The sequence below is a fragment of the Salvelinus alpinus genome, chromosome 1 (genome assembly GCF_045679555.1).
Source record: "Salvelinus alpinus chromosome 1, SLU_Salpinus.1, whole genome shotgun sequence".
In the NCBI taxonomy this organism is placed as follows: domain Eukaryota; kingdom Metazoa; phylum Chordata; class Actinopteri; order Salmoniformes; family Salmonidae; genus Salvelinus; species Salvelinus alpinus.
The window spans coordinates 49,836,767-49,908,855 of NC_092086.1; the positions used below are offsets into that span (position 1 = coordinate 49,836,767).

General features: G+C 44.6%; 1 protein-coding gene across 1 annotated transcript; it reads left to right on the forward strand.

Annotated features, from left to right (window-relative positions):
* The first annotated feature begins 1,444 nt into the window (after positions 1-1,444).
* LOC139579020 (C-type mannose receptor 2-like) lies at positions 1,445-51,996 on the forward strand. Its single transcript, XM_071407233.1, has 29 exons — positions 1,445-1,689; positions 11,487-11,921; positions 14,736-14,909; positions 15,084-15,248; positions 15,560-15,673; positions 16,858-17,001; positions 17,492-17,683; positions 18,533-18,687; positions 18,853-18,957; positions 22,516-22,631; positions 22,762-22,910; positions 23,238-23,458; positions 24,813-24,958; positions 25,459-25,555; positions 27,457-27,586; positions 28,972-29,004; positions 29,111-29,277; positions 29,631-29,799; positions 29,899-30,041; positions 30,290-30,404; positions 31,122-31,288; positions 31,510-31,618; positions 31,840-32,078; positions 32,313-32,478; positions 39,150-39,299; positions 46,413-46,532; positions 46,799-46,978; positions 47,165-47,188; positions 47,350-51,996. Exons 1-29 carry the CDS (start codon positions 1,572-1,574, stop codon positions 47,568-47,570), a joined length of 4,464 nt encoding a protein of 1,487 aa, XP_071263334.1. The 5' UTR covers positions 1,445-1,571; the 3' UTR covers positions 47,571-51,996.
* The last annotated feature ends 20,093 nt before the right edge of the window (positions 51,997-72,089 follow it).

A 72,089-nucleotide genomic window follows, 5' to 3' on the forward strand; every position in this document is an offset into this window, starting at 1 on the left:
ACAAATTATGTTCTTAATTAACCCTGGGCAACATGGGCCTGGATATTGGTATCCACAGTACTCCACCAATTATATTTTATGTAAATGCACTGTAATTTAAGATTTAAAACTGCAACAACAAAAGATCTTCTCTCTGATGCCAGGAGATGGACCTTTAAAATGGTTTGCCTGGCCATGCACTGCCAAAGTCATAGTATAACTCTTTGTATGCTATTTTTTTTATCTCACTCCAGTTGTGTTCTGATTATGAGGGGGTCCCCGATGAATTTGCTATCACAAAAGGGGTCCCCGGCCCAAAAAGGTTTGAGAGCCCCTGAAGTAATTATCTATATTACAACTGTCACATTATTGAATGAATGATTGTTCTCACGTAGTGCTGAATTGATGCCATGAGCAAAGATCACTCTACCATTGAACCACACTGGTATAAAATGCATGGGTAGGCCATAGAGATAGAAGCTCAATCTAGTTCTGTGGGTAGGCTACTACCTTGCACGGTGCATTCGCACGTTGTTTAAAATGTGTGTTAAACTGAGTGTGGTTGTGTGCAGTGCACTGCCAAAGCCACAGATCAATAATGATCAGAGACAGACAGGGCCCCGAGCCATGCATACTGCTAATGGTCCAACAATGACTGTTCACAAGAGAGAGGATGCAGCTAACCCATCAGTGACACCAGCTTTGAACTGTTAAGCTGCGTGTGCAGATTGTGCACACACACACACACACACATTATCCACCAATGTAAGATTGTTCTGATTGATGCATCATTCTTGCATTTCCCAACAGATTGACATTGGATTGTTTCCACTCTCCCCAACATCCACCACTACCAATCCCCAACACAGAATCCTTCCAGGGGTGAATATGTGCACCATGGCAGTTTAATTGATTTACGGGGAAGGGACAGCAATACTGTAATAATTAAATAATCCAGAATTGTGGAGGCCAAGAAGCCATTACTTTAGTATTTTTTACACATATGTATGCTTTGGGTGTCTGGTTTTGGAATGGGAAACTGTTTCTTGTTGCAATCTCACTTGGATGATCTGTGTATAACTGGTCACCCCACTGCTGCTTTGGGGAATGATTCTATGAGCCAGAATCTAGTAAAATAATTTCTGTTTTCAATCTCTACTGTCAATCACTACTATATAATATCTGTAATACCAATACCTTATTTTGAAGGAAACAAATAGGCTACATATTTGCAGCATGTAACGTATCACAAGCAGAGATGTTGTTACAATGTAACAGCGGGGCGGATCTCAAGAAAATGCAAGGTAATAATGTTGCATGTCTGAGATTCTGACACAGTGTTGCATATCTGCAATACAGTGTATCTAGTTTGTGCACAACTGTGTGAATGTGAGGCGGGCTAGAGTATGGTGACGCTGACGCAACGCGTCTGCTAACTTCAGTTTTAATGACGCGCTAAAAAGACACAGAGCCCACTCTACTCCTCCTCTCATCTGCAACCCATCATACTCACCACCACTCTACCCATCCGTCCCGAAAGGAAAGCTCTCCATAAATTGCTCCGATTTACAGTTTGCTGAGCAATAGTGGGCATGCCACGCTGCGACCGAAACAAGGATTCGAGGAGAACATGGAAAAATTGCCTTCACTTTTACAAATGCACTTTATATTTATTTATCTTTAGTCTGGAACTAAACAGCAGCGTTTCAGGTAAGATCAATAAGTTGCTGTCGAATGCTTCTCGGCTTTTCATTCAAGGAAAACTCTGGAGACCGAGACTCTTTGTTATGGCATGTCCGAATATCCACCTAAAACCTATTTAGTTTTTAGTTTTTTGGGGGGGGGGGTGTAGGAGACCTGGTGAGATTTTACGGGTACTTTTTATCCGAACTTCCCTGATGCATTGGAATGCCACGAAAGTCCGAATTCTGAGTGGAACCAGATGTGTGTGTGGGGGGGGGGGGGGGGGGGGGGGGGGGGGGGGGGGGCGTTTTATGTGTTTTCTCGTTTGGAAACTTGAAGTGAAGTTCTAATATACCTGTAGATACTTCCTTTGGCATCTTCTTTGGACATTTAAAATGGTAGATATGTCCCACACATCCGTAAACTGGTAAATGGGACTGACGTGTTGCATATATTTGGCACCTCGGGGGCAGATGTGACCTTTACATCCTGTTATACAGTTACGTCCAACTCTTCTCCGTCCCGGTGTACCGTGTAGGCCTATGGACACGATAGTGACCTCTCGCTTTTGAACACTGACCTGCCTTACTCCTAGGCATGCTATGGGTCGATTTGTAGAGATTAAATCTAGGTAAAAAAAAACAAAAAATCCATGAATGAAGACGGATAACACTAGGCTATACAAGTTATTTCAAGAAATACCACACTGTCTCTCTGAAATGAAGACAAAGAAGGCCCAGTAACCAACTTGACATTGTAAACAACTTTGGAGGTGGGCCAAACTAAAAACGAGTTGTTTTTTTTTCAATTAAATTTTCAGTTCCTCCCATGTGGAAACATAACTGAAACTTACTTGGCTGATCCTGTATCACACATCCAGAGGGAATTGAACTTTCAACAAGATGTATTCAGTTCTTTGATACTGAGGTCTACACCAGAACATACATTGTGTGTAATGCGGTCCGAATTAGTTCAGTTAGTACAAGGGAGGGAAAACAGTATCAACAAAGCTGAGTATGAGGATTCAAGGTGATGAAGTCAATAAGACGATCATATACTGTAATTCACCAAGTTCTGTTATTACTGTATTATTACAATCATTGTTTTTGTTTTCTGTGTGATATTCTCCAAAAGCACAGTTGTGTCAGCTCTCAACACAATGTCATGTAGGGCCAGATATATTGTTGTGTCTAGCTGTTACACCTGCAGTGCAGATGTTACTGGGTTTGTTTGCCAACTGCAAAGGCAAGGCAGATCTCTCATTCACATGCTTTCATTCTTGTTTTCCATCATACCTATTTATTCTGTCTTTTAGACACTTATTCACACCCTGAGGTCTACCTGAGTGTACAGGTCTCAGAACAATCCCTCTATCCTGGGGCTCGGTCTTACCTTTAGGATCATGGAGGAATTTCAGGTACCACCCCTGTGTCTTTGGACTCAAGCTGTACAGAAAGCAGGAAGCCAACAGCCTGATCAGCCCCTAAACCCCCCCCCCCAACCACCCACTAAAGGGCTGATCAGCCCCTAATAAATCCCACCCACTCACTGCTGCTTCTCCTCCCCTCCCACTGAGATGTTTCCTGGGAGGGGGCCTACCGCCGCTCCAGCAGTGTCAGAGGCTGGAACGGACCGTCATAAAAGAAATAGAAACAAACACACTAACAGGCTGGAATGTCCTGTCTATTTGTTGGTTGCTGTTTTTACTGGACAAGGAGATGTTCTGTTTTGTAAAGCTTACCCGTAAAACAAGCGTCCCCTTTCATCGCAAACACCTGTCAAAATAAGAAAAAGGTTCAAGGACAATCCTTTGGTCCCACCACCACACCTTCATCTAGACCTGGGGGGCTTTAACCTGATACCAGTCTATCATCATTGTTGTTCTTATCCAATAACATCCACCCACAATTTTGCTCCATTTTGCTTCTACATCTATGGGAGTAAAATATTTGTTATTTCAAATTTCTATCCCAATATGGTTCCCAGTCCTATTGCCTCCATGTCTACAGTACGTCTCACCTCAGTGTGGATCAAGTCAGTCACCTTTGTTTCATGTACCTCAGCCTCCACTGGACCTCTGTGCTCCAGCTCCAGTGCCCTGCTCACACTCCCACGCCCATCAACACACCGACCGGAGTTGGAGGAGAAGAAGGTGGTTCTGGGAACATCAACCTCTCTGCTCTTGGCTCCTCATGTTCCGTTGTTCTTGGCTGCAGGTTTAAGCCGCTCTCTTTTGCAGCAGGAAACTGGCATTGGTCTGAGCAGGGTGAGGGGGCAGGGAGAGGGAGAGAGGGAGAGGAGGGGGCAGGCTAGATGGGTGTTGTTCTGGTTGTACTTTCCCAAGGTTTAACTTTCGTCAAGATTTGGTGAAGCTGTTGATCTGTGCTTTACTGTATTCACATCAAACACTTTCAAATCCACTTCTGGAATTACATTTGAAGTTTGTCTTTTACTTAGCAGAGCCGTCTGAGGTTGAACCTACACTTCAAACACAGCTGCAGGGCCCAGGTGTGAACACATTGAGAAGTTATAGCTTCTACTTCACATCAGTAACATCAGTGCCCAGCTTGTTGGGTACTAGTCATGTCCTGTGGGAAATTAGTCATCGAGGTCTAATAGGTAGTCTCAGTTCTACTGCCTTGGTAGCAACAGAAAACCAATATTCCTTTTGTTGTGGCTCTGATTCTCATCATGACAAAAGACAAAATGACATCAGGCTGCTTTTAGTAACATTTCGATCTCCTGAAAACTCCTCTTACCACACTGTCGTGAGTGTTGCTAAGCCAAGTGTTAGCATGGCCAAAACCATCGTTATGTAAGCCTTGTCAAGGAAATCACACACCACTGGAATCAGCGCTGCTTACTTCAGAGCATCCGGCTTAAGTCAGCGCTGTAGATGTCCAAAATGAATTCATTGTTCTGTACAGTGTTTTGACAAATTTGGGAAGGGCAAAGTTGATCCTGTAATTTGCCCGCAGCTGGGGTGGATTGTAGAGGTCGACCGATTAGGATTTTTCAACACCGATACCGATACTGATTATTGGAAGACCAAAAAAAGCCGATACCGATTAATCGGCTGATTTTTTATTTATTTATTTGTAATAATGACAATTACAACAATACTGAATGAACACTTATTTTAACTTAATATAATACATCAATAAAATCAATTTAGCCTCAAATAAATAATGAAACATGTTCAATTTGGTTTAAATAATGCAAAAACAAAGTGTTGGAGAAGAAAGTAAAAGTGCAATATGTGCCATGTAAGAAAGCTAACGTTTAAGTTCCTTGCTCAGAACATGAGAACATATGAAAGCTGGTGGTTCCTTTTAACATGAGTCTTCAATATTCCCAGGTAAGAAGTTTTAGGTTGTAGTTATTATACTGCGCCACCATCTCTGCGCCACCATCTCCCGGGTGGCGCAGTGGTCTAGGGCACTGCATCGCAGTGCTAGCTGCGCCACCAGAGTCTCTGGGTTCGCGCCCAGGCTGGGCTGGGTTCGCGCCCAGGCTCTGTCGCAGCCGGCCGCAACCGGGAGATCCGTGGGGCGACGCACAATTGGCATAGCGTCGTCCGGGTTAGGGAGGGTTTGGCCGGTAGGGAGGGTTTGGCCGGTAGGGATATCCTTGTCTCAGTATGTAAAAATGTAATAAAATGTATGCACTCTACTGTAAGTCGCTCTGGATAAGAGCGTCTGCTAAATGACTAAAATGTAAATGTAAATGTAATTATAGGAATTATAGGACTATTTCTCTCTATACGATTTGTATTTCATATACCTTTGACGATTGGATGTTCTTATAGGCACTTTAGTATTGCCAGTGTAACAGTATAGCTTCCATCCCTCTCCTCGCCGCTACCTGGGCTCGAACCAGGAACACATCGACAACAGCCACCCTCGAAGCAACGTTACCCATGCAGAGCAAGGGGAACAACTACTCCAAGTCTCAGAGCAAGTGACGTTTGAAACGCTATTAGTGCGCACCCCGCTAACTAGTTAGCCATTTCACATCGGTTACACCAGCCTAATCTCAGGAGTTGATATGCTTGAAGTCATAAACAGCGCAATGCTTGAAGCATTGCGAAGAGCTGCTGGCAAAACGCACTAAAGTGCTGTTTGAATGAATGCTTACGAGCCTGCTGCTGCCTACCACCGCTCAGTCAGACTGCTCTATCAAATCATAGACTTAATTATAACATAATAACACACAGGAGTATGAGCCTTAGGTCATTAATATGGTCGAATCCGGAAACTATCATCTCGAAAACAAAACGTTTATTCTTTCAGTGAAATACGGAACCGTTCCGTATTTTATCTAATGGGTGGCATCCATAAGTCTAAATATTCCTGTTACATTGCACAACCTTCAATGTTATGTCATAATTATGTAAAATTCTGGCAAATTAGTTTGCAACGAGCCAGGTGGCCCAAACTGTTGCATATACCCTGACTCTGCGTGCAATGAACGCAAGAGAAGTGACACAATTTCACCTGGTTAATATTGCCTGCTAACCTGGATTTCTTTTAGTTAAATATGCAGGTTTAAAAATATATACTTCTGTGTATTGATTTTAAGAAAGGCATTGATGTTTAGGTACACGTTGGAGCAACGACAGTCCTTTTTTGCGAATGCGCACTGCATCGATTATATGCAACGCAGGACACGCTAGATAAACTAGTAATATCATCAACCATGTGTAGTTATAACTAGTAATTATGATTGATTGATTGATTGTTTTTTATAAGATAAGTTTAATGCTAGCTAGCAACTTACCTTGGCTTCTTACTACATTCGCGTAACAGGCGGGCTCCTCCTGAGGCAGGTGGTTAGAGCGTTGGACTAGTTAACCGTAAGGTTGCAAGATTGAATTCCTGAGCTGACAAGGTAAAAATCTGTCGTTCTGCCCCTGAACCAGGCAGTTAACCCACTGTTCCTAGGCCGTCATTGTAAATAAGAATTTATTCTTAACTGACTTGCCTAGTTAAATAAAGGTGTAAAAAAGAAAAAACGGCTAAATCTGCATCCAAAATTACCGATTTCCGATTGTTATGAAAACTTGAAATCGGCCCTAATTAATCGGCCATTCCGATTAATCAGTCGACCTCTAGTGGATTGCCTGTCAAGGCAGAGAAGAGCCCGTTACAAGATCATATAGAAGGGTTGGATTTTCAGACCGGGGTAGCTGGGAGCACTGCTAAATGTTTTGGCATGGACCACAAGGTAATAAAGATCCTTGAATTGAGAGGCATCAAAGACAGCAACTTTGCTGAACTGTCTGATCTACAGGGTCCACATACAGTATGCCATTAACAGGACTCAGTTTGTCTTTGCTGTTGGAGAACTGTAGAGCGTGCTTGACTAACTGTAGCAAGGTTATTGAACGCATGCCATTTAATGGAAATGACAGACAATGCGTTCCCTGGAGAGAAATTAGTCCATGGAAAGGTTTTTCCATGGACTGTTCTGGATTGTGTTACGTCAATAATTGGAGTCTGAAATTATAAACACATGGAACCTGCCCCTCATTCTTTTACTTCAATGACAAAGGTGCTATCTAGAACCAAAAAGGGTTCTTTGGCTGTCCCAATAGGAGAACCCTTTGAAGAATCCCTTTTGGTTCCAGGTAGAACCCCTTTTGGGTTCCATGTAGAACCCTTTCCACAGAGGGTTTTTACATGGAACCCAAAATAGTTATACCTGGAACCAAAAAGGTTCTTTGGCTGTCCCAATAGGATAACCCTTTGAAGAATCACTTTTGGTTACAGGTAGAACCCTTTTGGGTTCCATGTAGAACCCTTTCCACAGAGGGTTTTACATGGAAACCAAAATAGTTATACCTGGAACCAAAAAGGGTTCTTCTATGGCGACAACTGCAGAACTGGGCTCCCGAGTGGCGCATCGGTCAAAGGCACTGCATCTTGCGGCAGGTAGCCTAGTGGTTGCTAGATTGAATCCCTGAGCTGACAAGGTCAAAATCTGTCGTTCTGCCCCTGAACACGGCAGTTAACCCACTGTTCCTAGGCCGTCATTGTAAATAAGAATTTATTCTTAACTGACTTGCCTAGTTAAATAAAGGTTAAATAATAAAAATAAAACAATTCTAAGAGTGCATAGTAAAGATTTTTCCAGAGGCGCACCATTACCATGTGAGAAAAGGTATTTTGACTCCTGAATCTTTATTGCGTCACAATTAGTGGACAGTAAACAGGACTAACAACATGGTGCTACAATGAGACGTCTGCAGCAGTCAGCACTAGCTGGTAATTATATCTGATTACACTGTACAAAGCACTGCCAGTGGAGGCTCACAGCTCTGTGGAACCACTCAGCCATTGTGTTTAGTAACTGCAGCCTTTGCAGCATCTGGAAGCCGTCCAAGGCCACAAGCTGACTATTATTTCTCAACAACTTCGCAACAGAGTTGGAGTGAGTCTGAGAAAAGCTAGTGCTATACACTGATTGAAGGTCTGCATTAATAACGACTTCGTATGGACTCTTTTTATGGAGATTCTCCATCGTTTTAGTGTTGGTAGTGCTGCAAGGGCTGTGTTGCTAGTTCTGTGCGAGAGCTACAGTGGACTGAGATTAGATGACTTGAGGAGGGGGTTTAGTACTACAGGCCAGGACCCCTATTCTGTGTGTGGACTGAAGTACCCCCATACCAGAGCCATCTGAGTCAGAGGGGTTAGGTTAAATGCGGAAGACACATTTCAGTTGAATGCATTCGGTTGTGCGACTGACTAGGTATCCCCCTTTCCCTATGTTCAGTCCAACGCCCAGCGATCTGTCCCACCTTCCCCACATCCTGGCCCCTCGGAGGGCCCCGTGAAGGAGGAATGCTGACGGTCTCTCTCGGTTTCTCTTCTCTGGACATAGATTCACTGAGGAGGGCTTGTGTTTGTTTTGGGGTCATTCCTTTTTTCTCCTTGCTCTTTTTGTCCACTTAACATCACAGCTGCACTCCCGCTCCTCTCTTTCTTCCTCTCCTTCTCTCCCTTTCCGTCCCTCGCTCTCTCTTCCACCAGTGCACAGACTTTTGAATCACCTGGCCTTAACCTCCCAATCTCCATAACCCCCCCCCCCCCTTGCAGGAGAAGAAAAAGAAAAGCTCGGAGAAGACGTGGGTAGGAGAGAAAACCACAGTGGGTTTTTGGGAAGGTTGTTGGCTTTTCTTCCCAACATTCCAGTCATAGTGGCTGAAGTCCAGCTAGTATCTAGCTAGCTTAGAGTTAAATACAGTATCTCGCTTTCTCTCTACCTCCTCTTATCCGTTCATACAGGGTTGGAGTGTGTACAGTACACTTACTCTTGTATTACACAGAGCCTACAGTAGAGACCCAATGCGCATGGCACATTGACATATACATTACTGCATAAGGATGAACGAAGCCAAGGTACAGTTCATGACATTTCATTGTAACTTTTTTTGAGGATTAACTGTAGGGTCACTCTGTCTGGGTAAATTACTGACATAATTAAGTAAAGTAATGACATGTATATTATCCGATATTGACAACAGAAACCTCTTCAAATATGAAACCAGACATTTTCTCCTGGTAAAGTTCCAAACCAGTCCCCCAAAACCCCCAGACCGCCCAGTCTTCATTTAGTTCTTCAGCCAACCTTCCCTCACATGACATTCAGACCACAGACTCCCCGTGAGGAGAAAGGCCATTCCAGGTCACACGTCTGAAATGAGGCAAATATCCCAGAATCTGACAGGAAATAACAAATAAATAGACATTACCAACATTAAAAGATGCGTGAAAAAACACGTGCAACCACATTTTAAAAGCAGCAGCCCCCTCCAATTAACACTTGTCTAGACACATAACCTTGGTCAATGTCTGCTTAAGTTGATACAGGTTTGTGAGCCTCCTATGGTCTTTCAAATACGCAAATTAAATGATTTCTTTCTCCAACTTTTTTGTCTGTTTTGTCATACAGTGGGGAGAACAAGTATTTGATACACTGCCGATTTTGCCGATTTTCCTACTTACAAAGCATGTAGAGGTCTGTAATTTTTATCATAGGTACACTTCAACTGTGAGAGACGGAATCTAAAACAAAAATCCCCAAAATCACATTGTATGATTTTTAAGTAATTAATTAGCATTTTATTGCATGCCATAAGTATTTGATACATCAGAAAAGCAGAACTTAATATTTGGTACAGAATCCTTTGTTTGCAATTACAGAGATCATACGTTTCCTGTAGTTCTTGACCAGGTTTGCACACACTGCAGCAGGGATTTTGGCCCACTCCTCCATACAGACCTTCTCCAGATCCTTCAGGTTTCGGGGCTGTCGCTGGGCAATACGGACTTTCAGCTCCCTCCAAAGATTTTCTATTGGGTTCAGGTCTGGAGACTGGCTAGGCCACTCCAGGACCTTGAGATACTTCTTACGGAGCCACTCCTTAGTTGCCCTGGCTGTGTGTTTCGGGTCGTTGTCATGCTGGAAGACCCAGCCACGACCCATCATCAATGCTCTTACTGAGGGAAGGAGGTTGTTGGCTAAGATCTCGCAATACATGGCCCCATCCATCCTCCCCTCAATACGGTGCAGTCGTCCTGTCCCCTTTGCAGAAAAGCATCCCCAAAGAATGATGTTTCCACCTCCATGCTTCACGGTTGGGATGGTGTTCTTGGGGTTGTACTCATCCTTCTTCTTCCTCCAAACACGGCGAGTGGAGTTTAGACCAAAAAGCTCTATTAATGTCTCATCAGACCACATGACCTTCTCCCATTCCTCCTCTGGATCATCCAGATGGTCATTGGCAAACTTCAGACGGGCCTGGACATGCGCCTGGCTTGAGCAGGGGGACCTTGCGTGCGCTGCAGGATTTTAATCCATGACGGCGTAGTGTGTTACTAATGGTTTTCTTTGAGACTGTGGTCCCAGCTCTCTTCAGGTCATTGACCAGGTCCTGCCGTGTAGTTCTGGGCTGATCCCTCACCTTCCTCATGATCATTGATGCCCCACGAGGTGAGATCTTGCATGGAGCCCCAGACCGAGGGTGATTGACCATCATCTTGAACTTCTTCTATTTTCTTCTATTTTCTAATAATTGCGCCAACAGTTGTTGCCTTCTCACCAAGCTGCTTGCCTATTGTCCTGTAGCCCATCCCAGCCTTGTGCAGGTCTACAATTTTATCCCTGATGTCCTTACACAGCTCTCTGGTCTTGGCCATTGTGGAGAGGTTGGAGTCTGTTTGATTGAGTGTGTGGACAGGTGTCTTTTATACAGGTAACGAGTTCAAACAGGTGCAGTTAATACAGGTAATGAGTGGAGAACAGGAGGGCTTCTTAAAGAAAAACTAACAGGTCTGTGAGAGCCGGAATTCTTACTGGTTGGTAGGTGATCAAATACTTATGTCATGCAATAAAATGCAAATGAATTACTTAAAAATCATACAATGTGATTTTCTGGATTTTTGTTTTAGATTCCGTCTCTCACAGTTGAAGTGTACCTATGATAAAAATTACAGACCTCTACATGCTTTGTAAGTAGGAAAACCTGCAAAATCGGCAGTGTATCAAATACTTGTTCTCCCCACTGTAGATGTGAGAGGAGATATAACTAGGTGGGCTAGGTATTATTGTGAGAAAGCTAGCCTTTCAACAGCACCACAACCAGCTGAAAGATGCTTGCTCTTGCAAAGCAGGACATCCATTAACAGTGATATTGATCGTGTTCTCCACATTAACAGCTAAAGATGGAATTGTTCCTGAACAGTGTTATTGACTGTACTCTCTTTCTCTCTCTCTCTCTCTCTCTCTCTCTCTCTGTGTTTCTCTATCTCTCTCTCCCACAGAGCCTGTGAATGGTGATGTGTTTGTGTTCTTCCTCGAGGGGGCTCAGGGCTGTCTAGGGGTGCAGGATCAATCCCTGTCCCTGTCCGAGACCTGCGAGGATGACGCCCAGAAGTGGAAGTGGGTGACCCGGGGCCGGCTCTTCAACCTAGGCTCCTCTCTGTGCCTGGGCATGACAACAGGCAACTACAGCTCCAGGGAGGACGTCTCACCGATGGGCGTCTACCCCTGTGACACAGAGCCTCCCGGGATCCGCTGGACCTGGTACTGTGCCCAGGTGTTGGACAACCTCAACATGTACCTGCCGTCACCCTCGCACCCTGTTAACCCCTCCGCTAACTCCTCAGTGGTGGCCTCGGATGTCAAGCCCCCACAGGAGGAGCTCAAGTGGAGGCTCTTTGGGGACGATCAGGATCTTTGTTCTAGGACCTATCGTGGTAAGTAGAAGAGCTTCTGCTTCTGGTTTACAAAGTCATTCTAGTGGATTACAAAGGGTTGATGGCGCCATTTCGGTACTCTTTGTCTGGTAAAGGGAAGTGTAAGTTGAGCAAGTCATTCTGGTCAGTCTTGATTTAGTTTTGGTATGGAGCAACAAGACGTCAGTTCGACTCTGGTAGGCCAAGGGAGTCAGTCATTTTGCAATAGAAAATTCTACATATGGTTTGTCACTATTTCTCCCAACAGGGCTTGTGAATGAAAAGCTGAGGCATGGTTAGTCAGCTGTGTTGTACTGTTGAGGAGGGTACAGCTGTATCTGTTCAGACGCATGCTGCAATTCTTTTGGCCCTGGGCCTCTCTGTCGACTGCATGACTGACTGGCAGCCCGCCAGCAAGATAGCGAAGGAAAGCCCTCTCGCTCTGTGTTTGTAAACTCAAGACGTAAACAGTGGAATGCCGTTTCCCTCACATAGCCTACAGTAGAGCTGGGTCATTAAACCGGAAATGATTGACACCGACCATACCGATCACTTTTCGTGGGCATTTTCCTGATATGGTTCATTATGATACGTAGCCTGTACAAGAGAAATGTGAAGTTTGAAATGAAGTAAGTGTTAATATGGGTGATTGTTAATGGGACAGTTGATGGTTACAACCATCAGACTAGTTGTAGTTTAAAGGAAACGTTTAAAAAACTTGTTGCACATTAATGTTATAAACTATCCTTCTATTTATCATTATTGCATCAATTCAGGCAATCTATCACAATGTGGATTTTTGTCCATATCACCCAGTTCTAGCCTACGGTATGTTAGTGTTTACGTAGGACCTAGGAGTTGAAGCCCCCGCTTAAGGGTTAACAGTGTGGTTTTGAAGCAAAGCCTTGTTTCCACTATTATTAGTAGTAGTATTATTATTCATACAGATATCAAATGTTATAATTTAAGTTGCACTGACAGCCTTTCTGCTGGGCTTAATCTTTGAAATAATGTCTCTAGCCTGTCTGACTGGAATTAAAACCAGATCTCCTACAACCTAAGTCCAGAAAACCACTTCTTTACTTTCCTCCTCTATCTTTCCTCTCTTTCTTTTCTTACTTTCCTCCTCTATCTTTCCTCTCCTTCTTTACTTTCCTCCTCTATCTTTCCTCTCCTTCTTTACTTTCCTCCTCTATCTTTCCTCTCCTTCTTTACTTTCCTCCTCTATCTTTCCTCTCCTTCTTCACTTTCCTCCTCTATCTTTCCTCTCCTTCTTTACTTTCCTCCTCTATCTTTCCTCTCCTTCTTTACTTTCCTCCTCTATCTTTCCTCTCCTTCTTTACTTTCCTCCTCTATCTTTCCTCTCCTTCTTTACTTTCCTCCTCTATCTTTCCTCTCCTTCTTCACCTTCCTCCTCTATCTTTCCTCTCCTTCTTTACTTTCCTCCTCTATCTTTCCTCTCCTTCTTCACTTTCCTCCTCTATCTTTCCTCTCCTTCTTCACTTTCCTCCTCTATCTTTCCTCTCCTTCTTTACTTTCCTCCTCTATCTTTCCTCTCCTTCTTTACTTTCCTCCTCTATCTTTCCTCTCCTTCTTTACTTTCCTCCTCTATCTTTCCTCTCCTTCTTCACCTTCCTCCTCTATCTTTCCTCTCCTTCTTTTCTTTCTTTCCTCTATCCTTCCTCTCTTTCTTTACTTTCCTCCTCTATCTTTCCTCTCTTTCTTTTCTTTCCTTTTTTTATGGGGAGGCAAAAGGCATTTGTGACTTTTAACTGCCATTCCTCACAACTTGCTTTTGTGAAGTCAATAAAGAATGCTGAATATAGCTGAATAAAGAATGCCACGGACATTAGTCACCCCGCAGTGTAGCTAGCAGGCTAGCAGCTTGACACGAACCAGCCACTGGTGGAGAAGAGAGGGAAACGAAGGAGGGAGGGAGGGAACTTTCTAGGCCTTTCCCCATTTTAACACATATGCCCTACTTTCCATGGGCCTGGCTAGTTCTCTGTGTGCTTTGGTAACATCGCAGACACACTTCTAGTCCCTCTCTTTACAGCTCTTTCTCTATACCGCTCTATTTTTCCCTTTCTCCCTCGCCCTTTCTCTCTATCTTTCCCCGCTCGCTCTCTTCCCGCTCTCTCTCTTTCTCCATCGTGTCTTGGAGAGTTGATTTGAGTTGTCCCTGCTGTCCTTTCCTTCATACCCCGCTGTCCAGTGGAATGCAGAGGCTACCGTGGCAACCCCTGGGCATTTTGTCAAACTGTGGAGATCGGGTTTCATTCAAAATAAAGTTCATTCACCTCTCAAAGAATAATGGAGTTTAGTTTATACATGGCGGTCTCATAATAGACTGGAAAAAATAACTAAAACAGCTGCTTATAAACTAAACTCATTATTGTATTATTTTAGAGAAAGTTTTTTGGAAAGAGTGTCCTTTCTACCCTTGTCAATTGCTAGTGAAAATGAAAATGACTTTTTCTGGCATACTTTTTAGTTTGAGACAGTATAACGTTTTTATAAAGCTTTGTCCTGATGTATTTATTTTTCAGATGTAAATTGTTTGATTGTTTTTCCATGATCTGGTCTATTTTGGTTGATTGTTTACCTTTGATGGTCTTTCCCATACCTTTTGGTCCAAACGCACACTTTGGCGTCTGTCTTCATTTCCTGTAATATATCTTCTATTTATTTATCACATTTAATTGCACGTCTTTCAGTACACAGATTTGTTTGCTCAGTAAAAACTATCCGCACATATCAATTTGGGACAGAAAGTGGCGCTTCAGTGCCAGTGCATCCTGGGATTTGAAGTCTTTCCATCGTGTGCCTTTGCAGAGATCTATACTATCCAGGGGAACTCTCACGGTCAGCCCTGCTACCTGCCCTTCATGTACGATGGCCAGTGGTTCCACAACTGCACCAGTATTGGCAGAGAGGACGGTCACCTGTGGTGTGCCACCACCTTCGACTATGGCAAGGACGAACTCTGGGGCTTCTGTCCTGTTAAGAGTGAGTCACTGTCTCACACAGCTACATTCCTCCTCCATCTCCGCAATTCCCCCCCCCCCCCCCCCCCCCCACACACACACCATAGACTCTTTCTATGTCTCTCTATGACTTTTTGCCCTTGCAATGATCTCTGTTTCTCCCTCCCCTCTCTCTCTCACTCCCTCCCCCTCCCAGGCAATGACTGTGAGACGTTCTGGGACACAGACCCCCTGACAGACAGCTGCTACCAGTTCAACTTCCAGGCCACTCTGTCATGGAGCGAGGCTCGCATCAGCTGCCAACAGCAGGGGGCAGACCTGCTCAGTATCACCAAGCTGCATGAGCAGACCTACATCAACGGTAAGAGACCAGAGGAGAGTCTAAAATGCAGTACTCTATGCTACAACACGGGAGAGGTTTTCTTCCTTCTTCTCGGTTTGATAGAAATGTGTTTATAGGTCTGTTATGAACGGGTATTAAACATTACTGGTAAACAACTATGTATTAAGCATGTATAAGCCATTTAAAAGCATACCTTAAAATCTAGTGTTACCATCTTTTCTCAACTTACCTCCTCTCTAATAGTTTTAAAGAGGTAGAGTGTGATCTTGCCTCTGTTTATATGAGAACATCTTACGTTTTGTAAGAGAAGTCTCTCCCTGCTGCTGTAGGTTTGCTGACTGGTTACAGTGCTGCTCTGTGGATCGGTCTGAATGACCTGGACATCACCGGAGGCTGGCAGTGGGGTGACTCCTCCCCGCTCAAATACCTCAACTGGGAGAACGGTGAGAGAACACTGCCTTTAACCCAACCCAACCCCAATCATCCTCAACCATCTTTTTAACCCAACCTCAACCATCCTCAAACATCTTTCTAACACAACCCAACCTCAACCATCCTCAAACATCTTTCTAACCCAACCTCATCCATCCTCAACCCTCATTTTAAAAGCAGACTGATGTTTATTGTCCTGAATCTTGCCCTGGAAGCAGAACTGAGCGATCTCCGCTAGATGGGCCAGCTGTAAAGTCAAAATTGACTATATAGTAAAAATGTATGAAAACAGAAATTATTTTTTGGTCTTAATGTAAGGTTAGGGTTAGGCATTAGGGTTAACAGGGTTAACAGGGTTAGGGTTATGGTTAGGTTTAAAATCTGTTTTTATGACTTTGTGGCTGTGCCAGCAAGTGACCACTATTCATGACAACAAATGCCAACCTGCTCCTTTTAACCCAACCCAATCTCATACATCCTCAACCGACCTTTTAACCTTATCCATCCTCAACCATCCTTTTAACCTTATCCATCCTCAGCCATCCTTTTAACCTTATCCATCCTCAACCATCCTTTTAACCTTATCCATCCTCAACCATCCTTTTAACCTTATCCATCCTCAACCATCATTTTAACCTCATCCATCCTCAACCACCCTTTTAACCTTATCCATCCTCAGCCATCCTTTTAACCTTATCCATCCTCATCCATCCTTTTAACATCATCCATCCTCAGCCATCCTTTTAACCTTATCCATCCTGAGACATCCTTTTAACCTTATCCATCCTCAGCCATCCTTTTAACCTTATCCATCCTCATCCATCCTTTTAACCTCATCCATCCTCAGCCATCCTTTTAACCTTATCCATCCTCAGCCATCCTTTTAACCTTATCCATCCTCAGACATCCTTTTAACCTTATCCATCCTCAACCATTCTTTTTGCCTTATCCGTCCTCAACCATCCTTTTAACCTTATCCATCCTCAGCCATCCTTTTAACCTTATCCATCCTCAGACATCCTTTTAACCTTATCCATCCTCAACCATTCTTTTTGCCTTATCCGTCCTCAACCATCCTTTTAACCCAACCCAACCTCTAGCATCTGTTTACAACACTAACACCACAGACTACACAGAGAACTTCTAAGCTGTCTCTTCTTTCTATCTCCCAATATTCGTTCTATTTCAATCCCAGACCAGCCGAGCCATGTGGAGGAGGTGAACTGTGCGGTGATCAGGACAGAGTCATCTGGCCGCTGGCAGAACAGAGACTGCTCTGTAGCCCTTCCCTACGTCTGTAAGAAGAGGCCCAATGCCACCCTGGACCCCTTCACCACCGGTACGTCTGCCTAGTCACCGGTCGAGACTCCTTATCAAATCCTCCCTGCTAAAGCTTTTACAGATGTTGGAGCTTGACTTGATTACTCTTCTGTTGCTGAGACAGGCACATTTGTAGTGTATTTGAGTTTTAAAAAGGCTTCTAATGTTTGTAATTTCCACTTTCAAATTTCAGACTTGATTTTCCCCTACGAGAAATGTATCAACCCCTGCAAAATGTAAATTTGTTACAATCCACATAATAGTTCACATTTCCTGTTGCTGCAGGATTATTTTCCCTCTGTAGCAAACAGGCTCAAATTAAGATCCTACATCTGTAGCTTGTTGTTTCATGGACAGTTACATACACTGAATGTGAGTAGTTACAGTTTAAAAACAAAACTAGATTTGTGTAGCTATCGGGTTATATGCTCCCTACTGTGTTAACAAATTGTTAATATAGGATATATTTCCCTTCTGTTTGCTCTCTGTCTCTGCTCTGTGGGCTGCAGACTCGTGGGCGGATGATGAGAAGTACGAGTGTGATGTGGGCTGGCAGGCGTTCCAGGCAGGCTGCTACAGACTGACGTCAGAGAAGGTGGACTGGGATGCTGCTCAGAAAACCTGTCAGAAAATGGAGGCCAACCTGGTCAGCCTCCACACCCTGCCTGAACTAGAGTTCATCATCAACAACATCAAGCGAGGTACACAGATAATACAGCACGTCATGGAAAGGTACCTCAACCTGAAGACAGGTAGCTACACAGATACTGCAATACTGTACATGTCACAGAGAGAAGCTTCGACTTCAGTGTCCAACAGTTTCTCTCATAGGAGACATTTGATCTTGTTTCTTGTTTGTTTTTATAAATAGCACATATGTACAATTTGTTTAGGTTGTTTACCTGAAACAACAGAAATGAAATGAAATAAAAAGATACAGTACCAGTCAAAAGTTTGGAAGGTTTTTGGTTACGACATGATTCCATATGTGTTATTTCATAGCTTTGATGTCTTTCACTATTATTCTACAAAGTGGAAATAAAGAAAAACCCTTGAATGAGTAGGTTTGTCCAAACGTTTGACTGGTACTGTATATAATAAGATATTTACTACTTTCTGCACCCCCGCACTATAAGGACAGGGGTTGGCAAACTGTAGTTACACGCCTACCCTACACTCTTAGAAAGAATGGTGCTATCTAGAACCTAAACGGGTTCTTCGGCTATCCTCATTGGAAAACCCTTTGTAGAACCCTTTTTGGTTCCAGCTAGAAAGAACCCTTTTAGTTCCAAGTCGAATCCTTTTGTGTTCAAGGTAGAACCCTTTCCACGGAGGGCTCTACATGGAACCCTTAAGGGTTGTACCTAGAAACAAAAAGGGTTCTCCTATGGGGACAACCGAAGAACCCTTTAGGAACACTTTAGTTGAAGCGTGTCTAATGCTCCACTCCACTCACTGCTTCTCCCATCTTGTTTCTGTCCTAATGTGATTGCTGTAGTGTCTGCTCCTCTCTGCTCTGTGATAGTTATCGTCATATCTCTGTGTGTCAGATGTGGAGGAGCTGTGGATTGGTCTCCATGACACGGCTATGCAGATGGACTTCCAGTGGACAGACCACACGCCTGTCATCTTCACTTACTGGCACCCCTTTGAGCCCAACAACTTCCAAAACACCCCCGAGGACTGTGTCACCATCTGGGGACCCGTGAGTGACCCTTAGCCTTTGACCCCTATAGTCTGGACCCTTCGTCATCTCACAGCTGTGTGTTCTCACTGCCAGCAAGCCTCGTTACGGAACACTATTGTTTATACTCTGCAGCTGTGTCCTCTCTCTTTCTGTGTGTGTGCGTCTGGGCGTGTGTGTGTACAGGAAGGCCGCTGGAATGACAGTCCCTGTAACCAGACCCTGCCGTCCATCTGTAAGAAAGCAGCCCAGAAGACTGACGGACAGGCACAGGACCACGGGTGCAAACCAGTAAGATTTACTATAGTCTCTTTCTTTATTTCGCTCTTTCTACGTTCTCTTGTTCCCTCTCTCTCTCTCTCTCTCTCTCTCTCTCTCTCTCTCTCTCTCTCTCTCTCTCTCTCTCTCTCTCTCTCTCTCTCTCTCTCTCTCTCTCTCTCTCTCTCTCTCTCTCTCTCTCTCTCTCTCTCTCTCGGTCACTACTTTCTCTCTCCCTCTCTCTCTTTCTCACTCCTTCCTCTCAATCTGTGTTTCTCCCTCTCTGTCCCTCTCGCTGTCTGTCTATAAAGGTTATATTCACAGTTCTAGCAGCGTCACGCTGTTCTAACTCCAGATGCAGACAGTCAGCACTGGCACTCTGAATGCAGATTGTGAATATTTGAGTGCACCCCCTCACACTCTGCCCCCTCCCTGTACACCGCCCCTCTGCCCTCTGACCACCCCTCCGCCCCAGTCTGTATTTGCTGTGAAACACCCCCTCAGGGCCAGGGAGGTCAGCCAGACAGCCTACCCAAATCAAATCAAATCAATCAAATTTTTTATTAGTCACATACACATGGTTAGCAGATGTTAATGCGAGTGTAGCGAAATGCTTGTGCTTCTAGTTCCGACAATGCAGTAATAACCAACAGTAATCTAACCTAACAATTCCACACTACTACCTTACACACACACACAAGTGTAAAGGGATAAAGAATATGTACATAAAGATATATGAATGAGTGGTGGTACAGAACGGCATGGCAGATGCAGTAGATGGTATAGAGTACGGTATATACATATGAGATGAGTACTGTAGGGTATGTAAACATAAGTGGCATAGTTTAAAGTGGCTAGTGGTACATGTATTGCATAAAGATGGCAAGATGCAGTAGATGATATAGAGTACAGTATATATACATATGAGATGGGTAATGTAGGGTATGTAAACATTGTATTAAGTGGCATTGCTTAAAGTGGCTAGTGGTACATTTTTACATAATTTCCATCAATTCCCATTTTTAAAGTGGCTGGAGTTGGGTCAGTATGTTGGCAGCGGCCGCTAAATGTTAGTGGTGGCTGTTTAACAGTCTGATGGCCTTGAGATAGAAGCTGTTTTTCAGTCTCTCGGTCCCTGCTTTGATGCACCTGTACTGACCTCGCCTTCTGGATGATAGCGGGGTGAACAGGCAGTGGCTTGGGTGGTTGTTGTCCTTGATGATCTTTATGGCCTTCCTGTGACATCGGGTGGTGTAGGTGTCCTGGAGGGCAGGTAGTTTGCCCCTGGTGATGCGTTCTGCAGACCTCACTACCCTCTGGAGAGCCTTACGGTTGTGGGCGGAGCAGTTGCCGTACCAGGCGGTGATACAGCCCGACAGGATGCTCTCGATTGTGCATCTGTAGAAGTTTGTGAGTGCTTTTGGTGACAAGCCGAATTTCTTCAGCCTCCTGAGGTTGAAGAGGCGCTGCTGCGCCTTCTTCACAACGCTGTCTGTGTGGGTGGACCAGTTCAGTTTGTCCGTGATGTGTACACCGAGGAACTTAAAACTTTCCACCTTCTCCACTACTGACCCGTCGATGTGGATAGGGGGGTGCTCCCTCTGCTGTTTCCTGAAGTCCACAATCATCTCCTTTGTTTTGTTGACGTTGAGTATGAGGTTATTTTCCTGACACCACACTCCGAGGGCCCTCACCTCCTCCCTGTAGGCCGTCTCGTCGTTGTTGGTGATCAAGCCTACCACTGTAGTGTCATCCGCAAACTTGATGATTGAGTTGGAGGCGTGCATGGCCACGCAGTCGTGGGTGAACAGGGAGTACAGGAGAGGGCTCAGAACGCACCCTTGTGGGGCCCCAGTGTTGAGGATCAGCGGGGTGGAGATGTTGTTACCTACCCTCACCACCTGGGGGCGGCCCGTCAGGAAGTCCAGGACCCAGTTGCACAGGGCGGGGTCGAGACCCAGGGTCTCGAGCTTGATGACGAGTTTGGAGGGTACTATGGTGTTAAATGCTGAGCTGTAATCGATGAACAGCATTCTCACATGGGTATTCCTCTTGTCCAGATGGGTTAGGGCAGTGTGCAGTGTGGTTGCGATTGCGTCGTCTGTGGACCTATTGGGTCGGTAAGCAAATTGGAGTGGGTCTAGGGTGTCCGGTAGGGTGGAGGTGATATGGTCCTTGACTAGTCTCTCAAAGCACTTCATGATGACGGAAGTCCCCCAGACAGCACCACAAATGTGTTAACATTCACAAAAATACCCACACACAAATTAACCATATCCACAGGTCTCACATCTGGTAAATCCATCCATCCATCCATCCATCCATCCATCCATCCATCTCTCTCTCTCTCTCTCTCTCTCTCTCTCTCTCTCTCTCTCTCTCTCTCTCTCTCTCTCTCTCTCTCTCTCTCTCTCTCTCTCTCTCTCTCTCTCTCCCCCCCCTCTCTCTTTCTCTCTCTCTCTCTCCCCCCCCTCTCTCTCTCTCTCTCTCTCTCTCTGTCTCTGTCTGTCTCTCTTTCTGCAATTTCACAGACTGTAATTCTCTTCTTATCTTTCCGCCATGGTTGTGTGCTCTCCTCTCCTGCTATATTTCAACCCTCTCCTCCTGTTTAAAGGGTAAAAACGTTTACTCAGGCAAAGGTATTACTGTTTGATCCTGATGCTTCAGTAATTTCGTGTTTATGCGCTCCCTCACTCCCTCACTAGACATGACGGATAGCCCAGCTAATGCCTCATGGCAAATGAGTTACTGCCGTTAGCTTGGCTCCTGCTTGGCCAACTTCTCTGTGGAGTTGACTGCGTTGTGCGAGTTGTATGAGTTAATGCTCGCTTTTTGAGTTAACTCAACATCTGAAGAGAAAGTGTGAGACAACCAAGTTACCGACTTAATGGTCCAGCGGTTCTGTGGTTCTGTCGGAACAATAGGGTCTATAGGATCCGTAGCTCATTGGCTCATTGGCTCAGGGAACTGTAACACTAGAGATCCCCAGAGAGTGTTGCATTGTGGGTCATGTGACAGGAGAGAGAGAACGAGAGAGAGAAATAGATAGCATACGCATCTGCCTCTCCAGTATGAGGCTCATAAAGAGGAACGTGGCTCGCCAGCTGGACGACTTTGAGGTTTCTCCCTTCCTGCCAAGTGCAGTTGTGCAAAAGCCTGAAGTTGGACTAAATCACACAAAGTGACTTTCCCTCTCTCTTCCTCTATCACATACGCACTCACTTCAACACACACGTGTACACGACTACACACTCAAAGCCTTGTGACATTTTGTGTGTTGGCTGTTCTCTCGGTCTGTACACGTCTGCAGATAAGCACTGAGAGGAGAGAGAGAGGGGTGGAGCGAGAGAGCGGTTTGAGAGAGAGTGTAGTTCTGAGCCTGGACTTGTTCTGTCCTGCCCCGGTTTTATAAGTAGGGAAAAATAATTGCCCTTTCCTTATTATCCATGTGTTGTTTATAGTACTTTATGCTTATACGTTCCCATCTCATCTGGTTGTGTTTTCATGCAAGTCTCTGGATGTAGATAGATCTCTTTGGACAGTTATTATTTCTGTGCCTGCTCAACCTTTCTCCTCTCTCTCTCTCGTCAGGGCTGGAGATGGCACAGTCCGGCCTGCTACTGGGTCGGAGAGGAGCAGGTGGCCTTCGAGGAGGGCAGGAAGGCCTGCGCTGGCAGCGGAGCTACCCTCATCACCATCACCAATAGGTACACACACACATGCATACTTGTACATACACTCATGCACGTACGCAAGCACACACAGACACAAACACACACACACACACACCTAGTGTAACCTCTGACCCCTGAGCCTTGTCCATGTGCGATGTTGTAGGTTTGAGCAGGCATTTGTCAACAGTCTGGTGTTTGGCCGTTCTGGGGATTCATTCTGGATAGCACTGCTTGACCAGAACAGCCCCGGAAAATTCCACTGGCTCAGTGGGGATGAAGTGGCCTATACCAACTGGAACAGAGACCAGCCAGGTGGGACATGGACCTCTGTCTCTCTATCTGTCCACAGAGCTATCATGACGGACATGTTGGTCTTGTACTAGTCTTCAGGACACCTGTCTGTGCCATATGCCCAGAGCCCTGTCAAAACTAGATATGGTATAAACACTAATCTCTTGAGTATTCATTGTGGCTAAATTGCCAATGACTTAATCCGGTGATTGGTTTACCATTTTCAAGACCATCTTTTGCCATTATCTCTACCATCCCCACTGGTGTGTCAATCAGTCAGTTACTCCCAGACCCACACTCATACAACTACGTAACATGGACCACTCTCTCCCCCCTCTCCTCTGTCAGGAGGAAACATCAAAGGGGGCTGTGTAACCATGGAGACGGGCTCCGCCACAGGCCTATGGGAGGTGAAGGACTGTGCGTCGGCCCGGGCTAAGTTCATCTGTAGACTGAACCAGGACACGTCCCTCAGCCCTGAGCCCCCCGCCCCGCACCCCACCCCCAGCCTCACTGGATCCTGCCCCAACGGGTGGAAGACAAACGGCAAGCTGCACCACTGCTACAAGGTATCCTACGCCTTTACCGCCGCTTGATAAACTCAGCAAAAAAAGAAACGTCCCTTTTTCAGGATCCTGTCTTTCAAAGATAATTCATAAAAATCCAAATAACTTCACAGATCTTCATGGTAAAGGGTTTAAACACTGTTTCCCATGCTTGTTCAATGAACCATAAACAATTAATGAACATGCACCTGTGGAACGGTCGTTAAGACACTAACAGCTTACAGACGGTAGGCAATTAAGGTCACAGTTATGAAAACTTAGGACACTAAAGAGGCCTTTCTATGGACTCTGAAAAACACCAAAAGAAAGATGCCCAGGGTCCCTGCTCAACTGCGTGACCGTGCCTTTGGCATGCTGCAAGGAGGCATGAGGACTGCAGATGTGGCCAGGGCAATAAATTGCAATGTCTGTACTATGAGTTGCCTAAGACAGCGCTACAGGGAGACAGGATCGACAGGTAATCGTCCTCGCAGTGGCAGACCACGTGTAACAACACCTGCACAGGATCGGTACAGCCGAATGAATAAGCGTTACACTGAGCCCTGTACTCTGGAGCGGGATCGATTTGGAGGTGGAGAGTCTGTCATGGTCTGGGGCGGTGTGTCACAGCATCATCGGACTGAGCTTGTTGTCATTGCTGGCAATCTCAACGCTGTGACCCCCCCTTTGTTCAGGGACACATTATTCCATTTCTGTTAGTCACATGTCTGTGGAACTTGTTCAGGTTATGTCTCAGTTGTTGAATCTTGTTATGTTCATACAAATATTTACACATGTTAAGTTTGCTGAAAATAAACGCAGTTGACAGTGAGAGGACGTTTCTTTTTTTGCTGAGTTTATTACTACACATATAGTTTAAGCATATGTATTAGTTTAGTCAATATACATACCATTTATTTGCCTCTAACACCTCTGTGTGTGTGTGTGTATGCCCGTGTCTGCCTGCGTGCCTGCATGTGTGTGTGTGTGTGTATGCCCGTGCTTGCCTGTCTGCCTGCGTGCCTGCATGTGTGTGTGTGTGTGTATGCCCGTGCTTGCCTGTCTGCCTGCGTGCCTGCATGTGTGTGTGTGTATGCCCGTGCTTGCCTGTCTGCCTGCGTGCCTGCATGTGTGTGTGTGTGTATGCACGTGCCTGCCTGTGTGCCTGCATGTGCCTGTGTGTGTGTGTATGCGCCTGCCTGCGTGCCTGTGTGTGTGTGTGTGTATGCGCGTGCCTGTCTGCCTGCCTGCCTGTGTGCCTGCGTGTGTGTGTGTGTGTGTGTGTGTGTGTGTGTGTGTGTGTGTGTGTGTGTGTGTGTGTGTGTGTGTGTGTGTGTGTATGCGCCTGTCTGCCTGCATGTGTGTGTGTGTGTCCCAGGTGTTTGACTCGGCCCAGATGGACCAGAAGCTGAGCTGGCTGCAGGCCCACCTAGCCTGTCAGAGACACCATGGAGCCAACCTGCTGAGTGTCAGTGGCCCAGAGGAGGAGCACTTCATACTGCAGATACTACACGAAGCCTTTGGGTGGGTGGACACTCCACCTTGATCATGCATGGGTTGTATGAATGGGTCTCTATTACAGGGCCTAGACTGGATGGAGGGAGAATGTGGTTCTTATTTGAAAAGGGGATGGGTTTGTAATTTAAAGAGGGAATGTGGTGGTAATGGTGAGGATGATAATAATAAATGTATATAATAATAATTTTTGGGGGTGCTTATATTTGTCCTGTTACACACAGTGTGTAAAGGAAATACATTTTTTGCATATCCCAACTCCCCCTGAGATACCCGCAGGGAGTGGGGTCACAGCCAGGGTCACCATTGTACATCACCTCTGGAGCAATTAGGGTTAAGTGCCTGGCTCAAGGGCACAGTGACAGATTATATATATTTTTTATGGCGATGACTATGATGCTGATGATGGTGATGATGATAGTAATGATGATGATGCTGCTGCTGATGATGATAATGACAATAATGATGATGCTGATGCTGACGATGCTGCTGCTGCTGATGGTCCACAGGGAGTCAGAGGACCATGAGCAGCACTGGTTCTGGATCGGGCTGAACCGCAGGAACCCCATGGACAACGGGAGCTGGAAGTGGAGCGATGGACTGGCTGTGAGTCACAGCATGACCATCCAGTCATCCAGCCCCAGCATTACATCACAGCATGTCTATGGACCTAATTCGAGCAGCCAAACCACAGCACTATCTATTATTGACCCAGCTTAACACAGCAACCTTGATTTACTGATAGCTACAGCCCAGCTGCAACAATATACAGCCTCTTGCACCATATACATGTACCTCAAAGCTTATAGATATACAGTGCTGTGGGCAAGTATTTGCCCCCTTCCTGATTTCTAATTTTTTTGCACATTTGTCACACTTAAATGTTTCAGATCATCAAACTAATTTTAATATTACACAAAGATAACCCAAGTAAACACAAAATGCAGTTTTTAAGTGATGATTTTATTTATTAAGGGAAAAAGCTATCCGAACCTTCATGGCCCTATGTGAAAAAGTAATTGACCCCTTAACCTAATAACTGGTTGTGCCACCCTCAGCAGCAACAACTGCAATCAAGCGTTTGCGATAACTGGTAATGAGTCTTTCACATCGCTGTGGAGGAATTCCCACTCTTCTTTGCAGAATTGTTTTAATTCAGCCACATTGGAGGGTTTTTGAGCATGAACTGCCTTTTTAAGGTTACGCCACAGCATCTCAATCGGATTCTAGTCCGGACTTTGACTAGGTCACTCCAAAACTTTCATTTCGTTTTTTTTAAGCCATCCAGAGGTGGACTTGCTGTTGTCTTTTGGATCATTGTCCTGCTGCAGAACCCAAGGGCACTTCAGCTTATGGTCACGAACTGATGGCCCGACATTCTCCTTCAGGATTTTTTGGTAGAGAGCAGAATTCATGGTTCCATCAATCACAACAAGTCAACAAGGTCCTGAAGCTGCAAAGCAGTCCCAGACCATCACACTACCACCACCATCACACTACCACCACCATATTTGACTGTTGGTATGATGCTCTTCTTCTGAAATGCTGTGTTATTTTTACGCCAGATGTAACGGGACGCACACCTTCCAAAAAGTTCAACTTTTGTCACGTCAGACCACTGAATATTTGGGGATCAGCAAGATGTTTTTTGCCAAAAGTGAGACGAGCCTTTATGTTCTTTTTGGTCAGCAGTGGTTTTCGCCTTGGAACTCTGCCATGGATGCCATTTTTGCCCAGTGTCTTTCTTATGGTTGAATCATGAACACTGACCTTAACTGAGGCAAGTGAGGTCTGCAGTTCTTTAGATGTTGTTGTGGGTTCTTTTGTGACCTCTTGGATGAGTCGTCGCTGCGCTCTTGGGGTAATTTTGGTAGGCCGGCCACTCCTGGGAAGGTTCACCACTGTTCCAAATTTTCTCCATTTGTGGATAATGGCTCTCACCGTGGTTCGCTGGAGTCCCAAAGCTTAAGAAATGGCTTTGCAACCCTTTCCAGACTGATAGATGTCAATTACTTTGTTTCTCATCGGTTCCTGAATGTCTTTGGATCACGGCATGATGTCTTGCTTTTTGAGATCTTCTGGCCTACTTCACTTTGTCAGACAGGTTCTATTTAAGTGATTTCTTGATTCAACAGGTCTGGCAGTAATCAGGCCTGGGTGTGGCTCGTGAAATTGAACTCAGCTTTCCAAAGAATGTGATTAACCACAGTGAATTCATGATTTAACAAGGGGGGGCAATTACTTTGTCACATTGGGCCATGAAGGTTCGGATAGCTTTTTTCCCCTTAATAAATAAAATCATCACTTAAAAACTGCATTTTGTGTTTACTAGGGTTATCTTTGTGTAATATAACAATTTGTTTGATGATCTGAAACATTTACGTGTGACAAATGTGCAAAAAAATAAGAAATCAGGAAGGGGGCAAATACTTTTCACAGCACTGTAGCTACCTACTTGTTAAGCTATTTTTGTAAAGTCCTCTAACCCATCTTCCTCTGCATGTCAGTATACGTACCAGAACTTTGGGCGTTACTACTACAACGTCCGTCAGTGTGCAGCAGCAGACCTGGGCACCATGACCTGGCTGGCCATGCGCTGTGACTCTGGACTGGACTGGATCTGCAAGATCCCCAAAGGTAACAGCAAGACAACGGAACCACACATAGACACAGATACAGTCACAAAGCAGTGCTACTGCTGTATACAGACACAATAGAGACACGCTGACACGAGGGGCCCTTGTTATTGCCTGAAAGCTTTCATTTTGAATATTCAAGTCTGTGTTATGTAGTGGTGAGCGATTAACCAACATGTTTTTTTTTCTCTCGGTTATTAAACAACTAATTGTCCGACGTCGGTTCAGTTACTTGAATTCCATGTAGTTTTTTTTTGGGGGGGGGGGTGAGCCTAATGTGCTGTTTCTCTAGAGAGAAATCAAATAATTCAGGAGAGAAATCCAGTCAATAACTATGTGGGATGTTGAAGGGAGTTGTAGTTTTCATTAAGCAAATATGTGACCGCCCCGGGCTCGATTCGGAGTTATGTAGCAAAATTTGAAATTGTGTTTTTTACATTGCATAAAAGTAGAGACTCGGAGCTAGAACATTTTATATCTTACACTACAGTCAGTGATTCATTTGTAACTCGGGAGGTGCTGGAACAAAAAGGGAGCGCGAGAGGGGGTTGGAGGAGTTCTGAGGTACCGGAAAATCACCTTTATAATAAAGCGTTGCATGCATTTCATCACATTTGCTTAGTGACACAGAGCAGTAGAGTCGAGGCACTTGCAGAAGTTGCACACATTGGGGCCATTTTTTGTAGCCTAGGGTCCGGTAAGAATGTGGCCTTTTATAAACGCATTTCATGCGATTCTAAGTCATTTTACATGACTGGAGACTTTGGCAGAATATTTTTAATACAGCACAAATGAGAATCTGAGATCCATAAAAACGACCTAGGCCAAGGTGTGTGGTGACGCATGTTGTAGGCTACAATATGAGGAGGAAATAGTCCTAAAAGTCCTAAATAGTCCTAAAAATACTTTCCGGTTTCACTGACTCACCGAATGACATGCAGCTCACTTGCTGGTGATGGCCAATGCGCTCGTGCCAAAAGCCTATCTCTCGCTTGTTTTACTTTGTAGAACAATATTTGGAAGTTGAACAAATAAACTCAGCAAAAAAGAAACGTCCTCTCACTGTCAACTGCGCTTATTTTCAACAAACTTAACATGTGTAAATATTTGTTTGAACATAACAAGATTCAACAACTGAGACATTAACTGAACAAGTTCCACAAACATGTGACTAACAGAAATGGAATAATGTGTCCCTGAACAAAGGGGGGGTCAAAATCAAAAGTAACAGTCAGTATCTGGTGTGGCCACCAGCTGCATTAAGTACTGCAGTGCACTTCCTCCTCATGGACTGCACCAGATTTGCCAGTTCTTGCTGTGAGATGTTACCCCACTTATATATATCTGAAGGATGAATTCAGACCACTTTTTGTTTTGTGTTTTCAGGAAAAATTGATAAGGATCCAAACCCCACTGAAGGTCAGTTTATAAACCACCCTCTCATTATGTCTGTTGTTTTTATAATCTTCCATCATAACCCACTAGCACCAACTTTTCTTTCCCATCTTTCCCCTCATCCCCCCAGCCCCCACTGCCAGTGAGTGGGTGGGCTTCCAGGAGGCAGAGTATAAGTTCTTTGACCACCGGTCTACGTGGGACCAAGCCCAGAGGATCTGCTCCTGGTTCGATGCTTCTCTGGCTTCCATCCACTCTTCTGCGGAGGAGGTTTTCCTTGCCAACACACTGCACAAGGTACCACACACAAGCTTTAATGAACACATTATAACAACTTTATCACCCTTCATGAAGTAACACATCCACTGCTGAGAAGGAGGCCTTCCTGGTTGACATAGTGCACAAGGTGCGCTACATAACCTTTATAACCCTTCATTAAAAAAAAGTTATAACCCTTTTATAACTACTTCATGTTCATGAAGAATGTGACAGAATTAAACATCCACATGGGCACTTTCATATCTCTACAAATGGTACCAACCACCACATGGATGGACATGAGCTGTTTGCTGTACTGTACATCGCTGCATGTCACTGGAGGTCAAGTGTCTATGACTAGAGGTCATGTGTGTTTTCTCTCTCGCCTGCAGATGACCAAAGTAGAGGGGGACCACTGGTGGGTGGGGCTTCATACGTATGAGAACGATGGCCGTTTCCACTGGTCAGACCACTCTGTGCTCAACTATGTGTCCTGGGCTTTCGGCAGGCCACACCCACTCAGCCGCGACCGCAAGTGTGTCCACATGTCAGTCAGCAAAGGTGAGGATTCTGGGATACTGTGCAGTTTGTCCTGTAAATAGCATATTTTGTGATTATTTTTTAACACTATTTCCTCTTTCATTCTAAAACGTTCTACAGCGGAGTGGGCAGATCAGAAATGCCACTCAGACCTGCCCTACGTCTGTAAGAGAGTGAATGTCACAGGCACCATCCCACCCACACCCTCCACCCCGCTGCCCCCTGCGGGCTGCCCCAATGGCTGGGCCCCCTTCCTGCACAAGGTAGGGCTCCTGGGTTATGTAGTTTCTACGGTGCTGATAAAGATATGCCAGTTATATGAATGTGACATTACTGTGTTATGTTTTGATTTGATCTTCCGTTTTAGCCTCTCAGTTGTTATCAGATCTCACGTTAGATCTCAAACAGACCTCTGACCTGAGGTACTGGTTTCTCCTGGGTTATGTTACGTGTGAGAGCATGATGGTCCTTCCTGACCTGACCTCTGACCTTCCTGTTTGTGTGTGTGTAGTGTTATAAGGTGTTTGGTCATGAGGAGAGCCAGAGGGCCAAATGGTCAGGAGCCAGGCTCATGTGTGAGTTTCAAGGAGGAGCCTTGGCTGTGGTGCCCAATCACGTGGAGCAAGGTAGTTTTATACTCAACTGACACACGTACTCACACACGCACTCACGCACGCACGCGCTCACTCACACACGCACACACAAACAAACAAACACACGCACGGTTTCACATACACAAGAGCAAACACACACATCAAATCAAATCAAATCAAGTTTATTTTATATAGCCCTTCGTACATCAGCTAATATCTCGAAGTGCTGTACAGACACCCAGCCTAAAACCCCAAACAGCAAGCAATGCAGGTGTAGAAGCACGGTGGCTAGGAAAAACTCCCTAGAAAGGCCAAAACCTAGGAAGAAACCTAGAGAGGAACCAGGCTATGAGGGGTGGCCAGTCCTCTTCTGGCTGTGCTGGGTGGAGATTATAACAGAACTATGCCAAGATGTTCAAAATGTTCATAAGTGACAAGCATGGTCAAATAATAATCATGAATAATTTTCAGTTGGCTTTTCATAGCCGATCATCAAGAGTTGAAAATAGCAGGTCCGGGACAGGTGGCGGTTCCATCACATACACCATCAATAACATCAGTGGTTCCCAAACTGTCGGCGTTCGGCAGGGGGGGGGGGGGTGGGGGGTGGGGTGGTGGGGGTTTCATGTCAGTTATTGCAGACCTTAGAGAGCTTTTTAGAACTTGTCCAGTTCCCCAGTGATGAAAGGGGGGCATGATTGAAAAAGTTTGGGAAGCACTGAATGACATCATGCATGCTGTCTCCCACAGCCTTTGTCACCACTCTGCTGTCCAATGTGAGTTTTGACCTGTGGGTGGGGTTGACGTCTAACTCTAAAGGCCACTTCCAGTGGGCTCGTCCTGGACTCCTCAGCTACACCAACTGGGCCTCTGGAGAACCCCTGGACAACAGTGGACCACTCCACAACAAGACTCCGGTACATACCACCCTGGTCTAATCTTTTTCTGTATTAATCCAGTCTTTGGTGGCATCCCAAATGGCACCCTATTCCCTACATAGTGCACTACTTCAGAACTAGGGTACTAGTCAAAAGTAGTTCATTATATATGGAATATGGTGCCATTTGGGACACATATTTGGTCCGTGGGTCCAGTCTTTGTCATGTCCATTGTTGATGACATCATTGTCACCTAACAGGGGAACTGTGTGGTGATGATCCATGGGAACCCAACAAAAAATACGGGCATGTGGGCATCCCGGGACTGTGAGATGGAGAACCATGGCTACATCTGCCAGAAGAAACAAGGTACAGGACATGTCACAACTCCAAACAGCACAGCCACGCACAATTCAACAGTGCATAACATAACTAACCAGTGAATTATGTAACTGACAAGCAGTCCTGTGTGAATCTATTACATAGTACTGTACCTATTGAAACACATACCTGATATATTAAACAGTTGTGTTTATATCAGTCAGCAGAAACAGTTTCCTTTATATACTGATATAACTTTGTCTCCTTAGACCCAGCTCTGCCCCCTGGCGCTGCCCTCCTGCCCCCCTCCCTGTCCGGAGCCCTGGACCTGGGTGGGGTGTCGTACCGCATAGTGAAGAAGCGCCTGGACTGGATGGGGGCGCTGCATGTGTGCGAGTCTCTGAACGGGACGTTGGCTTCAGTGAGAGACCCCTACCAACAGGCTTACCTCACCCTGCTGATGAACAGCCTACACCTCCCAGCATGGATCGGCCTTTACAACTATGGGGTGAGGCCCTGGACATGACAAGCTGGGAGGAGTTATGCACTTCTACAAGATCTTTTATTGGTTTGTTTTGATACAACAACATGGTAACATGTAGGGTGAGATCACTGTTTCACGACAAATCAATATTACATTGATATAATCAGATCTTCAAAGATTGATTTAACTAGATTGACCAATGAGGTAAGACTTGGGGTCAGAATATTAGGATGAACTCCTCCTCTGTTCCACACTCAGGGACGGAGCTTCAGCTGGTTGGGCGAGGAGGACCTGATTTACACTGCCTGGCGGGATGGGGAGCCTAATACACTGTCTGGATGTGGTCACATGACCACGGTGGGGCAGTGGACTATGACCCCCTGTGACGCTAAACTGGACGCTGCCATCTGTCAGATTAATACAGGTGTGTGTGTGTGTGTGTGTCTGTGTGCATCCGTGTGTGTGTGCATGTTTGTGTGTGTGCCTTATCAATAGGGTAATACAGTATATGAACATGTGTGTAAGTTATATAGTGTGTGTAAGCCCCCCCCCTCTCTCTCTCTCTCTCTCTCTCTCTCTCTCTCTCTCTCTCTCTCTCTCTCTCTCTCTTTCTCTCTCTCTCTCTCTCTCTCTCTCTCTCTCTCTCTCTCTCTCTCTCTCTCTCTCTCTCTCTCTCTCTCTCTCTCTCTCTCAATTCAATTCAATTCAAGGGGCTTTATTGGCATGGGAAACATGTGTTAACATTGCCAAAGCAAGTGAGGTAGATAATACACAAAAGTGAAATAAACAATACAAATTAACAGTAAACATTACACATACAGAAGTTTCAAAACAAGAAAGACATTACAAATGTCATATTATATATATACAGTGTTGTAACAATGTACAAATGGTTAAAGCACACAAGTTAAAATAAATAAGCATAAATATGGGTTGTATTTACAATGGTGTTTGTTCTTCACTGGTTGCCCTTTTCTTGTGGCAACAGGTCACAAATCTTGCTGCTGTGATGGCACACTGTGGAATTTCACCCAGTAGATATGGGAGTTTATCAAAATTGGATTTGTTTTCAAATTCTTTGTGGATCTGTGTAATCTGAGGGAAATATGTCTCTCTAATATGGTCATACATTGGGCAGGAGGTTAGGAAGTGCAGCTCAGTTTCCACCTCATTTTGTGGGCAGTGAGCACATAGCCTGTCTTCTCTTGAGAGCCATGTCTGCCTACGGCGGCCTTTCTCAATAGCAAGGCTATGCTCACTGAGTCTGTACATAGTCAAAGCTTTCCTTAAGTTTGGGTCAGTCACAGTGGTCAGGTATTCTGCCACTGTGTACTCTCTGTTTAGGGCCAAATAGCATTCTAGTTTGCTCTGTTTTTTTGTTAATTCTTTCCAATGTGTCAAGTAATTATCTTTTTGTTTTCTCATGATTTGGTTGGGTCTAATTGTGCTGTTGTCCTGGGGCTCTGTGGGGTGTGTTTGTGTTTGTGAACAGAGCCCTAGGACCAGCTTGCTTAGGGGACTCTTCTCCAGGTTCATCTCTCTGTAGGTGATGGCTTTGTTATGGAAGGTTTGGGAATCGCTTCCTTTTAGGAGTTGTAGAATTTAACGGCTCTTTTCTGGATTTTGATAATTAGTGGGTATCGGCCTAATTCTGCTCTGCATGCATTATTTGGTGTTCTACGTTGTACACGGAGGATATTTTTGCAGAATTCTGCATGCAGAGTCTCAATTTGGTGTTTGTCCCATTTTGTGAAATCTTGGTTGGTGAGCGGACCCCAGACCTCACAACCATAAAGGGCAATGGGCTCTATGACTGATTCAAGTATTTTTAGCCAGATCCTAATTGGTATGTTGAAATTTATGTTCCTTTTGATGGCATAGAATGCCCTTCTTGCCTTGTCTCTCAGATCGTTCACAGCTCTGTGGAAGCTACCTGTGGTGCTGATGTTTAGGCCGAGGTATGTATAGTTTTTTGTGTGCTCTAGGGCAACGGTGTCTAGATGGAATTTGTGGTCCTGGCGACTGGACCTTTTTTGGAACACCATTATTTTGGTCTTACTGAGATTTACTGTCAGGGCCCAGGTCTGACAGAATCTGTGCAGAAGATCTAGGTGCTGTTGTAGGCCCTCCTTGGTTGGTGACAGAAGCACCAGATCATCAGCAAACAGTAGACATTTGACTTCGGATTCTAGTAGGGTGAGACCGGGTGCTGCAGACTGTTCTAGTGCCCGCGCCAATTCGTTGATATATATGTTGAAGAGGGTGGGGCTTAAGCTGCATCCCTGTCTCACCCCACGACCCTGTGAGAAGAAATGTGTGTGTCTTTTGCCAATTTTAACCGCACACTTGTTGTTTGTGTACATGGATTTTATAATGTCGTATGTTTTACCCCCAACACCACTTTCCATCAATTTGTATAGCAGACCCTCATGCCAAATTGAGTCGAAGGCTTTTTTGAAATCAACAAAGCATGAGAAGACTTTGCCTTTGTTTTGGTTTGTTTGGTTGTCAATTAGGGTGTGTAGGGTGAATACATGGTCTGTTGTACGGTAATTTGGTAAAAAGCCAATTTGACATTTGCTCAGTACATTGTTTTCATTGAGGAAATGTACGAGTCTGCTGTTAATGATAATGCAGAGTATTTTCCCAAGGTTACTGTTGACGCATATTCCACGGTAGTTATTGGGGTCAAATTTGTCTCCACTTTTGTGGATTGGGGTGATCAGTCCTTGGTTCCAAATATTGGGGAAGATGCCAGAGCTAAGGACGATGTTAAAGAGTTTTAATATAGCCAATTGGAATTTGTTGTCTGTATATTTGATCATTTCATTAAGGATACCATCAACACCACAGGCCTTTTTGGGTTGGAGGGTTTTTATTTTGTCCTGTAACTCATTCAAGGTAATTGGAGAATCCAGTGGGTTCTGGTAGTCTTTAATAGTTGATTCTAGGATTTGTATTTGATCATGTATATGTTTTTGCTCTTTATTCTTTGTTATAGAGCCAAAAAGATTGGAGAAGTGGTTTACCCATACATCTCCATTTTGGATAGATAATTCTTCGTGTTGTTGTTTGTTTAGTGTTTTCCAATTTTCCCAGAATTGGTTAGAGTCTATGGATTCTTCAATTACATTGAGCTGATTTCTGACGTGCTGTTCCTTCTTTTTCCGTAGTGTATTTCTGTATTGTTTTAGTGATTCACCATAGTGAAGGCGTAGACTCAGGTTTTCCGGGTCTCTATGTTTTTGGTTGGACAGGTTTCTCAATTTCTTTCTTAGATTTTTGCATTCTTTATCAAACCATTTGTCATTGTTGTTCATTTTCTTCGGTTTTCTATTTGAGATTTGTAGATTTGATAGGGAAGCTGAGAGGTCAAATATACTGTTAAGATTTTCTACTGCCAAGTTTACACCTTCACTATTGCAGTGGAACGTTTTACCCAGGAAGTTGTCTAAAAGGGATTGAATTTGCTGTTGCCTAATTGTTTTTTGGTAGGTTTCCAAACTGCATTCCTTCCATCTATAGCATTTCTTAATGTTACTCAGTTCCTTTGGCTTTGATGCCTCATGATTGAGTATTGCTCTGTTCAAGTAGACTGTGATTTTGCTGTGGTCTGATAGGGGTGTCAGTGGGCTGACTGTGAACGCTCTGAGAGACTCTGGGTTGAGGTCAGTGATAAAGTAGTCTACAGTGCTACTGCCAAGAGATGAGCTATAGGTGTACCTACCATAGGAGTCCCCTCGAAGCCTACCATTGACTATGTACATACCCAGCGTGCGACAGAGCTGCAGGAGTTGTGACCCGTTTTTGTTGGTTATGTTGTCATAGTTGTGCCTAGGTGGGCATATGGGGGAGGGAATGCTGTCACCTCCAGGTAGGTGTTTGTCCCCCTGTGTGCTGAGGGTGTCAGGTTCCTGTCCAGTTCTGGCATTTAGGTCGCCACAGACTAATACATGTCCCTGGGCCTGGAAATGATTGATTTCCCCCTCCAGGATGGAGAAGCTGTCTTCATTAAAGTATGGGGATTCTAGTGGGGGGATATAGGTAGCACACAGGAGGACATTTGTCTCTGTTAAGATAATTTCCTTTTGAATTTCAAGCCAAATGTAAAATGTTCCTGTTTTGATTAATTTAATGGAGTGAGTTAGGTCTGCTCTATACCAAATTAGCATTCCCCCTGAGTCCCTTCCCTGTTTCACACCTGGTAGTTTGGTGGATGGGACTACCAGCTCTCTGTAACCTAGAGGGCAACCAGTGGGTCCGTCTCCTCTATACCATGTTTCTTGCAGGATGACAATGTCTGCATTACCGATTTCTTTGGTGAAGTCCGGGTTCCTGCTCTTTAGGCCAAAGGCAGATGACCTCAGACCTTGGATATTCCAGGATGATATAGTGAAGGCTTTTTGTTCCATAAAGTGTCCAATGTTGTTGGTCGGGGTTTGGCCTCAGGCCAGTAAGTGTGAGCAGAGCCTGCTGAGCATCTGGTACATGCCGTTGGCTTGGGCGAGTGTAAGAGTGGGGGTTGGGCCTGTTTGCCCGCTCACTACCTGGGCGTATGTGTGACTTCCATGTTGATGCCCTCTTTGCGGGGGTGGGGTGGGCAGGAGTGGCATGGGTCTGATCTGAGGGGGCCTAAATTGGGTGTGGGCATGGTTGATGTGGGGGGGGTGTGTAGGTCCAGGGGGGGGTCCTGGAGGTCTTGGAGGGTGTCTCGCTGGTCTGGGTGGGGTGTCTATTGATCTGTTGCTCCTGTGTGAAGTGTTGGGGCTACGTTTGAGAGCGATGTCCTTTAGAGTCCGGGCAAAGGTGGGCACTGCTGCCTTGTAGAGGTGGACCTGGTCATAGAGGCTGTTCAAGTCCAGGGTGGAGTGGTGGGCCAGAAAAACATTTGGTTTTGAGGCACAGTCACGGGAAATGCTTGCGTTTACCCGCTGTATTGTAGCAGGGTGGAAGTCTTTTCGTGGTAGCAGGGTGGAGATGACCACTTGTGCGTTGGGGAAAGTAGAAGAAGCTTTTTCAATCACTCCCTTCAGTGCTGTGGCCACCCTTTCCTGCTGTGCTCTCAGGTCGTTTGTGCCTGTGTGTATTATTATGTGGCTAGGTGAGCCTAGTTTGTCCTCAGACAGAAGGTCTAGGGCGCGCTGGGTGTTTGGACACCAGAGTTTAGACACACTGTGTTTGGGAAAAAGTTTTTTTTCTTCTATATATTTCCCATTTGAGTCCATAAGAAGGACAATCTGTGTCTTGTGTTTGTCCTCAGTGGGTGTGGGGGGGTTGTCAGGAGGGCTATCAGGGTGGCTGACAGGGGGGGTGCTCAGAGGGGGTGAGAGCTGCTGGGCTTGGGGTTTTTCTTTTGTCTGTTCTGTTGTGATGTCGTTTCTATGGTCAGGGTCTGGTGTGGACTGTTCTGCTGTGGTGTCGAGACTTTTGTCGGGTGCTGAGGTGGGCTGTTCTGCTGGCGTCTCTGTGGGGATGGCCACCTCCCTAGTGGGTTGTTCTCTGTCACATGCCATCCCCCTCAACCTCTCCTCCAGCAGTCTGATCCTCTCCTCCATCCCCTTCTCCCTCTCCTCCTGTAGTCTGATCCTCTCCTCCATCCCCTTCTCCCTCTCCTCCTGTAGTCTGATCCTCTCCTCCATCCCCCTCTCCCTCTCCTCCTGTAGTCTGATCCTCTCCTCTAGTGCTCTGTTCTTCTCCTGCTCCTGTTCTTTCTCCTGTTGATGTTGTCTCACCACTGTCCATAGTGCAGATATGTCTTTATCCACCTCCAGCTCTCCAGGTCTGGTTAAGGGGGTGTTGTTGTGCTGGACTGTTGTCTGGGTCTGTGCTGACTGGAGTGTGATCACCTGCTGTTCCAGCTCCACCTGCCTTACCTCCAGCTGGGTGAATTTATCCTTCATTTCAATGAGGGAGAAGTACTCTGTACTGGGAGGTTGACTGTCTGCTGAGGGTTGCTCGTCTGTGGGGTTATATGGTGAAGAGGTTTGGTCTGACCCACTTGGGGTGGGGGTATCTTTATCAAGGGAGAGCTTCTCCTGCTGGGCTAATTCTTTGATTAGGTGAAAGTCCAGCTGAAACTGTTTGTGGTTGCCCTGTACCAATACTGTTCCAGACTTATAGAGATTTATATTAGCTGACTCCTCGTCCTCATTGTCAAGAATCCTGAGTTTCCACCCCTCGTTAACCCCCCCTCTCTTAACAGAGGGGTAGTGTGCTAATATAGCACTGTGCCATGCCTGGGGATGGTTTGTGTGGAAGATAAGGTTGCTGATGTTCCCATTTTTGTAATAGTCAGCAAAAAGTGTCTCTTGATTTTCCATAAGGAGCTTCATTTTGTGATCTTTTCTTGTCTTGTCATTTTTTACATGCACAGGGTACTGTATTTTAATTACCTCTGAACAGCAGGAGGGAGCTTCTAAGGCCTCTCCATTTGGTTGGGGTAGACTATTCGACTCTCCTGCCATTGTTGGGCTAATGGGCTTTGACACCTCTCACTTGACACTTAAGTGCTAGTTGAAGCTGTATCAAGCTTGGCAGAATTATATTACTATTCAGTCCTTATAAAGTAGTGTCATGTATTTTTCTTCTTGGCTTTTGGAAATCAAATATAGTTTCAGACTAAACATTACTCACTCAGTTCCAGGTTGGGTGGTGTTCTCAGGTTTCTGTTGTTTTCCAGAGGATTTGCTGAATATAATAATTAATCCTTGGTAGATGTGAACCTTCCAGGTGATTCCGTAAATCCGTCCAAAATCAGGTTGTAGGTTTTGAGTTTTGATTTGAAGTGAAGGTTATGTTGTAGAGGGTAGCATCCTGTATGGGTTCCTGACAAAAAATCCAAGTTTATCTAACTCTAAATTTATCTTTTTTAAAGAAAATGCTGAAAAATGCAGGAGCTCATCTGATCGTGACCCACCTCTCTCTCTCTCTCTCTCTCTCTCTCTCTCTCTCTCTCTCTCTCTCTCTCTCTCTCTCTCTCTCTCTCTCTCTCTCTCTCTCTCTCTCTCTCTCTCTCTCTCTCTCTCTCTCTCTCTCTCTCTCTCTCTCTCTCTCTCTCTCTCTCTCTCTCTCTCTCTCTCTCTCTCTCTCCACCAGAGGAGGCTGTGGTGCACAAGTGGAGTTTCCCAGGACAGTGCCCTCACTCTCTGGGCGACTGGGCCTGGGTGACTTTCAGGAACCACTGCTACTCCTTCAACCTGCAGAACCTCCGGCTGCAGACCGACGCCCACTCCTCCTGCAGGAAGGGTAAGGAGGACACTCTGTCAACAGCCAATGCCCTTAGTCAGCCAGACATTCCTTAGTCTTTTTACATGCACATCGGCTGTGTTCCAAATGGTATCCTTTTGCCTATGTAGTACACTACTTTTGACCAGAGCCCTATAGAGAATAGGATGCCATTTTGGACGTACACCAGTGGATTCTGCGACGCGGTTAGACTTTAGTAGCTAGGACTGCTATTTCTTGTCCTGGAATCCCGCTTAACTGACAGGTTAAAGTCTGCTTGAAAGAGCCGCTAACCTAGCTAAGCTGCTAGCCATCAAGCTAACAAAGTTAGTCCCAGATTAGTTTTCCAATGGAACCCTCCTTATCTGGAGAAGTAAATTAATGGTTCCAGCCCTGTAGGAGCTCTATCTACTACGCTTTGTTTTGGGACAAACCAGATCACTCAGAGTTCCAATGCGGCAATTGTTTGCTGCCGAGGATTAAAGGCTTGAGGTTGCTTCCTTGATTATGCAGGTCACCAGCCTAAGTAAAAAAAACTAGGGAAAACGCAGAGTGAAATGTTTTCCTTTCCTACGCCGATGGCTGGACGGCGTTCGCACTTGTTGGATGCATCTCAGCCTTGTCGTTTGTCGTTATCCGACTGGCCGGTGTTGCCAGGAGTTCGTTCACCAGGGGAGCCATCTCCTGCCTCACTTTCCCCATCTGATAGCGGAGTCGAAGGAGCACAGCAAGAGGAGCATGGCAATCAACGATGGTCGCATGTCTTGAGCCGTGGAAGCCGAAGACAGCGGCCTCCCGCAAAGCAGTCCTCCCGCAAAGCTCTCCCAACGAGAGGCCCGCTGTGCCTACTCCTACTCCTTCCCCTACGGTTTCAAAGTCGGCGTCGGCAACCTTCCGTCTGCAACCTACCAGGGTAGAATGAAATCATCAACATGTATTGATCACGTCTTTACTAATGCTGCAGAAATGTGCTTGAAAGCAGTATTCAGATCCATCGGATGTAGTGATCACAATATAGTAGCCATATCTAGGAAAAACAAAGTTCCAAAGGCTGGGCCTAATATAGTGTAGGAGAGGTCATAGTGACCTTATGTTGTTGATGTAAAGAATATTTGTTGGTCCATGGTGTGTAATGAGGAGCGAACAGACATTGCACTTGACACATTGTTTTGCTGGACTTCAGTGCGGCTTTTGACATTATTGGTCATAGTCTGCTGCTAAAAAACATATGTGTTATGGCTTTAAATCCCCTGCTATATATCCCCTGCTATATTGTGGATAAAGAGTTACCTGTCTAACAGAACTTAGAGGGTGTTCTATAATGGAAGCCTCTCCAACATAATCCAGGTAGAATCAGGAATTCCCCAGGGTAGCTGTCTAGGCCCCTTACTTTTTTCAATCATTACTAACAACATGCCACTGGCTTTGAGTAAAGCCAGTGTGTGTATGTATACGGATGACTCAACACTACACGTCAGCTACTATAGCGACTGAAATGATTGCAACACTTAACAAAGAGCTGCAGTTAGTTTCAGAATGGGTGGCAAGGAATAAGTTAGTCCTAAATATTTAAAAAACTAAAAGCATTGTATTTGGGACAAATCATTCACTAAACCCTTAACCTCAACTAAATATTGTAATAAATAATGTGGAAATTGAGCAAGTTGAGGTCACTAAACTGCTTTGAGCAACCCTTGATTGTAAACTGTCATGGTCAAAACATAATGATAAAACAGTAGCTAAGATGGGGAGAAGGCTGTCCATAATAAAGCATTGCTCTGCCTTCTTAACAGCACTATCAACAAGGCAGGTCCTACAGGCCCTGGTTTTGTTGCACCTGGACTACTGTTCAGTCGTGTGGTCAGGTGCCACAAAGAGGGACTTGGGAAAATTGCAATTGACTCAGAACAGGGCAGCACAGCTGGCACTTGAATGTACACAGAGACCAAACATTAATAATCAATCTCTCCTGGCTCAAAGTGGAGGAGAGATAGACTTCATCACTAGTACTTGTGAGAGGTTTGACATGTTGAAAGCACCGAGCTGTCTGTTTAAACAACTAACACACAGCTCAGACTTTAAAAAAAAATCTTTATTTAACTAGCCAAGTAAGTTAACTTCTCACGAGTCAGCAACCCTGATCCGGTAGCACCCCCCAACTCACCCCACTGATTAGCACAGCTAGCATAGCGTCACAAGTAACTTGTAGCATCTAAATATCATTAAATCACAAGTCCAAGACACCAGATGAAAGATACAGGTCTTGTGAATAAAGCCACCATTTCAGATTTTCAAAATGTTTTACAGGGAAGACAGAATATGTAAATCTATTAGCTAACCACGTTAGCGGAGGACACGATATTTTTACCAGGCAGATTCGGCTAGGCGCCCACGTCCAGTTCACATGCACAACAGATATGATATAAAATCGTAAATTGGGTCTTACTATGGCTGATCTTTCATCAGAATGTTGATCAAAGTGTCCTTTGTCAAGATGAGTCGTTGGTTCCGTTCAGAAATGTTCCTTTCTCACTCCATTTAGCACAGGTACCGGTCGAGTGGCACGTATTTCTCAAACGATACTAAAATCTAACAACTGAACACCGCAAAACTCCCTAAAAAAATCAAATAATCTGATTAAACTATATTGAAAAAACATACATTACGATGATCTGGTCACATGTATCAAACAAACTTCGACACGGAGATAATAATGGCCGCACAACACAAGAAAAACGTAGCTCAAATTCCATCCAATCGAGAACCGGAAGTTGTCGGTCATGCCAAAGATTTTGCTCTCATTTCACGTCAGTCCCAGATAGACAAGAAATTTTTCCTCTGACGTCCTCTAGACACCCAGAGGAAGGCCAGTGAGTTGTGTTTCGGGTCATAGGAGGCATGACCATATATAGGCAGAGCTTTGAAGCCAGCACAAAACATCTTGATTTTATGTTCTTGGTCATGGAAAGTGCTGTGAAATGACTTCTGTATCACTCAGAGACAAAATTGAAACGGATTTAGAAACTAGAGATTGTCTTCTTTCCAATGGTATGATTCATATGCATATAGTAAGAGCAATGATTGAATAAGAGGCAGTTTAATCTGTAGAGCAAATTATGCTAATGCGAAAATATTACACCCTGTATTCTCAAGAGGTTAAGAACAAATTCTTATTTACAATGACAGCCTACCCTGGCCAAACCCTAACCTGGACGACGCTGGGCCAATTGTGCGCAGCCCTATGGGACTCCCAATCACGGCCGGTTGTGATACAGCCTGGAATTGAACCAGGGTCTGTAGTGACGCCTCTAGCACTGAGATGCAGTGCCTTAGAACGCTGCGCCACTCGGGAGCACCGAGACACCCATGCACATCCATGCATAACCCACAAGACATAGAGGTCTCTTCGCAGTCCCCAAGTCCAGAACAGTCTATGGGAGGCGCACAGTACTACATAGAGCCATGACTACATGGAACTCTATTCCACATCAGGTAACTGATGCAGCAGTAGAATCAGATTTAAAAAAAACAGATAAAATGCACCTTATGGAACAGCGGAACTGTGAAGCAACACAAACTTAGGCACAGACACATGCACATACACACAGACACATGCACATACACACAGACACATGCACATACACACAGACACATGCACATACACACAGACACATGCACATACACATAGACACATGCACATACACACAGACACATGCACATACACATAGACACATGCACATACACACAGACACATGCACATACACACAGACACATGCACATACACACAGACACATGCACATACACACAGACACATGCACATACACACAGACACATGCACATACACACAGACACATGCACATACACACAGACACATGCACATACACACAGACACATGCACATACACACAGACACATGCACATACACACAGACACATGCACATACACACAGACACATGCACATACACACAGACACATGCACATACACACAGACACATACACATAGACACATGCACATACACATAGACACATGCACATACACACAGACACATGCACATACACACAGACACATGCACATACACACAGACACATGCACATACACACAGACACATGCACATACACACAGACACATGCACATACACACAGACACATGCACATACACACAGACACATGCACATACACACAGACACATGCACATACACATAGACACATGCACATACACACAGACACATGCACATACACACAGACACATGCACATACACACAGACACATGCACATACACACAGACACATGCACATACACACAGACACATGCACATACACACAGACACATGCACATACACACAGACACATGCACATACACACAGACACATGCACATACACACAGACACATGCACATACACACAGACACATGCACATACACACAGACACATGCACATACACACAGACACATGCACATACACATAGACACATGCACATACACACAGACACATGCACATACACACAGACACATGCACATACACACAGACACATGCACATACACACAGACACATGCACATACACATAGACACATGCACATACACATAGACACATGCACATACACACAGACACATGCACATACACACAGACACATGCACATACACACAGACACATGCACATACACACAGACACATGCACATACACACAGACACATGCACATACACACAGACACATGCACATACACACAGACACATGCACATACACACAGACACATGCACATACACATAGACACATGCACATACACACAGACACATGCACATACACACAGACACATGCACATACACACAGACACATGCACATACACACAGACACATGCACATACACACAGACACATGCACATACACACAGACACATGCACATAATTATCTATGCATAGTCACTTCACCACTACCTACATGTACAAATTACCTCAACTCACCTGTACCCTCGCACACTGACTCGGTATCGGTATCCCCTTTATATAGCCTCGTTATTGTTATTTTATTGTGTGACTTTTTATTATTTTTTGCTTTAGTTTATTTGGGAAATATTTTCTTAACTCTTCTTGAACTGCACTGTTGGTTAAGGGCTTGTAAGTAAGCCTACACTTGTTGTATTCGGCGCATGTGACAAATAAAGTTTGTTTTAATTTGATGCGTACACACACATGATAACATACGCACTATACACACACATACCCTAGGATTTTCTGTTGTAGATATGTAGTAGTGGAGTAGGGGCCTGAGGGCACACACTTAGTGTGTTCTGAAATCTGTTATGAATGTATTGTAATGTTTTTAAAATTGTATAACTGCCTTAATTTTGCCAGACCCCAGGAAGAGCAGCTAATGGGGATCCATAATAAATACAAACAGTCTCTATATCTAGCTAATGGGGATCCATAATAAATACAAACAGTCTCTATATGTAGCTAATGGGGATCCATAATAAATACAAATACAAACAGTCTCTATATGTAGCTAATGGGGATCCATAATAAATACAAATACAAACAGTCTCTATATCTAGCTAATGGGGATCCATAATAAATACAAACAGTCTCTATATGTAGCTAATGGGGATCCATAATAAATACAAATACAAACAGTCTCTATATCTAGCTAATGGGGATCCAAAATAAATACAAACAGTCTCTGTATGTAGCTAATGGGGATCCATAATAAATACAAATACAAACAGTCTCTATATGTGACACTTTACATGCACATTGTGACACAAAAAGAACACAGAGTACATTACAGTTCTATCCATTCAACCGCTGTTATCATGGAGAGAGCTTTCAGCCCTCAGTACTGACGTCAATGACCAAATACGTCAATAAGTCTGAGTTAGTTGTGATTCATTGAGCTTTTATTGAAATGCACTCGCTTTATCATCTCCTGATTTCCCAGTTTAATTTTCCCTCATCATCATCTCGCTTTTTCTCTGTTTCACACCTCCCTCTGTCTGTCAACTCCTCTCCGACCGCATTTAATTATCTCAATATGGTTATCTGATCCTCTCTCTCTCTCTCTCTCTCTCTCTCTCTCTCTCTCTCTCTCTCTCTCTCTCTCTCTCTCTCTCTCTCTCTCTCTCTCTCTCTCTCTCTCTCTCTCTCTCTCTCTCCCCCTCTCTCTCTCTCCCCCCCTCTCCCTCCCTCCCTCTCTCTCTCTCTCTCTCTCTCTCTCTCTCTCTCTTTCTCTCTCTCAATTCAATTCAATTCAAGGGGCTTTATTGGCATGGGAAACATGTGTTAACATTGCCAAAGCAAGTGAGGTAGATAATATACAAAAGTCAAATAAACAATAAAAATGAACAGTAAACATTACACATACAGAAGTTTCAAAACAATAAAGACATTACAAATGTCATATTATATATATGCAGTGTTGTAACAATGTACAAATGGTTAAAGCACACAAGTTAAAATAAATAAACATAAATATGGGTTGTATTTACAGTGGTGTTTGTTCTTCACTGGTTGCCCTTTTCTTGTGGCAACAGGTCACAAATCTTGCTGCTGTGATGGCACACTGTGGAATTTCACCCAGTAGATATGGGAGTTTATCAAAATTGGATTTGTTTTCGAATTCTTTGTGGATCTGTGTAATCTGAGGGAAATATGTCTCTCTAATATGGTCATACATTGGGCAGGAGGTTAGGAAGTGCAGCTCAGTTTCCACCTCATTTTGTGGGCAGTGTGCACATAGCCTGTCTTCTCTTGAGAGCCATGTCTGCCTACGGCGGCCTTTCTCAATAGCAAGGCTATGCTCACTGAGTCTGTACATAGTCAAAGCTTTCCTTAAGTTTGGGTCAGTCACAGTGGTCAGGTATTCTGCCACTGTGTACTCTCTGTTTAGGAACAAATAGCATTCTAGTTTGCTCTGTTTTTTTGTTAATTCTTTCCAATGTGTCAAGTAATTATCTTTTTGTTTTCTCATGATTTGGTTGGGTCTAATTGTGCTGTTGTCCTGGGGCTCTGTGGGGTGTGTTTGTGTTTGTGAACAGAGCCCTAGGACCAGCTTGCTTAGGGGACTCTTCTCCAGGTTCATCTCTCTGTAGGTGATGGCTTTGTTATGGAAGGTTTGGGAATCTCTCTCTTTCTCTCTCTCACCCCCCAGTGGGTGGCCAGCTGCTGTCGGTCCTGGATGAAACAGAGAATGGCTTTGTGTGGGAGCACATCCAGGGCTACCAGGAGCAGGCCCACGGAGCCTGGCTGGGTATGACCTTTAACTCCAAAGGTAAGGAACTCCTCAGGATGTACACAGTGAAAAGTATACACAGACTGTTAAAAACATGTAAATATCATATACTGTAAGGTCATATAATCTAATGGGTACTGTAAGAAGAGTCATTTATCAGAGTGACATATGCTATCCATATACTCATTCATATATTACATACATGATTTGTACACACCTTTTTGCATTAAGGTATTCCAGGGCTATTTCAAGATATTCTTCAGACAGGTGTGTGTGTGTGTGTTGTTCCTGGTGTTGTCCTGCAGGGGGCAGTCTGATGTGGTCTGAGAGTGCAGAGGTGAAGTTCACTAACTGGGAGGTGCAGGGCACCAACCTGAGCATGCTGTTTCCCAACACCTGCTTCTGGATCCAGAGCAACACAGGCCTTTGGAAACCAGGCACCTGCAAGAACCGCACACACGGAGTCATCTGCAAACGGCCACGCAGTAAGGAAGGCCTCACCCTGTAGCGCAGACAAATAACACTATGGACAATGTCATACATGTAGAGTGATACAAAGCATGATACAGTGATAGCAAAGCTGTATAACCACTTACTGTGCTTCATTTATAACTGCAAACAGCAATCTCTGAGCTGACAACACAACTCGAATGTTATCTTTTCCGTTGCAGGTGCTGAGGCTTTGGCGGTAGTCTGTAAGTATGGTTAGGATATCCTATGTTGTTTGTTCAAGTCATCAAATGTTAGATTTGTTTAAATCGGTAATGCTAATCTGTAAAAAAAATAATAATAATTGTCCCTCTCTTCCTCTCTCCCGCTCTCACTCTTTCTCCCCCTCCCTCCCTGTTTGTCTCAGCTGAAGAGGACCACCTGCCCACTCTGATTGTGATCATGGTGACGGGTCTGGTGTTGGTGATCCTCATTGCGGGCGTGATCTACCTGTACCGCCGGCACCAGGCAGGCTCCCGGGGATCTTACGAGGGGGCGCGCTACAGCCGCACCAAGTCCAACCCCTCCGAACAGGCCGAGAAGAACATCCTGGTGTCTGACATGGAGCTCAACGAGCAGCCGGAGTAGCACAGCCAACCAGGACTGGCCCCTCCCCCCGGGGCAGGAGACACCTGGGAGTACCTAATACTGTCTGACTGATACACATTCTGCTTCTACGTTTTATGTCCCTGTTCTGTTCGGAAAGATGTTGAAGATGCTGAAGGTCTGTGCTGTGTAGAGCGCAGCAGATGCCAATCAAATTCCCTTTATACAGTCATTCTCCAATGTGGTTAATAATATGCAAATTACAATATGAACTGCTTTTTTTTAGTAGTATAGCAATAATGTTTCTAATGTTAGTTTCACATTTCATTTCAAACACTTCCTGTTTTTTGGTCGCTATGTCTAAAAGGCAGATGCCGAAAGCCAAAGACTAATGCGTTGCACCAGTTCTTCCCTTGTCAGGAGACTCAGTATCATCCAAATATCAACACAACCTCCATCGAGACCATGACAGTATTTACCTGAGGTTAACATCAGGTTTGTTTTGTATATTTCCTTTTGGTTTGTTTGTGTGTTTTTTGTCCAGTGCAGCTGTAGTGAATATGTAGTGAATCCTCCTTCTAATTCTGGTTGTTGTGGTGAAGCTTTTGTTGTTGCCCGTCCCCTTCCCTCCCTCCCTTCTGTTCTGACTGACACGTCAGCAAAGACTGGTTGGAAAGCAATACTTACTTCAGTGTGGAAGAGAAGAGGACAGGGATTTTAGAGAGACGATTTTAGAGTGATTTTAAAGAGTCCCTGGCCTGTTCACCACAACTGCACATACAGTAGGAGAGAGAGAGGGGGAAGGGGCAGAGATTTGACGTTGATACAGGCTGATACCGTCTTTTGTTGTCTTGGTACAGTGTAATGGGGTAGATAAGGGTATTATATCTCAGTATGTAACATTCTAGAGGGTTTTAGAGGGTTTGTTTTAGTACTTTCTACCACCATCATGAGAAGAGCCAACATGTATTACTTAAAGTAACTGTCCAGTGTTTCCAGATTTCTATGAAATTGGACCTATAATTAATTACACTATGAGTGAAATACTTTTCCTTCAAATCATTTTTAATTAGGTGTGTTTAAAAGCAGCTTTTCTGTGTTGGAATGGTGTGGGTGTACACCAACAACAGAATGGTGCGGGAGTGTACCGGTCATTAAACATATTAATGCGAGTACACCGCTGATTGGCCAGCCCATCCTCCACAGGAGAATAAAATCCTCCTCTATGAGGAAATAGCAAGCGTTTTTTAGACAGTCTGTTTGAGATACAGGTTTGAGGTGGGGGTTTTTGAAGTATTTTTTCTCCAATTCATGCTTTGACCACAAATACGAATATAGGATAAGTCAACAACATTACTAGGTTATGAGTTAACAGAATGTGAACTTTTAAAAGTGAGATTTTCACTAGACAGTTACTTTGTTGTTGTTGTCTCATCGCTGCAACTCCCCAAAGGGCTCAGGAGGGGCGAAGGTCGAGTCATGCGCCTTCCGATACATGACCCGCCAAACCACACTTTTCAACACCCACCCGCCAGCTGCACTGTTCAACTGATGAGTGAAGTCAGCCTGCAGGCGCCTGGCCTGCCACAAGGAGTTGCTAGAGCGCGATGAGCCAAGTAAAGCACCCCCGGCCGAACCCTCCCCTAACCCGGACAACGCTGGGCCAATTGTGCGCCGCCCTATGGAACTCCCAGTCACGGACAGTTGTGACACAGCCTGGTATCGCACCCAGGTCTGTAGTGGCACCTCAAGCACTGCACTGCAGTGCCTTAGACCGCTGCGCCACTCGGGAGGCCCCTAGACAGTTACTTTAAGCAAAGGACAGTGCATTCACTCCTTTGTTTATGCATTATTACTAAGATACTTTTCAATTGTTTTTGTTTTATTTCCTTCCTTTGGCTTTTGGATTAGTAACATGGTGTGAAGTAGGTGAACGTCAGTGTTCGTCTCATGACTGGTACGGATGGTTAGATTTCCCATGTTAATGTCTGTGTTTGTTGGTGGTACGATTACACACTGACCTGCAGCCATGGAAAACATACCCTATATATACAAAAGTATGTGGACACCCATTCAAATTAGTGGATTCGGCTATTTCAGCCACGCCCGTTGCTGACAGGTGTATAAAATCGAGCACACGGCCATGCAATCTCCATAGACAAACATTAGCAGTAGAATGGCCTTACTGGAAGAGCTCAGTGACTTTGATGCCACCTTTCAAACAAGTCAGTTCGTCAAATTTCTGACCTGCTGGAGCTGCCCTGGTCAACTGTAAATGCTGATAGGGTGAAGTGGTATACTCCAAGAGCAACAACGGCTCAGCCGCGAAGTCGTAGGCCGCACAAGCTCACAGAACGGTACCGCCGAGTGCTGAAGCGCGTATCGTGTAGAAATAAATTGTCTGTCCTTGGTTGCAACACTCACTCCTGAGTTACAAATTGCCTGTGGAAGCAACATCAGCACAAGAACTGTTCGTCAGGAGCTTCATGAAAATGGGTTTCCATGGCCGAGCAGCGGCACACAAGCCTAAGATCACCATGCTCAATGCCAAGCGTCGGCTGGAGTGGTGTTTAGCTCGCCACCATTGGACTCTGGAGCAGTGGAAATGCATTCTCTGGAGTGATGAATCACGCTTTACCATCTGGCATTCCGACGGAAGAATCTGGGCTTTGGCTGATGCCAGCAAAATGCTACCTGCCCGAATGCATAGTGCCAACTGTAAAGTTTGGTGGAGAAGGACTAACGGTCTGGGGCTGTTTTTAATGGTTCGGGCTAAGCCCCTTAGTTCCAGTGAAGGGAAATCTTAACGCTACAGCATACAATGACATTCTAGACGATTCTGTGCTTCCAACTTTGTGGCAACAGCTTGGGGAAGGCCCTTTCCTGTTTCAGCATGACAATGTCCCTGTGCACAAAGCGAGGTCCTGACCTCAACCTCATCGAACACTTTTGGAATGAATTGGAACGCCGACTGCGAGCAACGCCTAATTGCCCAACATCAGTGCCCGACCTCACTAATGGTCTTATGGCTGAATGGAAACAAGTCCCCGCAGCAATGTTCCAACATCTAGTGGAAAGCCTTCACAGAAGAGTGGAGGCTGTTATAGCAACAAAGGGGGGACCAACTCCATATTAATGCCCATTATTTTGGAACAAGATTTTCGATGAACAGATGTCCACATACCTTTGGTCATGTTGTGTAACTTAGGTCACCTGTAGGTCATTCACTTGAAAAGTGACACATCTGACATGAGTCAACATGTACAGTAGCAGTCAAAAGTTTGGACACACCTACTCATTCCAGGGTTTTTCTTTATTTTTTACTTTTTTCTACATTGTAGAATAATAGTGAAGACATCAAAACTATCAAATAGCATACAGTATTACATTTCTGGATGTTGCAACACACTTTTGTATGTGGTATGTTCCACAAGGTACTAGAGAACCTTACTTAAGGGTTACTCTCCATATCAATGCAAAATACAGCTAGGAAAACCAAAGAACTAGTTTGAAAAGGGAAATGATCCACCACATAATTCAAATATTTAGAAATAGAAAGATCAACTCATCCATATTATTTCCCCTTGTCATGTCTTAAACTTGTGTAGTACATTATTGGAAGGAGGAAAGTAAGGTTTCTAACAGGTCACAACCAGATTTAATGCAGGGAATCAACCAAAACCCTGACCTCTGGGTTCCCGTTTGAATAGGAGGCAAAGACAGATGTTTTCTTCCCCCTCATAACATTCCTCCTACAGTTCGCTCCTTCTCATGACCAGATTTCTGTCCTGCTCCGTGGAATGCTTTGGAGAAGTTTTAGATAGAAAACTCACTGGTGGGCCAGTGAGCCACGCTTCAAAACCAGCTCTTTTCTGCTCTGTAAAGCGGACGAATGGGGCTGAGGAGAGAGGGGGGAGGGAGGATGGAAGGAGACGGAGGAGTGAGGGGGATCGTGTGTGTGTTATCGTCTCCAACTGTGGAATGTTGAGTCGGCATGAAGAGCTCAGTGGCAGGTCTGGAACCGATCAGAGCAGAAGAGCTCAGGGCCGAAAGAGAAGGGCGAGAAAATTGGAGAAAAGGGGAAAAAATTATGGAGGGAGAGAGAGACTGACAGGCAGGCACGTATGTGGGAAGAATGGGGCAGGGAGGGAGGAATGGAGATGAGAGAAGAGAAGTGAAATGTCCTAGGTTCACCCTGCCTTCTAGTGGAGGGTTGCTGTAGCACCCTGCTTCCAAATGACTGCCTAACTGGTTGTAATGAATTTGAGCTGCCTACAAGTTGGAGTTGCCTACTAAGTGATGATGTGAGTCTGGCCCTGATGTACTGCCCTTTCTGGGACTGACTGTGTGACTGTGGTGGGCTTTTACATTTGAGTCCCTGTGAAGAAAGGTTCAAATAAGCACCTGTTTTGATTTTTTAAATATTTGTTGTTTTTATATGAAATGAATAAAATATATGTTGGCTAAATGACTGTCAATAGAATTATTTCATTGTTTTAATTTTTTGTACTTTAGTTACACCAGTATATGCATGTTATTGTGGGGGAACGAGATGTTTACTGTTGCCTTGACTGAACTAGTAAGATAAATAGTTGTGATGTTGAAGAACCCCCACCAGAGGGCAGGTCTTGCTCACAATAACAGCTCATTTAAACTGTTTAACTTCTTATGACTGCAGGGGCAGTATTGAGTAGCTTGGATGAAAGGTGCACAGAGGTGCCCAGAGTAAATGGCCTGCTCCTCGGTCATAGTTGCTAATATATGTATATTATTATTAGTATTGGATAGAAAACACTCTGAAGTTTCTAAAACTGTTTGAATTATGTCTGTGAGTATAACATCATATGGCAGGCAAAAACCTGAGAAGTTCCACTTCCTGTTTGGATTTTTTCTGAGGCTGGTAGATTTTCAACCAAGCTCCCATTGAAATTACAGCGAGATATTGATGAGTTTTCACTTCCTACGGCTTCCACTAGATGTCAACAGTCAATAGAACTTTGTCTCATGACTCTACTGTGAAGGGGGGTCGAAGGAGACAGGAATGAGTCACCACTGCCATGAGGTGACCATGCTTTGACCACGCGCGTTCACGTGAGAGGCAGCTCCGTTCCATCGCTCATCTGAAGTCAATGTAATTCTCCGGTTGGAACGTTATTCAAGATTTATTTGAACAACATTCTAAAGATTGATTCAATACATCGTTTGACATGTTTCTACTGACTGTTACGAAACTTTTGGACATTTCGTAACGTTTTAGTGAACGCGCTTTGTGACTTTGGAATTGTTTACCAAACGCGCTAACCAAAGTAGCTAATTGGACATAAATAACGGACATTATCGAACAAATCAAGCATTTATTGTGGACCTGGGATTCCTGGGAGTGCATTCTGATGAAGATCATGAAAGGTAAGGGAATATTTATCATGTAATTTCTGGTTTCTGTTGACTCCAACATGGCGGCTAATTTGACTCTTGTTCTGAGCTCCGTCTCAGATTATTGCATGGTTTGCTTTTTAAATCTGACACAGCGGTTGCATTAAGGAGAGGTATATCTATAATTCCATGTGTATAACTTGTATTATCATCTACATTTATAATGAGTATTTCTGTTGAAACGATGTGGCTATGCACTATCACTGGATGTTTTTGGAACTAGTGAATGTAACGCGCCAATGTAAACTCAGATTTTTTTATATAAATATGAACTTTATCAAACAAAACATGCATGTATTGTGTGACATGAAGTCCTATGAGTGTCATCTGATGAAGATCATCAAAGGTTAGTGATTAATCTTAGCTATATTTCTGCTTTTTGTGACTGCTATCTTTCGCTGGAAAAATGGCTGTGCTTATTGTGGTTTGGTGTGACCTAACATAATCGTTTGTAGTGATTTCGCTGAAAAGCATATTTGAAATCAGACACTTTGGTGGGATTAACAACAAGATTACCTTTAAAATGGTATAAGAAACATGTATGTCTGAGGAATTTTAATTATGAGATTTCTGTTGTTTTGAATTTGGCGCCCTGCACTTTCACTGGCTGTTGTCATATCATCCCGTTACCGGGATTGCAGCCATATTAATGAGTTCCTCACTTTCCTGGTCTGATGCACCATATTCTTTCTCTATCTCTGTCTTTCTCTCTGTCTCTCCACCCCATACATATCTACTGTATGTGCATGTTTATGTGTCCTTGAATGTCTGCAGCTCTGTCTCCATCCAGTCTGTAAGACTCTTAGTTCAGGCTGTGATCCTGATCTGCAACACCTCATTGGAGGAGAATGAAACGAGGGCCTCTACCTTTGCTCTGGCTGGGACTCCTTCTGTATGGCTTGGCAGGCACCAATAGCTTGTCTATGTGCCGCCTGCCTGTTGCGGCTGATCTGGCAGCGAGGCATTGTGACTGGCTGCCCGTAGCTGTAGCTGGAGCACTAATGTGCTGTGAGCCATTGTAATGAGTTCAACTGGAGCCCTTTAAGACTGAGACAATCAGTGTGTCAGACTGAGCGTGCCAGCCAAGCAGACATGAGGTCCGACGGCTCTATCCACTGGACAGGGGTACACTGTTTGGCAAATTAATTGACCTAGGTGTCTGTCCAGGGGTTTGTTCCATGGACCAATGGACCAGGGGTGTAGTGATTAGGCATAACACTTGGATTAATATAGGTATTTAGGCAGATTGTTTTTGCGCCCTAATCAAGCGAGACACCTCTCCGTCTGTGTAGGGAGGGAATCACTCATCCCAAATCAAACAGAGATTGTTTCTCTTGCAGGGAGAGAAAACTAAACGTCTGAGTCGTTTATCTCACTTAGACTGCCTGTCAAAACTCATCTGCCTAAATATTTTACACTGTTAGTGGTATTGATGTAAGAGCCATAATGTAGAAAATAGCATTTGTATATTTTAAGTTATTACAGTATGATTATTTATGTGAATGTTTGTACATTTGTTCATATTTAGAATATTGATATCTATTTAGATCATTCCATTATAGATATTTGTATATGAATCCCCCTTTGTATAGCACAGACTGGAATAGGTTCTGGGATTCTTCCGATGGCATTGAGGAGTACACCATATCAGTCACTGCCTTTATCAATAAGTGCATTGACGATGTCGTCCCCACAGTGACTGTACGTACATACCCCAACCAGAAGCCATGGATTATAGGCAACATTCGCACTGAGCTAAAGGGTAGAGCTGCCGCTTTCAAGGTGTGGGACTCTAACCCGGAAGCTTATAAGAAATCCCGCTATGCCCTCCGACGAACCATCAAACAGGCAACGCGTCTATACAGGACTAAGATCGAATCGTACTGCACCGGCTCCGACGCTTGTCGGATGTGGCAGAGCTTGCAAACTATTACAGACTACAAAGGGAAGCACAGCCGAGAACTGCCCAGTGACACGAGCATACCAGACGGGCTAAATAACTTCTATGCTCGCTTCGAGGCAAGTAACACTGAAACATGCATGAGAGCATCAGCTGTTCCAGACGACTGTGTGATCACACTCTCCGCAGCCGATGTGCGTAAGACCTTTAAACAGGTCAACATTCACAAGGACGCAGGGCCAGACGGATTACCAGGACGTGTACTGTGAGCATGCGCTGACCAACTCATACCATCAATCATTCATATATCTTTATGTACATATTCTTCATCCCTTTACACTTGTGTGTATAAGGTAGTTGTTGTGAAATTGTTAGGTTAGATTACTCGTTGGTTATTACTGCATTGTCGGAACTAGAAGCACAAGCATTTCGCTACACTCGCATTATCATCTGCTAACCATGTGTATGTGACAAATACAATTTGATTTGATCTGATTTGAACTGGCAAGTGTCTTCACTGACATTTTCAACCTCTCCCTGTCTGAGTCTGTAATACCAACATGTTTCAAGCAGACCACCATAATCCCTGTGCCCAAGAACTCTAAGGTAACCTGCCTAAATGACCACCGACCCATAGCACTCACATCTGTAGCCATGAAATGCTTTGAAAGGCTGATCATGGCTCACATCAACACCATTATCCCAGAAACCCTAGACCCATTACAATTTGCACTCCAATAGATCCACAGATGATGCAATCTCTATTGCACTCCACACTGCCCTTTCACACCTAGACAAAAGGAACACCTATGTGAGTGCTATTCATTGACTACAGCTCAGCGTTCAACACCATAGTGCCCTCAAAGCTCATTACTATGCTAAGGACCCTGAGACTAAACACCTCCCACCTCCCAGGTGGTAAGGGTAGGTAACACATCTGCCACGCTGATCCTCAACACGGGGGCCCCTCGGGGGTGCATGCTCAGTCCCCTCCTGTACTCCCTGTTCACTCATGACTGCATGGCCAGGCACAACTCCAACACCATCATTAAGTTTGCTGATGACACAACAGTGGTAGGAATGATCACTGACAACGATGAGACAGCCTATAGGGAAGAGGTCAGAGACCTGACCATGTGGTGCAAGGACAACAACCTCTCCCTCAACATGATCAAGACAAAGGAGATGATTGTGGACTACTTGAAAAAGAGGACAGAGCACGCCCCTGTTCTCATCGACGGGGCTGCAGTTGAGAGCTTCAAGTTCCTTGGCGTCCACATCACCAACAAATTAACATGGTCCAAGCACACCAAGACAGTCGTGAAGAGGGCAAAAGCCTATTCCCCCTCAGGAGACGGAAAAGATTTGGCATGGGTTATCAGAGCCTCAAAAGGTTTTACAGCTGCACCATCGCGAGCATCCTGACGGGTTGCATCACTGCCTGGTATGGCAACTGCTCGGCCTCCGACCGCAAGGCACTACAGAGGGCAGTGCATACGGCCCAGTACATCACCGGAGCCAAGCTTCCTGCCATCCAGGACCTCTATACCAGGCGGTGTCAGAGGAAGGCCCAACAAATTGTCAAAAACTTCAGCCACATTAGTCATAGACTGTTCTCTCTGCTACCGCACGGCAAGTGGTACCGGAGCGCCAAGTCTAGGTCCAAGAGGCTTCTAAACAGCCTCTACCCCCAAGCCATAAGGCTCCTGAACAGCTAATCAAATGGCTAACCAGACTATTTGCATTGACCCCCCTCTTCTTCACTGCTGCTACTCTCTTTTATTATCTATGCATAGTCACTTTAATAACTCCACCAACATGTAGGTACAGTGGGGCAAAAAAGTATTTAGTCAGCCACAAATTGTGCAAGTTCTCCCACTTAAAAAGATGAGAGAGGCCTGTAATTCATCATAGGTACACTTCAACTATGACAGACAAAATGAGAAAAAAAATTCCAGAAAATCACATTGTAGGATTTTTAATGAATTTATTTGCAAATTATGGTGGAAAATAAGTATTTGGTCAATAACAAAAGTTTATCTCAATACTTTGTTATATACCCTTTGTTGGCAATGACAGAGGTCAAACGTTTTCTGTAAGTCTTCACAAGGTTTTCACACACTGTTGCTGGTATTTTGGCCCATTCCTCCATGCAGATCTCCTCTAAAGCAGTGATGTTTTGGGGCTGTTGCTGGGCAACACGGACTTTCAACTCCCTCCAAAGATTTTCTATGGGGTTGAGATCTGGAGACTGGCTAGGCCACTCCAGGACCTTGAAATGCTTCTTACGAAGCCACTCCTTCGTTGCCCGGGCGGTGTGTTTGGGATCATTGTCATGCTGAAAGACCCAGCCACGTTTCATCTTCAATGCCCTTGCTGATGGAAGGAGGTTTTCACTCAAAATCTCACGATACATGGCCCCATTCATTCTTTCCTTTACAAGGATCAGTCGTCCTGGTCCCTTTGCAGAAAAACAGCCCCAAAGCATGATGTTTCCACCCCCATGCTTCACAGTAGGTATGGTGTTCTTTGGATGCAACTCAGCATTCTTTGTCCTCCAAACACGACGATTTGAGTTTTTACCAAAAAGTTATATTTTGGTTTCATCTGACCATATGACATTCTCCCAATCTTCTTCTGGATCATCTAAATGCTCTCTAGCAAACTTCAGACGGGCCTGGACATGTACTGGCTTAAGCAGGGGGACACATCTGGCACTGCAGGATTTGAGTCCCTGGCGGCGTAGTGTGTTACTGATGGTAGGCTTTGTTACTTGGGTCCCAGCTCTCTGCAGGTCATTCACTAGGTCCCCCCTTGTGGTTCTGGGATTTTTGCTCACCGTTCTTGTGATCATTTTGACCCCACGGGGTGAGATCTTGCGTGGAGCCCCAGATCGAGGGAGATTATCAGTGGTCTTGTATGTCTTCCATTTCCTAATAATTGCTCCCACAGTTGATTTCTTCAAACCAAGCTCCTTACCTATTGCAGATTCAGTCTTCCCAGCCTGGTGCAGGTCTACAATTTTGTTTCTGGTGTCCTTTGACAGCTCTTTGGTCTTGGCCATAGTGGAGTTTGGAGTGTGACTGTTTGAGGTTGTGGACAGGTGTCTTTTATACTGATAACAAGTTCAAACAGGTGCCATTAATACAGGCAACGAGTGGAGGACAGAGGAGCCTCTTAAAGAAGAAGTTACAGGTCTGTGAGAGCCAGAAATCTTGCTTGTTTGTAGGTGACCAAACACTTATTTTCCGCCATAATTTGCAAATAAATTTATAAAAAATCCTACAATGTGATTTTCTGGATTTTTTTTCTCATTTTGTCTGTCATAGTTGAAGTGTACCTATGATGAAAATTACAGGCCTCTCTCATCTTTTTAAGTGGGAGAACTTGCACAATTTGTGGATGACTAAATACTTTTTTGCCCCACTGTATAATGTACATAAAACCTTATTTACCTCAACACCGGTGCTCCCGCAAATTGACTCTGTACCGGTATCCCCTGTACAGTTGAAGTCAGAAGTTTACATACACTTACAGTCATTAAAACTCATTTTTCAACCACTCCACAAATGTCTTGTTAACAAACTATAGTTTTGGCAAGTCGGTTAGGACATCTACTTTGTGCATGACACAAGTAATTTTTCCAACAATTGTTTACAAACAGATTTTTTTCCCACTTATAATTCACTGTATCACAATTCCAGTGGGTCAGAAGTTTACATACACTAAGTTGACTGTGCCTTTAAACAGCTTGGAAAACTCCAGAAAATTATGTCATGGCTTTAGAAGCTTTTGATAGGCTAATTGACATAATTTGAGTCAATTGGAGTTGTACCTGTGGATGTATTTCAAGGCCTACCTTCAAACTCAGTGCCTTTTTGATTGACATCATGACAAAGTCAAAAGAAATCAGCCAAGACCTCAGAAAAAAATGGTGGGCCTCCACAAGTCTGGTTCATCCTTGGGAGCAATTTCCAAATGCCTGAAGGTACCACGTTCATCTGTACAAACAATAGTACGCAAGTATAAACACCATGGGACCACGCAAACGTCATACCGCGGAAGGAGACGCGTTCTGTCTCCTAGAGATGAACGTACTTTGGTGCAAAAAGTGCAAATCAATCCCAGAACAACAGTAAAGGACCAAGATGCTGGAGGAAACAGGTACAAAAGTATCTATATCCACAGTAAAACAAGTCCTATATCAACATAACCTGAAAGGCCGCTCAGCAAGGAAGAAGCCACTGCTCCAAAACTGCCATAAAAAAGCCAGACTAAGGTTTGCAACTGCACATGGGGACAAAGATGGTACTTTTGGAGAAATGTCCTCTGGTCTGATGAAATAAAAATAGAACTGTTTGGCCATAATGACCATTGTTATATTTGGAGGAAAAGGGGGGAGGCTTGCAAGCCACAGAACACCATCCCAACCGTGAAGCCCGGGGGTGGCAGCATCATGTTGTGGGGGTGTTTTTCTGCATGAGGGACTGGTGCACTTCACAAAATAGATTTTTTTTATTTTATTTTTTTATTTCACCTTTATTTAACCAGGTAGGCTAGTTGAGAACAAGTTCTCATTTGCAACTGCGACCTGGCCAAGATAAAGCATAGCAGTGTGAACAGACAACACAGAGTTACACATGGAGTAAACAATAAACAAGTCAATAACATGGTAGAAAAAAAGAGAATCTATATACAATGTGTGCAAAAGGCATGAGGTAGGCAATAAATCGAATAATTACAATTTAGCAGATTAACACTGGAGTGATAAATCATCAGATGATCATGTGCAAGAAGAGATATTGGTACTGGTGTGCAAAAGAGCAGAAAAGTAAATAAATAAAAGCAGTATGGGGGGTGAGGTAGGTAAATTGGGTGGGTAGTTTACAGATGGACTATGTACAGCTGCAGCGATCGGTTAGCTGCTCGGATAGCAGATTTTTAAAGTTGTTGAGGGAGATAAAAGTCTCCAACTTCAGAGATTTTTGCAATTCGTTCCAGTCGCAGGCAGCAGAGAACTGGAAGGAAAGGCGTCCAAATGAGGTTTTAGCTTTAGGGATGATCAGTGAGATACACCTGCTGGAGCGCGTGCTGCGGGTGGGTGTAGCCATCGTGACCAGTGAACTGAGATAAGGCGGCACTTTACCTAGCATAGCCTTGTAGATGACCTGGAGCCAGTGGGTCTGACGACGAACATGTAGCGAGGGCCAGCCGACTAGGGCATACAGGTCGCAGTGGTGGGTCGTATAAGGTGCTTTAGTAACAAAACGAATGGCACTGTGATAAACTGCATCCAGTTTGCTGAGTAGAGTGTTGGAAGCTATTTTGTAGATGACATCGCCGAAGTCGAGGATCGGCAGGATAGTCAGTTTTACTAGGGTAAGTTTGGCGGCGTGAGTGAAGGAGGCTTTGTTGCGGAATAGAAAGCCGATTCTTGATTTGATTTTGGATTGGAGATGTTTGATATGAGTCTGGAAGGAGAGTTTGCAGTCTAGCCAGACACCTAGGTACTTATAGATGTCCACATATTCTAGGTCGGAACCGTCCAGGGTGGTGATGCTAGTCGGGCGTGCGGGTGCAGGCAGCGAACGGTTGAAAAGCATGCATTTGGTTTTACTAGCGTTTAAGAGCAGTTGGAGGCCACGGAAGGAGTGTTGTATGGCATTGAAGCTCGTTTGGAGGTTAGATAGCACAGTGTCCAAGGAAGGGCCGGAAGTATATAGAATGGTGTCGTCTGCGTAGAGGTGGATCAGGGAATCGCCCGCAGCAAGAGCAACATCATTGATGTATACAGAGAAAAGAGTCGGCCCGAGAATTGAACCCTGTGGTACCCCCATAGAGACTGCCAGAGGACCGGACAACATGCCCTCCGATTTGACACACTGAACTCTGTCTGCAAAGTAGTTGGTGAACCAGGCAAGGCAGTCATTAGAAAAACCGAGGCTACTGAGTCTGCCGATAAGAATATGGTGATTGACAGAGTCGAAAGCCTTGGCCAGGTCGATGAAGACGGCTGCACAGTAATGTCTTTTATCGATGGCGGTTATGATGTCGTTTAGTACCTTGAGCGTGGCTGAGGTGCATCCGTGACCGGCTCGGAAACCGGATTGCACAGCGGAGAAGGTACGGTGGGATTCGAGATGGTCAGTGATCTGTTTGTTGACTTGGCTTTCGAAGACCTTAGATAGGCAGGGCAGGATGGATATAGGTCTGTAACAGTTTGGGTCCAGGGTGTCTCCCCCTTTGAAGAGGGGGATGACCGCGGCAGCTTTCCAATCCTTGGGGATCTCAGATGATACGAAGGAGAGGTTGAACAGGCTGGTAATAGGGGGTGCGACAATGGCGGCGGACAGTTTCAGAAATAGGGGGTCCAGATTGTCAAGCCCAGCTGATTTGTATGGGTCCAGGTTTTCCAGCTCTTTCAGAACATCTGCTATCTGGATTTGGGTAAAGGAGAAGCTGGGGAGGCTTGGGCGAGTAGCAGCGGGGGGGGCGGGGCTGTTGGCCAAGGTTGGAGTCGCCAGGAAGAAGGCATGGCCAGCCATTGAGAAATGCTTGTTGAAGTCTTCGATTATCACGGATTTATCGGTGGTGACCGTGTTACCTAGCCTCAGTGCAGTGGGCAGCTGGGAGGAGGTGCTCTTGTTCTCCATGGACTTTACAGTATCCCAGAACTTTTTGGAGTTAGAGCTACAGGATGCGAATTTCTGCTTGAAAAAGCTGGCCTTTGCTTTCCTGACTGACTGCGTGTATTGGTTCCTGACTTCCCTGAACAGTTGCATATCGCGGGGGCTCTTCGATGCTATTGCAGTTCGCCACAGGATGTTTTTGTGCTGGTCGAGGGCAGTCAGGTCTGGAGTGAACCAAGGGCTATATCTGTTCTTGGTTCTGCATTTTTTGAACGGAGCATGCTTGTCTAATATGGTGAGGAAGTAACATTTAAAGAATGACCAGGCATCCTCAACTGACGGGATGAGGTCAATATCCTTCCAGGGTACCCGGGCCAGGTCGATTAGAAAGGCCTGCTCGCAGAAGTGTTTTAGGGAGCGTTTGACAGTGATGAGGGGTGGTCGTTTGACCGCAGACCCGTGGCGGATACAGGCAATGAGGCAGTGATCGCTGAGATCTTGATTGAAGACAGCAGAGGTGTATTTGGAGGGCAGGTTGGTCAGGATAATGTCTATTAGGGTGCCCATGTTTACGGATTTAGGGTTGTACCTGGTGGGTTCCTTGATGATTTGTGTGAGATTGAGGGCATCAAGCTTGGATTGTAGGACTGCCGGGGTGTTAAGCATATCCCAGTTTAGGTCACCTAACAGAACAAACTCTGAAGCTAGATGGGGAGCGATCAATTCACAGATGGTGTCCAGGGCACAGCTGGGAGCTGAGGGGGGTCGGTAGCAGGCGGCAACAGTGAGAGACTTATTTCTGGAGAGATTAATTTTTAAAATTAGAAGTTCGAACTGTTTGGGCATAGACCTGGAAAGTATGACAGAACTTTGCAGGCTATCTCTGCAGTAGATTGCAACTCCTCCCCCTTTGGCAGTTCTATCTTGACGGAAAGTGTTATAGTTGGGTATGGAAATCTCAGAATTTTTGGTGGCCTTCCTAAGCCAGGATTCGGACACGGCAAGGACATCAGGATTGGCAGAGTGTGCTAAAGCGGTGAGTAAGGCAAACTTAGGGAGGAGGCTTCTGATGTTGACATGCATGAGGCCAAGGCTTTTTCGATCGCAGAAGTCAACAAATGAGGGTGACTGGGGACATGCAGGGCCTGGGTTTACCTCCACATCACCCGAGGAACAGAGGAGTAGTAGGATGAGGGTGCGGCTAAAGGCTATCAAAACTGGTCGCCTAGAGCGTTGGGGACAAAGAATAAAAGGAGCAGATTTATGGGCGTGGTAGAATAGATTCTGGGCATAATGTGCAGACAGGGGTATGGAGGGGCGCGGGTACAGCGGAGGCAAGCCCAGGCACTGGGTGATGATAAGAGAGGTTGTATCTCTGGACATGCTGGTCTCAATGGGTGAGGTCACCGCATGTGTGGGGGGTGGGACAAAGGGGGTATCAGAGGTACGGAGAGTGGAACTACAGGGTCCATTGCAAACCAAAACAATGACAATGAAAACTAGCCTGAACAACAGTATGCAAGGCATATTGATATTTGAGAGAGACATACAATAAGGCATAAAGTGATTGCAGGTCTTGATTGGGAGAGCTAGCTAAAACAACAGGTAAGATAACAGCAGCAATAACAGGGTGCTAGTCTGACACAGCAACAACAGGTAAAAAATGGCGATGACTAGGCAGAGAGGGTCGGATTAACTACACACAGATCCTGAGTTAAAGCACAGAGCCGACAGATAAGACACAAATAAACAGAATGGAGTACCGTGAATTAATGGACAGTCAAGCATGCATCAGCTATGTAGCCAAGTGATCATAGTGTCCAGGGGGCAGCCGTAGATGGAGCAGAGGAGGCCTCCACTAAGCTAGCACGCGGCGTGTAAAGTTAGTAGCCCGGGGGGTGGTCTGCTCAGACGGAGGGGGTCTGCTCAGACGTGGTTGTGTCGACAGAGAATCCAAGCCAGATGGCGATGGCGAAAGAGAGGTTGTGAATTGTAGAATAGTGTTTGCTAACTGGTGCTAGCTTCGTGGCAGTGGCAGTGGCACTAGCTCTTCAGCTAGCCGGCAGATGGGCCTAGCTCGAGGCTAGCTCAAGGCTAACTGGTGCTTGCTTCGGGACAGAGGTGTTAGCCAGTAGTAGCCACTCGGTTGCAGCTAGCTAGCTGTGATGATACGGTGTAATTGTCCAGAGCTTGCGTCAGGAATCCGGTGATGTGGTAGAGAAAAAGCAGTCCTATATGCTCTGGGTTGATATCGCGCTTGCAGCTAGCCGGCAGATGGGCCTAGCTCGAGGCTAGCTCAAGGCTAACTGGTGCTTGCTTCGGGACAGAGGTGTTAGCCAGTAGTAGCCACTCGGTTGCAGCTAGCTAGCTGTGATGATACGGTGTAATTGTCCAGAGCTTGCGTCAGGAATCCGGTGATGTGGTAGAGAAAAAGCAGTCCTATATGCTCTGGGTTGATATCGCGCTGCAGCTAGCCGGCAGATGGGCCTAGCTCGAGGCTAGCTCAAGGCTAACTGGTGCTTGCTTCGGGACAGAGGTGTTAGCCAGTAGTAGCCACTCGGTTGCAGCTAGCTAGCTGTGATAATACGGTGTAATTGTCCAGAGCTTGCGTCAGGAATCCGGTGATGTGGTAGAGAAAAAGCAGTCCTATATGCTCTGGGTTGATATCGCGCTTGCAGACTGGCAGGTATCGGCCCGGTATTGAAGCTGGCTGTGTCCGAGTTAAGGGCGAAGACCGCAGCAGTGGCTAACTGACTACTAGCTAGTAGCTAGTTATCTGGCTAGCTTCTGATTGGGGTTACGGTTCAAAAGTATATAAAAAATAGCAGGTCCGTACCACATTGGGTGAGGCGGAATGTAGGAATGTATATTCAGTTCCTAGATGGAAAGTGAAATTAAAATAAATACGAAATGTATACGAAAAATACGAATACTATTTACACGGGACAAGACAGGACAAAGACACATCCGACTGCTACGCCATTCTTGGATATGTACAGATGGCATCATGTGGGAGAAAAATAATGTGGATATATTGAAGCAATATCTCAAGACATCAGTCAGGAAGTTTAAAGCTTGGTCGCAAATGGGTCTTCCAAGTGGACAATGACCCCAAGCATACTTCCAAAGTTGTGGCAAAAAGGATAAAGGATAACAAAGTCAAGGTATTGGAGTGCCCATCACAAAGCTCTGACCTCATGCCCATAGAACATTTGTGGGCAGAACTGAAAAAGCGAGTGCGAGCAAGGAGGCCTACAAACCTGACTCAGTTACACCAGCTCTGTCAGGGGGAATGGGCCAAAATTCAGCCAACTTATTGTGGGAAGCTTGTGGAAGGCTACCCAAAACATTTGACACAAGTTAAACAATTTAAAGGCAATGCTACCAAATACTAATTGAGTGTATGTAAACTTCTGACCCACTGGGAATGTGATGAAAGAAATTAAAGCTGAAATAAATTATTCTCTCTACTGTTATTCTGACATTTCACATTCTTAAAATAAAGTCGTGATCCTAACTGACCTAAGACAGGGAATTTTTTACTATGATTAAATGTCAGGAATTGTTTAAAACTGAGTTTAAATGTATTTGGCTAAGGTGTATGTAAACTTCCGACTTCAACTGTATATATTTTGTACACATACTGTACTTAACCCTCTTTTGTGGGGGGGCACAAAACTACTTCCATTCATTTTTTAAATTGGTACTTGGTTACCTTCAGACGAGTCCTGTGACATTTGTAGGGGTCGTAGAACAAAATTTAGATGTTCATGAGTCTCCCCTTTCCATAGCGGGGTCATATTAGTTTTTAGGCCAAACAGCCTGCTCTTTAGTTACTTAGTTATTCTTATCTCTTACTTTTTTTAAGGTATTTTCTTAAAACTGCATTGTTGGTTAAGGGCTCCATGCTCCATTTAGTTTAATCCATATGACATTATATCCCTGACATCACTGCTTGAATCAGTAGGTGAGAAGAATACAGTTTTTGAACATGTTAAATTCATTTTCATTGTAAACTTTTCTATATTACTATATATTACTATATAAAAGGTCAAACGGAGAAACTTCTGAATGTTTTTATTGCGTCAGACTCACTTCTTTTTACATAGTGTCACGTTCGTCGTATGAATCGGACCAAGGCGCAGCGTGGTATGCGTACATTCTTTAATATAATAAGAATGAACACTGAAAAAATGAACCAAAATAACAAAACGACACGTGAAGCTATGCAAATGATTGCTGACAGGCAACTACACATAGACAAGAACCCACGAACACCAAAGGGAAAATGGCTACCTAAATATGATCCCCAATCAGAGACAACGATAAACAGCTGCCTCTGATTGGGAACCATATCAGGCCACCATAGACATACAAATCACCTAGACCTACAAAAACCCTAGACATACAAAAAACCCTAGACAATACAAAAACTAACGTACCCACCCTAGTCACACCCTGACCTAATCAAAATATAAAGAAAACAGAGATATCTCAGGTCAGGGCGTGACACATAGAGTGGTTGAATTTTTTGAGAAGCCTGCACCACTACAATTGGTTTTGTTTCTGCAGTTTGTAGAGAGTGGTCCTGATGCCTCGTCCATTCAGGATAAATGAGGCTCGGTTAGAGTCTGAGGCGACAGAACGAATCATTTGGACGGGCCTTTGATATCCATAGGTGCGGATGTTTTTTCACGGGACCTTCTATGTGTGCACGCGCTGGCGTGTTCACAATTATTTTTCATGGGTTTTATAGTAGACCATGGCAGCCTGTGAGTTTCAGGTTTGCTAAGCTTATAATTTGCCTACCATTTCTGCCGATCTAATTGACAGTTATGAGTATTGTGATATGTGCATTTTTGTGGAACAGTTAAATTTTTACTAAAAATGTTTTTGTTTCTCAAAATCGTTGTCACGTGGTTAATCATGCAAATCTGAAGGAAAATTATAAAAATCTATAAGTTAAAATTAAACTAAAGAGAGAGCACCAGCCTCTGCCATATGGACACATTGATACACTGTGGTCCATTGGCAGCTAAAGAAATAAGCGCATAGAACTCCTATAGGCCAATGCAGCAGTAGGCCTATTTTATTTTTTTATTTCACCTTTATTTAACCAGGTAGGCTAGTTGAGAACAAGTTCTCATTTACAACTGCGACCAGGCCAAGATAAAGCAAAGCAGTGCGGCACAAACAACAACACAGAGTTACACATGGAATAAACAAACGTACAGTCAATAATACAGTAGAAAATGTCTATATACAGTGTTTGCAAATGAGGTAGGATACCGGAAGTAAGGCTATAAGCCATAGTGGCGAAATAATTACAATATAGCAATTAAACACTGGAGTGATAGATGTGCAGAAGATGAGTGTACAAGTAGAGATACTGGGGTGCAAACAGCAAAAAATAAATAAAATAGATAACAGTATGGGGATGAGGTAGTTGGATGGGCTATTTACAGATAGGCTATGTACAGGTGCAGTGATCTGTGAGCAGCTCTGACAGCTGGTGCTTAAAGCTAGTGAGGGAGATATGAGGTTTCAGTGATGTTTGCAGTTCGTTCCAGCCATTGGCAGCAGAGAACTGGAAGGAAAGGCGTCCGAAGGAGGAATTGGCTTTGGGGGTGATGAGTGAAATATACCTGCTGGAGCGTGTGCAACGGGTGGGTGCTGCTATGGTGACCAGTGAGCTCAGACAAGGCAGGGCTTTACCTAGCAAAAACTTATAGATGACCTGGAGCCAGTGGGTTTGGCAATGAATATGAAGCGAGGGCCAGCCAGCAAGAGCATATAAATTGCAGTGGTGGGTAGTATATGGGGCTTTGGTGACAAAACGGATGGCACTGTGATAGACTGCATCCAATTTGCTGAGTAGAGTGTTGGAGGCTATTTTGTAAATGACAACGCCGAAGTCAAGGATTGGTAGGATAGTCAGTTTTACGAGGGTATGTTTGGCAGCATGAGTGAAGGATGCTTTGTTGCGAAATAGGAACCTGATTCTAGATTTAATTTGTGATTGGAGATGCTTAATGTGAGTCTGGAAGGAGTTTACAGTCTAACCAGACACCTAGGTATTTGTAGTTGTCCACATATTCTAAGTCAGAACCGTCCAGAGTAGTGATGCTCGGTGGGCGGGCAGCTATGGGCAGCGTTCGGTTGAAGAGCATGCATTTAGTTTTACTTGCATTTAAGAGCAGTTGGAGGCCATGGAAGGAGAGTTGTATGCCATTGAAGCTCGTCTGGAGGTTAGGTCACACAGTGTCCAATGAAGGGCCATAGGTATACAGAATGGTGTCGTCTGTGTAGAGGTGGATCAGAGAATCACCAGCAGCAAGAGCGACATCATTGATGTATAAAGAGAATAGAGTCGGCCCGAGAATTGAACCCTGTTGCACCCCCATAGAGACTGCCAGAGGTCCGGACAACAGGCCCTCCGATTTGACACACTGAACTCTGTCTGAGAAGTAGTTGGTGAACCTGGTGAGGCAGTCATTTGAGAAACCAAGGCTGTTGAGTCTGCCGATAAGAATATGGTGATTGACAGTCGAAAGCCCTGGCCAGGTCGATAAATACAGCTGCACAGTATTGTCTCTTATCGATGGTGGTTATGATATCGTTTAGGACCTTGATCGTGGCTGAGGTGCACCCATGACCAGCTCTGAAACCAGATTGTATAGCGGAGAAGGTACGGTGGGATTCGAAATGGTCGGTGAACTGTTTGTTAACCTTTCACGAGCCTCTACCCCCGGGTCCGGGATCACCCCCCACCCCCCCCACACACTGATTAGCATAGCTAGCATAGCTTCACAAGTAGATAGTAGCATCTAAATATCATTAAATCACAAGTCCAAGACACCAGATGAAAGATACAGATCTTGTGAATAAACCCATCATTTCTGTTTTTTAAAATGTTTTACAGGGAAGACACAATATGTAAATCTATTAGCTAACCACGTTAGCAAAAGACACCACTTTTTTTACTCCACCAGTTTTTTACTCCATCAGTAGCTATCACAAATTCGGCCAAATAAAGATATAAATAGCCACTAACCAATAAAAAACCTCATCAGATGACAGTCTGATAACATATTTATGGTATAGGATAGGTTTTGTTAGAAAAAAGTGCATATTTCAGGTAGAAATCACAGTTTACAATTGCACCGACCATCACAACTCGACTAGAATTACTAAAGAGAGCAACGTGTATGACCAATTTACTCATCATAAAACATTTCATAAAAATAGACAAAGCATAGCAATGGAAAGACCCAGATCTTGTGATTTCAGACAATATTTCAGATTTTCTAAGCGTTTTACAGCGAAAACACAATAAATCGATAAGTTAGCATACCACATGTGCAAACGTTACCAGAGCATCGATTCAAGCCAAAGAGAGCTATAACGTAATCATCGCCAAAATATATTAATTTTTTCACTAACCTTCTCAGAATTCTTCCGATGACACTCCTGTAACATCATTTTACAACATACATATAGAGTTTGTTCGAAAATGTGCATATTTAGCCATACAAAACCGTGGTTATACAATGAAAATACTAGCAAATCAAGCCTCAAAATGTCGGACGTCATCTTTCAGAGTGATCTAGTTTAATCGAAAGCTAATCATATACTTGACTAAAAAATACAGGGTTGACAGGAATCGAAAGACAAATTAGTTCTTAATGCAACCGCTGATTTACATTTCTAAAATTATCCTTACTGTGCAATACAGGGTTCGCCAAGTGAAGCGATAACAAACAAAATGGCGGATTATGCGTTTAAAATATTTCGACAGAACAACGATTTATCATATTAAATATTTCTTACTATGAGGTGATTTTCCATCAGATTCTTGGGCAATGTATCCTTTCTTGGGTCTAATCTTCTTTTGGTCGATAGATGTCCTCTGTCCTTCGAAATGTCCACTAACATCGACCGAGACCCCGAAACGTGCCCAAAGCTTCAAAGTGCACGACAAAGAAATTCCTCAAAATCGCACTAAACGGATATAAATTGCTATAAAACGGTTCAAATTAACTACATTATGATGTTTTTAACAACTATAACGAGTAAAAACATGACCGGAGAAATATCACTGGCTAAACAACCATTTGGAAGGAGGCAAGTCCGATGTCCATCTTGCGTAAGACGCGTGAAGGGAAAGAACGGTACTTCCACGTTTTGTTGTTTTATAGTGGCTCTGATTGTGCAATCGACTCCATTCAAAGCGTGATGACGTACTGACACCCAGAGGAAGACGTAGGCAGTGTCGGTTTCTCCATAGCATTTACAGGCACCTTAAAACCGACCCCAGATCAGGGGTCAAAATTTCTGAAATCTGACTCCCTGTCAGGAAAAGTGCTGTAGAAGTAGTTCTGTACCACTCAGAGACAAAATTCCAACGGCTATAGAAACTAGAAAGTGTTTTCTATCCAATAATAACAATAATATGCATATTGTACGATCAAGAATTGAGCACGAGGCAGTTTAATTTGGAGACCAAAAAATGCTAATGCGGAACAGCACCCCCTATAGTTGCAAGAAGTTTTAACTTGGCTTTCGAAGACCTTAGAAAGGCAGGGTAGGATAGATATAGGTCTGTAGCAGTTTTGGTCTCGAGTCTATAACGTCCATCTTTAACTAAGTAAAGTACATAGGCCTAAATCCGATAAGCAAAAACAGTAAAAAAATATCCTGATGAAAATTCAGTTTTTTTCAATCACATTCATCTCTCTATTGTGGTGAGTTAAGACAAACAGACATTGCCAAAGGGGCACTGTCCTACATGTGCACACAGCAGGCCAGGTACATGACTGTAATTAATACATGCTTTAACAGAAATGTATGTAACCAAATGACGGGGGATTAATGGTACATTTACTAGGCTTACTGGTGACATATGTAATGGGGAATTTATAAAACAACAAGAAAACAATCAAAGGGCAAACAATTCACAGAATGAAACAATGAACGAACAAGAATTGGCAGGAGACAGCTGAGTTCATTCTGGAGAGCTGAGAGCATGCATTCTGGAGAGCTGAGAGCATGCATTCTGGAGAGCTGAGAGCATGCATTCTGGAGAGCTGAGAGCATGCATTCTGGAGAGCTGGGAGCATGCATTCTGGAGAGCTGAGAGCATGCATTCTGGAGAGCTGAGAGCATGCATTCTGGAGAGCTGAGAGCATGCATTCTGGAGAGCTGAGAGCATGCATTCTGGAGAGCTGAGAGCATGCATTCTGGAGAGCTGAGAGCATGCATTCTGGAGAGCTGAGAGCATGCATTCTGGAGAGCTGAGAGCATGCATTCTGGAGAGCTGAGAGCATGCATTCTGGAGAGCTGAGAGCATGCATTCTGGAGAGCTGAGAGCATGCATTCTGGAGAACTGAGAGCATTCTGGAGCGAGACAAGCCATGTCTTCTCCCACCCCCCCCCCCCCTTCTTCTTGTTGCCACATTTTTAATTATACTCAAGACACATTATCTTCATAAATATTTTAGATGCTTTTCACTGACAGACGCAACTCAATCAGCTAAACATATTGCTACATGGGCTTCCCAAATGGCCATAGGCCTACACATCTTGTGATTTGAAATAATCCAGAGCTATTTTTTTTTTAAAGAAGCTAATGATCGATCATCTGTGGCTAAGTCATGCTCTTTGGTGAAGTATTTTGAATGTTTTCATTTAGACAGGGGTAATTATATAATTTGCGCAAAACATCATTTTACTTTAGGTGAAGCCAGCATCCTAACAGTGCACTGTGCATCGCCAACTTTCCTTTCCAATTCGCAAGAGACTGAAACCACAGATGTGTATATGATGACGAGAGGCTCATGTCTCCGCCCTAAGAGTCTGATTCGTTGTCCTAACGCTTCGAACACACCGACAGCGTCATTGCATTTTGGTACACGAGAATTGCATTCATTTCCAATGAAATGCTGCGTTTTCCTTGCAGCAACTGCAGAGGCAGTTGCAGTGCGTTAGGTGTGGTGCATACGTTGTATTTATCGAGCGTATGCGTCAAACTGTATGCGCAAACTGCTTGACAGAAATGATAGCAGAAGGTGAACGTTGAACTTTTGTTGCATACATATCCAGATGATGCTGCATACTATTTAGCGTCTGACACTGTCGGTGTAGTGGAAGCGTAAAAACGAGAGTGAGCCCTCTCGCTTCGCCTCTTCCTCTCTGCTGAAACTAGTGAGCGAAACAGCGCCCCTCTGTCTCACTATATGTAGACCATGTATCTGATGCTGTCTGGACAGAAATAGTATGACATGCCATGCTCTTTTGGTCCAGACAGCATCTGATACATGGTCTACACATGCGGGGACAGCGGGACGCTGTTTTGCTCGCTCGGATGCTTTATCTGAGATTGATGAGTCTTTCTGTCGACAAATATATGATCAATATTTCAATATTTTATTTGGACGGGTAAGGAGGTATGGTAAGGTGGGTCAGGCCCCCTAAGACCCGCCCATAACGCCAGTCCTGGGCTGAGGCATCAGTTCAGTTTTACCCATCTTCACCTCAACCTACCAACACCCCACCTTGAAGCAGACCCAGGCAGAGGCAGTGGTAATCTGGGCTGTTGTT

Coding starts and splice junctions, on each gene's coding strand:
- LOC139579020 (XM_071407233.1), top strand. CDS start 1,572: ATGCCACGCTGCGACCGAAACAAGGATTCGAGGAGAACATGGAAAAAT. Junction 46,533..46,798: donor TATGACCTTTAACTCCAAAG/GTAAGGAACTCC, acceptor GTTGTCCTGCAG/GGGGCAGTCTGATGTGGTCT. Junction 47,189..47,349: donor TGAGGCTTTGGCGGTAGTCT/GTAAGTATGGTT, acceptor TGTTTGTCTCAG/CTGAAGAGGACCACCTGCCC.